Source organism: Bombina bombina, chromosome 1, assembly GCF_027579735.1.
Source record: "Bombina bombina isolate aBomBom1 chromosome 1, aBomBom1.pri, whole genome shotgun sequence".
In the NCBI taxonomy this organism is placed as follows: Eukaryota; Metazoa; Chordata; class Amphibia; order Anura; family Bombinatoridae; genus Bombina; species Bombina bombina.
Genome location: NC_069499.1, coordinates 524617221 through 524689309, shown reverse-complemented (window position 1 = coordinate 524689309; position 72089 = coordinate 524617221).

Sequence of the window (72089 nt, the reverse complement as noted above, 5' to 3'; positions counted from 1 at the left end):
GTCTAGGGGTTAAAAATAATTGCTGGTTAGTCACTGCCTTATAAGAAAAAAAACATGCTCGTTTTTCTAGGGGTTAAAAAAATGATAGTCTAAGGGTAACGTCCTTTTACTAAGATCAAATCAACTTGCTCGTTAGCCTAGGGGTACTTATTATACTTACCTCTAGTAAAGTAACACAGATGATTCCCCAATGTGCTTGTGTTCCGTGAATCTTCAGCGCTCTGGTGCGCCACTCCCACCAACGTTGATGTCACTATCATGAAGTCCGCCCTGCTTCCTGTGCCAGAATAGTGACGGTCATGCTAGGACTGAGGGGCCAAAATGCGCATGCGTTACTATTAAAATAATTATATGCGCATGCGGACCGCCATGATGTTTCTACCTAGGTAGAACATCATTATAGGGTCCACATAATGTGATAAAAATGGGCTTGGCAATATAAAGCTATTTGATTTAGAATAACTAGAAAACGAGTGAAAAAATTTAACAGGTACTTATTTGAAATATGTCACTTACATAATGAAGTTTTAATAAAGATTTAAAAAGTATTTAGGTTTACTATCCCTTTAAATCTAACAAGGTCCTCTCATGTGATGTTCCCACTACAATCTCCCTAAAATTTAGGGCCATTTACCTACTTAATGCGGCAACTTATACGCCAATAGCAAACCCTATGATAGCCCAGGGCCCTTTATCGCAAATCCCCTTAGCACCTAAGGGTCTAAAACCCCCAAGCACCCCTTCAATATCTCAATATACTCATTGATCCAAAGTTTCAGTTTCTTAGGTATGAGACTCTACCAATAAAATAGAACAACCATTAATACACTACACTTAGGTTTTAGCCCCTAATGCTCACAATACATGAGCATAAATGGATAATAAACAAATTAATAAAGGACAATACAGTTGATTTAAATCATAGTAAGACATTTCTGTTCTGTGCTTTTTTCTGCCCCAGAATTGACTGTAAATCAGAGGTAAAAGCTTTTATCATGAGGAACTTAAAAAAATGACTTCCATGGGCTTTCAAGAGAGGTTTGTAGTGAGGTTTTGTTTGTGGGATTTACTTTGGGTAATAAGGGTTCTGTAGTGGCAGTCCCTTGGAGGTTATGTGGATTGTAGTAGAGGGTTACATGGGGGAAGCTGTGGGTAAGGCTGGTTGGGCTGTTTGGTGTTAATTGCATTTTGGGTTACATTGATTAGAGTTTATTATAGATCTTGGAAATTGATGTTATTATCATGAGAGGCTGAAGAATCATACCCACCCTAGTGTTATTAAAGCAGTGTTTCTCAACTTTTCAATAGTATGTAGCCTTATAAGTAATACCCCAACTACACCATGCATAATATTAATATACAATTTATCATATGATAAAACACATGAAACGCTCAAACCTTGACAAATTTGCTTTATATATGAACCAGGGAAAACTTTTTAGAGTCAAATATATTTTTCTAAATTCATGAAATTTAAGGAACATATGCTAATCCTGGTTGTTATATGCAAACCTTTAGAAATAGGGAAATATTCGCATACCAACTTTTCTGTAGTGTTAAGACCAGTCAACATTGGGACACCTTGAGAGTTGGTGACTGGCTAAGCAGAATAAGGCCATATTGTGTGACTAATATCCCACTTTTATTTAAAAGCTTAGATGTTTTTGAAGGCATTTTTTTGCAGCATGTGGTGTTTATTTGCACATGGATGTGTGCCAATACCCCATATTTTGAGATGTTAGTCTATACAAAGTTTATCTGATTTATTTCACTGTAATAGTTTATTTAAAGGGACATTAAAGGACTTTAAACAAAACCTTGTGATTACACAATTGATGCAGTCTTGTAATACATTAGCATATTGGGTGAGTTTGACAATATTTTTAATGCAATGTTTTTTACTAGCCAGACTTTACCCATCACTTTGCTTATATGAAGGAGCCAATCTTTATCTGTTACTGGAGTATAAAAGACTAGCCACTGTTGCTATACTATCAAAATAACCATTGTTTTGCAGTATCTTTTTTTAATTTCTCTTTTTATTAAGGTTTATACTGGAGAAATACAACATAGACATGCAATTGTATAGTTTACAAGATCCATTTCCAACAACATTTAGCAACAGATAGCCATCTTGAAAGTCCAGACACATAAAACATAGAAATTTGCTGTTAATCCAACAGGTTTACAATCCTTAAATAGTTTACTCAATTTTTTTTATAAGAAGCATATAAAAATACATAACATAAGAAAAGTAGAAATAAAAAAAATAAAAAAAATAAAAGAACTATTTTACTGTTCTCTATCATATTTTACCATGTTGACCAATTGGTTTCACCATCAGATATAGCTTCTAAAGGCTATCACTCATACGTCCCCTCTAACAGTTCAAGACTAGCAGCGGCAAAATTATATTAGTAAAAGAGGAAGAAATGAATCATAAGTGGCTTATAGCATGTAAGTGCAGCGTGAGAGACTCCACATCAGCGGTTGCAGGTCCGATTCTGCTCTTGGATCGAGCGTGACTCTGCCAGTCCCTCCAACACTAGCTGCAATTTAATCTGCGGCAAACAGCATTAGCCTAGAAGTTCATATTAAAGACTCACCCAGAAGCGGCCTCTGTCATTGGTAGTGCCAGTGTGCGAGGCTCCACTCCAGCTTTGCCGAGGAATCCCTCTGTTCCTTCTTCGAGCGTGACTCTGTTCACGCCTCCAGCACACACTACACCTGCAAAGAGCTTACGGCCGTAGGTGAGTATTATCCAACGCTGACAGCGGCACCATCAATTGGCCAATCCGGATCCTCCCTTTGCCGTACCAATCAGTGAACACAATGCTGGCTGGAACTTACGCCGAGGTATGCTAGTAATAGAATGATGAGTAGCAGCAACAAAGATTACCAGCAAGCCTCAAGGCGTAAAGTTAAGTTCTTTATTGGAAACACACAATAAAAAGCATAAAAGCTTAATCCCTTATTGACAAGTGAAAGAAAGGTCCTACGCGTTTCGGCAGCCCCCTGCCTTATTCATGGACTAACGATAAAGGAGTCCTAAGGTGTGAAAATTACTTGTCAAAAATTTTAAAGGGATTGTACCTGTTCAGTATATACAAGTTACAAACATATTGTAAGACACAAAAAACAAAGTGAGATGGCAATCTAATAGAATATGAGAGATGCATGTCTATGTTAGATTGATTGTGAGATTGTAGACTAATAAATCAAGATATATGCTAAATGCTCTCTTGTCCTGAATTAAATTAAATTGAACTTAATAAGTTATATTAAGGGATTTATTTACCATGAAACCTTCCTAATACAATTATTTATATGGCTACCACTTACTAGTCTCAATATGAAAATAAATATAGATGAAGATAAACTAAATACTAGTCTCTCACTTCCTTAATAATAAATTTAGATTGGTATAATAAAAATACTAATATTTAGTTTATAGTGAAAGAAATACTACTTTAAGTATCTAAACATTGGAATTAAATAAGTTATGTTGTATGAAATGAGCAAATGCTTCCACATTAGTATAACCTGAAATCAAGTCTAATTCAGCAGAATGCAGGGCTCATTAAGGGTAGGATACAATAAGTACCCATATTGAAACCCCTTAGTATCAACCAACTAACCACCCAATATATATTGATAAGAATAAATAGTAATATATTTATTCAAATAGCTGACAAATTCGCTAATCTTATGAGATACTAATCCCTTTCATTCTGATATTGTGATGTATAAAAGATACATCGATGACCTCCTGTTCGTTTGGTCAGGAGGTCATCATAAGATTAGCGAATTTGTCAGCTATTTGAATGTTAATAATATCAACCTTAAGTTCACCTATGAAAGTGACTCCTTGTCCATACCGTATCTTGATCTGCTATTGATAGCGGACATAGATACACACAGTGTTAAAACAACATTATATCGCAAACCAATTGCAACCAATGCTGTGCTTCATGGCAGGAGCAATCATCCAAGATATACTGGTTTTGGCGTAGCCAAGGGCCAGTTCATCCGTATTAAAAGGAACTGTATGGATGAACAGGACTTCAAGAGAGAAAGTGAAGCCCTTATGAATGATTTAATAGAGAGAGGCTACAAAGTAAAGACACTCAAACGTGCCCTCTTGGAGGTTACCCGGATGGATAGGCAAAATCTTTTGGATGGTTCCAAAACAAATAAGCAATCAAATAAGCGATTTGATCCGTCTAAGCCAGCATTTATCACTACATATAGTGCTCAATTTGAGGACATTTGTGCGATTATTAACAAACATCTACCTATACTCACAGCTGAAGATAGCCTTAAAGACTATGTGTCACAAGGTTGTAACTTTGTACCTAGAAGAGGATGTACGTTAGGCAATGTGTTATCTCCCAGCCAGTTGAGGCAGCCTACCATGAGGAGGGGGAGTTGACTAGAAGTTAAGGGCCACTACAAATGTCACTTCCATAACTGTATATCATGCAGTTTTACCAATGTTACACATAACTTTCAGTCATGTGTGACTCAGAGGGTGTTTGACCTGACGTCCTAAACAAATTGCAGAACTAAGTTCGTAATTTACCTGGTAGAGTGCACTAATTGTCACAAACAATATGTGGGGTGCACAACCCATGAGGGTAGGAGCAGGATCAGGGAACACCTGAAAAATATTGAAAATGGAACTGAATGCTCTGACTTGGTCAGGCACTTTATTCACGTCCATGATAAAGCTGTGGCTGGGTTTAAATGGCAAATTATTGACCATATTAAACCAAGTATTCGTGGTGGAGACCGAGCTTCAAAGTTATTATACAGGGAAGCATTTTGGATCTTCAAGCTTAAGACTAGAAGACCTCATGGTTTTAACATTGATGGAGATGTCATAAATTTTTGGACCCACCAACACTAAATATTAGATTTGAGGTGTTTATGTATACTTTTTGTCTTGATATGTTGCAATAGTGTGTAATCTTATTTAAGAGCTAGGGCAATTCATTATATGTGTGAGGAATGGATAAGATCCTACATATATGATAGGGTATCTCCCTTCCTCTACCTTTTGAAGTGCTGATTTTTATACCTTTTGGATTACTGCAATGTCTCCTGTGTTTTTTCTCACTAGTTATTGGTATAATTTATTTTTATATTTACTATTTATTCTTATCGATATATATTGGGTGGTTAGTTGGTTGATACTAAGGGGTTTCAATATGGGTACTTATTGTATCCTACCCTTAATGAGCCCTGCATTCTGCTGAATTAGACTTGATTTCAGGTTATACTAATGTGGAAGCATTTGCTCATTTCATACAACATAACTTATTTAATTCCAATGTTTAGATACTTAAAGTAGTATTTCTTTCACTATAAACTAAATATTAGTATTTTTATTATACCAATCTAAATTTACTATTAAGGAAGTGAGAGACTAGTATTTAGTTTATCTTCATCTATATTTATTTTCATATTGAGACTAGTAAGTGGTAGCCATATAAATAATTGTATTAGGAAGGTTTCATGGTAAATAAATCCCTTAATATAACTTATTAAGTTCAATTTAATTTAATTCAGGACAAGAGAGCATTTAGCATATATCTTGATTTATTAGTCTACAATCTCACAATCAATCTAACATAGACATGCATCTCTCATATTCTATTAGATTGCCATCTCACTTTGTTTTTTGTGTCTTACAATATGTAATTTTCACACCTGAGGACTCAGGTGTATATAAAGAGCTTTTGACACCTTTATCGTTAGTCCATGAATAAGGCAGGGGGCTGCCGAAACACGTAGGACCTTTCTTTCACTTGTCAATAAGGGATTAAGCTATTATGCTTTTTATTGTGTGTTTCCAATAAAGAACTTAACTTTACGCCTTGAGGCTTGCTGGTCATCTTTGTTGCTGCTACTCATAGCTTCTAAAGGAAAGAATTATAGTAGACTACTACACATAGTATTGGATTCTAGATATGGATTTAAGTGGTTTATCCCCTTCAAAAAAGGAAATCTCTCGATATTCACCCTTAGTCTATTTATCCAAGTTATCTTTCATGGATGTTTCAAAATGTCTGGGCCTCTAATATCATAACCTGAATTATGTAATTCTTATCTCCATCTAATCTTACACTTAGAAAATGCATTCAGCTTCCATGTATGTGCTGGAGACATACAAACAAACAAAAACTAGACAAAAAAAAAAATAAGGAAAAAAGGGGGGTAAAAATCCCTTTTGGCCCAAGAAGTGGAATAGGTTTAATTTTCTAAGCTGTGCAATCGGTTGTAATTGTAGCTCTATAGAATATGTCTTAATCAAACCCATCCATTTATATAGATATTGCTTTAGCCATTTATCTGTGGAGGTAGACAAATAATATTGTTCCATAAGTATTAAGTTTGTAATTTCACTTAAAAATCTTGAGAAGGGAGGGGCCTATTTAGGTTTCCAATTTACTAGGATAAGATTTCGTCCTATCAGAACAACTGTATTTATCAGCTTATAGTTTCTATGTTTTTCTGATGGGCAAAGAAAAAAAATAGTTTTCATGTCAATGGAGAAGTCCCTTTCAAGGGCCCTATTTAACCAGTAGTTAATTTTATACCAAAATTGCCTAATTTTTGGACATAGCCAGAAACAATGGCCTCTATTTAACAAAGTCTGGTGGACCTGATCTGACACTGCGGATCAGGTCCGCCAGACCTCGCTGAATACAGAGAGCAATACGCTCTCCGTATTCAGCATTGCACCAGCAGCTCACAAGAGCTGCTGGTGCAACGCCACCCCCTGCAGACTCGGAGCCAATGGGCTGCCAGCAGGGAGGTGTCAATCAACCCGATCGTACTCGATCGGGTTGAATTCCAGCGATGTCTGTCCGCCTGCTCAGAGCAGGCAGACAGGGTTATGGAGCAGTGGTCTTTGTGACCGCTGCTTCATAACTGCTGTTTCTGGTGAGCCTGCAGGCTCGCCAGAAATACAGGGCATCAAGCTCCATTCGGAGCTTGATAGATAGGCCCCAATGTATTAAATTGGCCTTTACAACATTACATTTAGAACAGTTTGCTATATTATTGGTTGACCATTTACCTAGTTGCTCTGGCGTTATATAGATCCTATTTATTAGTCCACACTGTGATTCTCTCCACATCACTATAAAGGATGCTCTCTTGACAAGTTCAAAGCATGTAATAATATCATCCGAGGTTATAGAGGGGATATCTTTTATCCATCTTGTAAGAAATCTCTCCAGATGTTTTTGGCCTAGATTATTAATCAGAATATGATAGAGGAGTGATATAGAATACATACCCTGTCTATAAACATTAATTGCTGCATCTAGATTTCCCAATCCCCAATATACATCAGAATTCCTTATAGCCTGGTTAAAGATGTGTCTTAATAGGCAAAGAAGTTCTGATTGTGCAGGGAAAAACTCTGATTTAAAATGTTTTCATTATAGCTGATCCTTCTTCCTTAACCTGTATTAGATTTTTAATGCCTTTAATATATACATCCATTCTTTAAATACCAAGGAGTTGATACACGGTAGAAATTCTGGGTTGCCCCTTATAGGTAAAAATGTAGATAGTCTATGTTTAACCCAGATCTCTTGAGCATAATTTTGCCATGCCATAATTAGTACTTTAAATACATGCATTTTTAGGATATAGTCAGGGATTGTAGTGTAAGTACAATTAATTATTGCTTTCAGAGAAAATAGCGCCACAATTATATTCTCAAGTTCTAAGTTGGTCACATATTCTTTTTCAGTGATCCAATCCAAAACAAACTTAATTAGAGCTGAGAGATAATATTTTAGGTTGGAGAGAGCTAGTCCACCAGCAGAGCTATGCAAGCTTACATTTTTTTCTGCTACCAGATAAATTTTGCTGTTATTTTATTAAAAAACAAAATATCCTTAGCATGGATATTAAATGGATATTAAATGGTAGGTTTTGTAGAAGATATAACCTGTAGCCAGTAGAATCTTTTTTTTCTTTCTATTGGCTGATTTAAAAAAAAAAAAAAAAAAAAATAGAAATCCTTCACTTAAAAAGTGTTTATTTTGTGTCAGGCTTTAATTTTTTGTTGTGTTGTCTTATAAGTGTTTTGCTATTTGATGTTTGTCTTTAATTTGTTGTTGTGGTTTCTTGTAATGGTTGTGTTATTTAGTGTAATGGGTTGATTATTTTCTTTAGTTTGTAGAAAGCTTAGGTTGCATTGGGGGTTATGGCACTTAAGTGGTTCATAGTGTAGAGGGCTTATGGCGCTTTTACTTTTTGCATGTTTTTTAATTAAGGAAGATGTATTTTCCCTGATATTAACATGACAGTATCCACGACTTTACAGTTTCACATAACTGCATTTCGTTAACTTTTCAATATTATGCGTAAACATAATGCAGTTATGTAAAACTATAAAGCTACTATGAAATATTAGTATCATTACAAATAAATATTCCCAAAAACTTTTTTTAAAAAACCATGGCAAAAATTAAAACAAAAACTTTTTACAATCACTACAATAGTTTAAATACTAACAGCTAGATTACGAGTTTTGACTGCGCTATAGGGATTTTAAAGACCACCACAAAAGCAGCGTTATTTCACATCCCTATAGTGCTGCTATTACAAGTTTAAAAAAGCAGGCTTGTGCGGGTGATATGGTGGCGTTGAGCTCCATACCGCACCGAAATAAAGCAATACTGTGACGTGCTCGTGCATGATTTCCCCATAGACATCAATGGAGAGAGCTGTCAAAAAAAGCCTAACACCTGCGATCATGGAAACAAAAGCTCCGTAACGCTGCCCCATTGATGTCTATAGGGAAATAAAAAGTTACGTTTAAACCTAACACCCTAACATAAACCCAAAGTCTAAACACCCCTAATCTGCCCCCCTGACATTGCCGCCACCTACATACAGTTATTAACCCCTAAACTGCCGCTCCCAATGTCACCGCCACTATACTAAAGTTATTAACCCCATGTCATACTCTGCAAGGGAGCAGGTTCAGGAGTTGGGAGCTGTTGTGCAGAGGTGTCAGGTTCTGGGGTTAAAGTTGTGTTTTGTCTTTCCTTTTTGGCATAATTAAACAGGTACAAGGTTTTAGGAAATAAAAGGTGATGGTTTTATTTATAGGATAATTAGCAATGCAGAGATATGCAATTAGATAAGACAATGTCTATAGGCTGTAGAATTAGGCAGGAATACAGATCTTTGTAATGACAGGCAGGATACTTGCATATGCTGTAGATTGGAACTGTGTAATAACAGGCTGGAATGCAGAGCTTTGTAATAACAGGCAATATACTAGCATATGCTGTAGACTGGAACTGTGTAATAACAGACAGGAATGCAGTGCTTTGTATAACAGGCAGGATACTTGCATATGCTGTAGACTGGAACTGTGTAATAACAGGCAGGAATGCAGTGCTTTGTATATCAGGCAGGATATTTGCATATGCTGTAGACTGGAACTGTTTTATAACAGGCAGGAATGCAGGGCTTTGTAATAACAGACAGGATACTTGCATATACTGCAAACTGGAACTCTATAGTCTCAGGTAACAAGCAAGCAAAAGTACCTGAGTCAGTCTTTAGGAAATAGAGAATTAGGCAAGATCAATTGCCAGAAAATCAGTCCAAAAACGAAACACAGTGCCAAGGGAATATCCAGAAGAGTAGTCAGGAAATGAAGCAGAAATCAGGAACCAGGAAATCCAACAAATCTGTATTTTACTCAGGAAAAAGGACCAGAGGGTCTTTCAGAGTATAACACTCAATTTCAAAGCCCAGGACTGCCAGCAAACCTCCCAGATATAGCAGGCTGCTGATTATCTGATTTGTTTCAGCTGGTAAGCAGGTGAAGCCAGAGAGCCAAAGTTGCAGCAAACAGAAAAACCCAATATGCTTAGCCTGTGATCAAGCCATCTGGTGGCAGAGAGGTAACACAACAGGCTGGGAAAGAACAGCAGCAGAAATAGAAACAGGTCTCAGGTTCAATTCCAGGCTGGGTCATGACAGTACCCCCTCCTCAAGGACGACCTCTGGGTGGACTTTGCATTCTCGTATAGCTCCAGATGTTTAATGCGTACTAGCATGCCATCAAAAGCATAAGTACAATCAGAGGTTATTATCTTTTTTGAAGGGCTCTCCAGAAGAGAATTCTGCGGACTGGAATTAGTATAGAGGGCCCAGACAGGACTGATCTCTGGTTTCTGTGCAGTTCTAGGCTTGTAGGTTCTGAAGAGGTGGGTCTGAGGAAGAGGAGGTAAAGGACATTTTGACCGAACAGCAGTTTGAAGCACTGTCCCTTCAGTGTCAGAATCAGTATCATCTTCAATGGTTGAATAGTTAGACATTTCTTCTGAAATGCACAAAGATGAGAATGTAGCTGCATTTGGTAGGCAAATCTTGTGATTCGTAGTACTAGGATTCTGTGGATGACATGTTAGTACTCCACAGGAATCAGAGTCTTTGGAAGGTGCAGTCCTAGGCTGATCAAATTGGGGAAGTAAAATAGAACCCATGCAGAGCTCATTTCCAGAGGAATCCGAAGTGGGATTAAAGTTTGACTTCCTCTCTGCAGCCCATCCATTTGATGAATCAGGATTTAGAGGTGGAGACCGCGGAACAGACTTCTTAGGGGGTCTCACTGGACAAAAGAATATTACATGCCCAGTAGCTCCACAATAGAAACATAAGCCATTAGTTTTCCTTCTGGCCATTTCATGAGTGGTAAGAGGGGTTGATATCCTCATTTGGATTGATAAGGATACAGCCTTTGGGGTAGTGGACAAAGGAGTAGGATTACCTAACCCAGAATTTTTTTTATTGATAAAGTCTTTCAGGCTATCCTGTAAAGTCTGGAATCCTGCAGTGAAATCTAGGAAAAGTGAATTCAATGCATCTGGAAGGGATTTTAGAATTTGGTTAAGTTGTAGTACTATATGTCTATTTATCTGTCATACACAGTTATTAGGGTTTTCATTAAGATAACACACATTGCTAATAGGATTATTCCATTAAGAGCAAAAAGACACTATAAGGAAAATACTCCTAAATACAGAATTATTTAAAACTCCACATTGTATGAATAAAAAATTATTGTAACATACATGCTTATTTCTCATTCGGACCACGTTAAGTTCATATCTTGGTACCATATAATATCTACAATATATGCAGTGTGTTGTATGGGTTACAGATCATAAGTAACTCCATGTTTCTATACATATCAATTGTGGAGTAGTGTATTTAGCCACAGATATACCTACATTAACCATCTCAGTGCCAAACACAATTAAAAATCTCATGACACAAGAGAATTAATTCTTAATGATTATGTTAATTTGTACACCTTAAACTGTCTCTTTGGAGCAGTGAGTATCACGAAAACCATATTAAATAGAATAAGCACATATTTAAATCTTATTTGATGCTCTATCATCTATTAATATAGTAAACACATAGTTGCATTTATGTCTTTGTGTCTTAATTTGTTCTATTGTAATTAATGTGTGTGTCTTAGTGTTATTGAATCCATGATGATTTATATTCCTAGTGTTAGACAAATTATCAAGCAGATAGCAATTGGTTGTAACATATGTTGTTATATTTCTACAGATTTCAACTGACTAACCCTTGTTATTGGTCATAATAATATTCCAGCAAATATTCTGATTATCAATTTCACAAGAAAGAATTATATCCAGCTTGTTCATTGAGACCTAACGGTGCTAGAGTGTCCAACCAGAATATCCAGCGGCACTCAGCTTGGAGTAGCATGCTTTCCACATTTCCTGCTCTAATACCGGGTTTTATTACTTGCAGTACTGATGCTTTAAGTTCGGGTTTAGTGCCATGATTCTTTAGGTAATGCTTGGCAACAGGGGTGAGATTCTTGCCTTTCTCTTGATCTTTCAGACAGTTCTTTATACTAATCATATGTTCACCCAGTCGTGTACGTAGCTCTCGTGTGGTTATTCCGATGTATCTTTTGCCACATTTACATAATAGACAATATACCACATTTTTGGTTTTGCAATTGGCAAAACCAAGCATCCTTTTCTTGCTTCCTGTTCGAGTCACATATTCTCTCTCATTTGAGATATATTGACAAAAACTGCATGTACCGCATGCATATGTTCCACATATGTATTTGTTTGTTCTTCTCTTGGTAAAATGGCTCTTAACCAACATGTTACCTATTGTCGGAGCTCTTCTCCAACTTGTCTTTATTCTCTCACCCACAAATGGTGATAAATCTTTGTCAGATTTGAGAATTCCACTGTGTTTATTTAGAATATTTGTGATTTTGTTATGGTTATTATTATATGTAGTCACAAATCTGACTTCTTTTTCAGCAGTTTGTACTTTCTTTTTAGGGATTAGTAATGATTCCCTGGGTGTCCTCTTTGCTCTCTGATAAGCTTTACGTATTATCCTGCGACTGTATCCTCTGTTTTTGAGTCGTGTCTTTAGTTTTCTGGCTCTCTCATTAAACACTTTAAAGTCCGTACAGTTTCTCTTTATCCTGAGGAATTCCCCCGTGGGGATTGCATTCTTTGTTCCTCTGGTATGGCAACTATCATACTGTAGTATTGAGTTGGTTGCAGTTTCCTTCCTAAACATGTAAGTTTTAATATGGTCGTTCTCATCCCTGTAGATAGTAATATCCAAAAATTCCACTTTGTTCCTATTCAGACAGTATGTCAGTTTCAAGTTGATATCGTTATGATTCAGGATCGCAATGAATTCTTTAAATATCTCTACACTGCCTGTCCATATTATGAAGAGATCGTCTATGTACCGGCACCACATGTTAATATGTTCAGTACATTTTGACATATTCTCAATAAAAACAAATTCACTCTCCCACGACCCTAGGTAGATATTAGCATATGTAGGGGTGCATGATGACCCCATGGTGGTGCCCTGAATTTGTAAGTAAAAATTGTCATTAAAAACAAAGTAGTTATGTGTCAGTACAAATTGCAATAATCTAATCACAAACTTATTTCTCTCAGATCTGTCATTAGATTGCGTGCTTAGGAAGAATTCAACAGCTCTTAGTCCATATTCATGTTTAATTGAAGTATAGAGCGATTCTACGTCGCAGGTGACAAGAAAGGAATCTTTGTCTAGTATTAAGTCATTTACTTTGCTTAGGACATCCATAGTGTCCTGAGTATAGGATGGCAGAGCCCATACTATCTCTCTCAAGTATAAATCCAGAAATTTGCTCCCTTGTTCACATAGACTATTTATGCTGGAGACAATAGGTCTCCCTGGCGGTGTGTCTTTATTTTTGTGAATTTTGGGCAAAAAGTAGATAGTGGCAATCCTTGGGTTCTTAACCTGTAAGAACGACCATTCCTTAGCACTGATTAGATTATCTGCCTTGGCCTCATTAATCAGTTTAAGATAGTCAGTCAGAAATTTAGACGTGGGATTTGAAAATAAATGTTTATAGCATTTACAATCTTTCAATTGTCTATTTGCTTCAACAATATATTTATCCTTCTCCCAAATCACAATATTTCCTCCCTTGTCCGATGGTTTGATGATCACATCATCCCACGAACTGATTTCTTTTAGTGCTTCCTCTTCTTTCTTTGTGATATTTCTTACTTTTGTATCAGGTAATTCGAGGAAGTCATGTATGACCATTCTCAGAAAGACCTCCATTTGTGGTACCTTAGAGGTCGGTGGCATGTAATTGGATTTGAGTCTGATCTGTTTATCAAGAAACTTATCATTTATACCTATTCCCGGTTCTTAACTTTCGTTTAGTAGTTCAATCAAAGTGACTAGCGTTTGGAGATCAGTAGTTGTACTGTCCTCATGGGTACTATACATTTTCTTTAATATCAATTTCCTGCAGTAAAGATGTAAATCCTTTACTAAGTCATATTTATTCAATGGAGGGGAGGGTGAGAATGACAGGCCTCTGGATAGAACATGATTTTGTGTTTCTGTAATTACCTTTTGTGTAAGGTTTATAACTTGCAATTTGTCATTTACCATTTTGGGCGCTTCCCCCAGTCCTCCCTTCTCCTGTACCCACTGTCGGATCTGTACCCCCACCTCGCTCGATCTTGTAGGGTTCTGTTTTCTTTTCCCCCTTCTTGTTGGTCTCTCATATCTTTGTCTAGGTGGCTTGTATCCCTCCCTAAAAAACTACTTGTACTTGGTCTGTTGATATTACTCTCAGAATCACTGTCCTCTACCGCCGAGGACTCAAAATCTGACTGATGTGTAGTCTTAGATGGTGGTAGACTATTAGGTGGTCTCTTTGTATGATTGTTTAAACTTATCCAGTGTTTCAAATTTTTGTAACTTTATATTATATTCAGTGATTTCTTTATCTAACTCAGACATGACTTCTGTTTCATAGTCCAATAAGATTATGATTTATGGTGCTTCCTTGCCAGACCCACCCACTTAACACACTGTAGATGGTTACTATCCGGTATCTCAGCATTTATCATTTATTTTAAATGTTTTTATATACACCTGATTGTGTGAATGTTTGTCACAATATATTTTTATTTCAACAAAGTTACGTTTTATATATCATACCCAATCCTGCAAACTCATCATATAGAACTATTTACTATTAGTAATATTTGAGTGCTCTGTCATATCCATTTTTCTCTACACATTTTTCCTTGTAATAACAGACAGGATACTTGCATAGACTGTAAACTGGAAATCTATAGTATCAGGTAACAAGCATGCAAAAGTACCTGAGTCAGTCTTTAGGAAATAGAGAATTAGGCAAGATCAATTGCCAGGAAATCAATCCAAAAACGAAACACAGTGCCAAGGGAATATCCAGAAGAGTAGTCAGGAAATGAAGCAGAAATCAGGAACCAGGAAATCCAACAAATCTGTATTTCACTCAGGAAACAGGACCAGAGGGTCTTTCAGAGTATAACACTCAATGTCAAGGCCCAGAACTGCCAGCAAACCTCCCAGATATAGCAGGCTGCTGATTATCTGATTTGTTTCAGCTGGTAAGCAGGTGAAGCCAGAGAGCCAAAGTTGCAGCAAACAGAAAAACCCAATATTCTTAGCCTGTGATCAAGCCATCTGGTGGCAGAGAGGCAACACAACAGGCTGGGAAAGAACAGCAGCAGAAATAGAAACAGTTCCAAGGTTCAATTCCAGGCTGGGTCATGACACCCCTAAACCTCTGGCCTCCTGCATCACTACCACTAAATAAATCCATTAATGCCTAACACCCCCTAACTATAACATAATTAAAATAAAGCTAAGCTACAGTTATTAACTAAATAATTCATTTAAAACTAAATACTTACCTGTAAAATAAAACCTAAGCTAGCTACAATTTAACTAATAGTTATATTGTAGCTAGCTTAGGTTTTATTTTTATTTCACAGGTAAGTTTGTATTTATTGTAACTAGGTAGACTAGTTAGTAAATAGTTATTAACTATTTAATAACTACCTAGTTAAAATAAATACAAAATTACCTGTGAAATAAAACCTATCCTGCCTTACACCAAAACCTAACATTACAAAAAAAAACTAAACACTAAAATTACTAAAAATAAAAATAACTAAATTACATAAAACTCCCCCACTAAATTTCAAAAATTAAGAAACAAATTATCAAAAATAAAAAAGAATTACACATAATCTAATAGTCCTATCAAAATAAAAAAGCCCCCCACAAAAAAATCCCTAGCCTACAATAAACTACCAATGGCCCTTGAAAGGGCCTTTTGCAGGGCATTGCCTCAAAGAAATCAGCTCTTTTACCTGTAAAAAAAATACAAACACCCCTCAACAGTAAAACCCACCACCCAACCAACCAACCAACCCCCCCCCAATAACCTAAGCTCACCATTGTCCTGAAAAGGGCATTTTTATGTGCATTGCTCTTATTAGGGCATTTAGCTCTTTTACCTGCCCAGACCCTAATCTAAAAATAAAACCCACCCAAAAATCCTCAAATAAACATAACACTAAACCCCGACGATCCATTTACAGTTATTGAAGTCCCACTTGAGGGACCCATCCATGTGGCAAGAAGTCTTCATCCGGGCGGCCTCTTCCATCTTCATCCAGCTGGGAGAGTCCTCATCCATGCGGCAAGAAGTCTTCATCCAGACAGCATCTTCTATCCTATATTAAAGTTATTAACCCCTATCCTGCTTAACCCCGACCCCGCCGCAACTAAATAAATTGTTTAACCCCTAAACCACCGCTCCTGGACCCCGCTGCAACAAAATTAAATGTTTAACCCCTAACCCGCCGCTCCCAGACCCCGCTGCAACTAAATTAAATGTTTAACCCCTAAACTGCTGCTCCTGGACCCCGCCACCTCCTATATTAAACTTATTAACCCCTAAACCTAAGTCTAACACTAACACCCCCCTAACTTAAATATTATTTAAAGAAATCAAAATACATATTACAATTATTAACTAAATTATTCCTGTTTAAAACTAAATACCTACTGTAAAATAAACCCTAAAATAGCTACAATATAACTAATAGTTACATTGTAGCTATTTTAGGATTTATTTTTATTTTACAGACAACTTTGTATGTATTTTAACTAGGTACAATAGCTATTAAATAGTTAATAACTATTTAATAGCTACCTAGTTAAAATAACTACAAAATTACCTGTAAAATAAAACCTAACCTAAGTTACAAATACACCTAACACTACACTATCATTAAATTAATTTAAAAAATTAACTACAATTACCTAAAATTAAATACAATTAAATAAACTAAACTATAGTACAAAAAAAACCAAACACTAAATTACAGAAAATAAAAAAAAAATTACAAGAACTTTAAACTAATTACACCTAATCTAAGCCCTCTAATAAAATAAAAAAGCCTCCCAAAATAATAAAATGCCCTACCTTAACTAAATTACAAAGTAATCAGCTCTTTTACCAGCCCTTAAAAGGGCTTTTTGCGGGGCATTGCCCCAAAGTAATCAGCTCTTTTACCTGGAAAAAAAAAAATACAACCCCCCCAACATTACAACCCATCACCCACACACCCCTACTCTAAAACCCACCCAAACCCCCTTTAAAAAAACCTAACACTAACCCCCTGAAGATCACCCTACCTTGAGCAGTGTTCACTCAGCCGGGTCGAATTCTTCATCCATGCGGGGTAGAAGAGGTCCTCCATCCGGCCGAAGTCTTCATCCAAGCGGTGGCTTCTATCTTCAATCATCTGGAGCAGAGCCATCTTCCATCCAGCCGGCGTGGAGCCATCTTCTTCCAACGACATAGTAACACCGAATGCCTGGTCCTTTAAATGAAGTCATCCAAGATGGCGTCCCTCGAATTCCGATTGGCTGATAGGATTCTATCAGCCAATCAGAATTAAGGTAGAAAAATTCAGATTGGCTGATTGGATCAGCCAATAGAATTGACCTTGCATTCTATTGGCTGATCCAATCAGCCAAACGGATTGAACTTCAATCCAATTGGCTGATTAAATCAACCAATCAGATTTTTCCTACCTTAATTCCGATTGGCTGATAGAATCCTATCAGCCAATCTGAATTCAATGGACACCATCTTGGATGACGTCATTTAAAGGACCAGGCATTCGGTGTTAGGACATCATTAGAAGAAGATGGCTCAGCGTCGGCTGGATGGAAGATGGCTCCGCTCCACTCTGGATGATTGAAGATAGAAGACGCTGCTTGGATGAAGACTTCGGCCGGATGGAGGACCTCTTCTGCCCCGCTTGGATGAAGAATTCGGCCGGCTGGGTGAACACGGCTCAAGGTAGGGTGATCTTCAGGGGGTTAGTGTTAGTTTTTTTTAAGGGGGGTTTGGGTGGGTTTTAGAGTAGGGGTGTGTGGGTGGTGGGTTGTAATGTTGGGGGGGTTGTATTTTTTTTTACAGGTAAAAGAGCTGATAACTTTGTAATTTAGTATAGGGTAGGGCATTTTATTATTTTGGGGGGCTTTTTTATTTTATTAGGGGGCTTAGATTAGGTGTAATTAGTTTAAAGTTCTTGTAATTTTTTTTATTTTCTGTAATTTAGTGTTTGTTTTTTTTGTACTATAGTTTAGTTTATTTAATTGTATTTAATTTTAGGTAATTGTAGTTAATTTTTTTAATTAATTTAATGATAGTGTAGTGTTAGGTGTATTTGTAACTTAGGTTAGGTTTTATTTTACAGGTAATTTTGTAGTTATTTTAACTAGGTAGCTATTAAATAGTTAATAACTATTTAATAGCTATTGTACCTAGTTAAAATAAATACAAAGTTGCCTGTAAAATAAAAATAAATCCTAAAATAGCTACAATATAATTATTAGTTATATTGTAGCTATTTTAGGGTTTATTTTACAGGTAAGTATTTAGTTTTAAATAGGAATAATTTAGTTAATAATTGTAATATGTATTTAAATTTATTTAAATAATATTTAAGTTAGGGGGGTGTAAGTGTTAGTGTTAGACTTAGGTTTAGGGGTTAATAAGTTTAATATAGGTGGCGGTGGGGTCCGGGAGCGGCGGTTTAGGGGTTAAACATTTAATTTAGTTGCGGCGGGGTCCGAGAGCGGCGGTTTAGGGGTTAAACATTTAATTTAGTTGCGGCGGGGTCCGGGATCCGCAGGGTAGGGGTTAATAACTTTATGTAGGTGGCGGCGGTATAGGGGGCGGCAGATTAGGGGTTAATAGGTATAATGTAGGTGGCGGCGAGGCCCGGGAGCGGTGGTTTAGAGGTTAATAACTATTATATAGGTGGCGGCAGTGTAGGGGGGGCAGATTAGGGGTGTTTAGACTCAGGGTACATGTTAGGGTGTTAGGTGCAGACATCTCCCATAGAAATCAATGGGATATCGGGCAGCAGCGAACCAGAGCTTTCGATGCTGTCAGACTCCCATTGATTCCTATGGTACGCTGGGCCGGAATAATGCAGAGCGTACCTGCTAGTTATTTGATAACTAGCAAAAGTAGTCAGATTGTGCCGAACTTGCATTCGGCACATCTGTAGTGACGTAAGAATCGATCTTTGTCAGACTGAGACCGGTGGATCGTAGCTTACGTCACTATATTCTACTTTTACGGGTCTCTAGCCTTTGCTAACTATGGCGAATCAGCCTCACCACAAATACGCTGCGGAATTCCAGCGTATTTGCTGTTGACGGCTTGATAACTAGAGGCCTATCTGGTAAAATGTATTCATATAAATATTACAAAAAGGTTAAAATCTATATGGTATATCATACAGTGATTAAATGTAAAGGGCTATAAAAAATGTGTATATATGTGTGTGTCTAATTATTAATTTAATAATTATATTTAATAATGTGTTTTACTATGTATTTACTGTAAATATTTAACATTTCCAATTTTTTTATATGTAGACGAAAATGTTCTTTGTATTTTTAAATTGAAATTCCTATATATCAGTATTTATGTATAGATATATATTTTACATTATACATATATATATATATATATATATTTATGCAAGGTAGAATATATCACTGAAAACCTAAATAAATTACTTAATAACAAAGAAAAAAACAATATGTAATACTATGGCCACAATATTAGTATCTTGCTCCTATAGTTAAATAAAATAAATATAAATAGATAAAAAAATGAACAGATAGCCTCAAGGAGAACTTTGTCTCAATTAAAAGCAGCAAACCACAGTCTGCCCCAAGGCCGAATATCCTTTTCCAAATAAAAAACACAAATTGAACAGAGAGGATATGGGGGTAATGAGGACAGCGCTAATAATAGAAACAAGAAACAAAAATGAGGGTTCCTAAAGGGAAAGAATGTAAATTAGAAAATGTGTATAAATGAAAATAATTATCATAAAATATCATAAAATATCAAAATATGTCACCTACACAAATATACATGGAACAATATGTTATGGGTGTCACAGCAGGACCTGATCAATTCTAATCAGAACAATTTGAATATAATCACCAAAAAAAAATATATACATATATACAGTTAGTGCAAAAAACATATATGTAGCATAAAACAAAGCAAACTCTTTTAGAGATACTACAAAATACACAGTCTAATCCAATAGAGACCCAAATGGGGGTACGTGCAAGTGAAATAGAAAGTCCCACAATTAAAAACAAACTCCGGTATGTGAAGGAGATCCACACAGGCCCTTATGGTAATTTACTCACAGGAGTTGCCCTCAATCCGTATGAGGTAAGGGTGGAGCATAGGTTCCAGACAGTGCTGGCGTATGTGAAGACTTTGCTGTGTTCTTCCGGTCAGAGCCCCATTTTGGTCTCGAGCAGCATGTAAAAAATATAAAATCCAACAATAGTGCAATATCAATTTCACACACACTTTATTCTGCTAAATGTATAAGTTTAAACAGTAGTAAAAAATTTTACTCACAAAGGGAACCTCAATGGAATGAGGTAACAAAGCGGGCTCAAATGAAATCAAACCACAGAGGTAATAGGAATATGATATAGAACGGTGATCTGCGGTTAGATAATCCCAAGTGCACTTAAATGCCTGACACGTTTCAAAGGTTTCCACAATAATACCTTCTTTGTCAGAGGCTAAAGTGTTTTAAGAAAATTAACTGCTATATAAAAACTTCTAAGAAGGTGCTGTCACGCCCACTAAACCGGCTCTGAATTTGATTGGCTAAGGGCTACGGCGTCAAGCAATTTGACAGGACATAGGAGGCTAAGTTCCAATAAATGGATCCGTATGTCAGATACAATTAGTACGTGATCACAGAATAAAGAACTATACACGTTATAGAAAACAGGTGAAACTACCTTGTATACTGCACTTAATGCTAAGCAAAAGTGTAATATCGTAAAAATGAATTATAAACATTATATACGCTAGTTAATATAATGTTTTTTAATTTACTTATTGTAAAATTTAGTTTAAATTAAAAGTGCAAAAGGATTAAACAAAGAATCCCCTCAGACCACCCTTATCAATGTGAACACACAAACTATTAATTCAATACATTCCTATACATGTAGTATGCTAGATATAAACATCTTCTTACCTAAACTCTTATTTACATGAATGAGAGATTGGATATACATAGACCTATGTGTGCTCTTGAATGCACACTTATACATGTATATATTTTCTGAAATATATATATTTGTATCAGGACAACATATAAGAAAGGGGGGAATACTCAATCCCCCTGTTAAAAGCACATTAAAAACCAGGTGCCAATATCTTTTTTGAATGTACCTACTATTGATAACAAGAGTTTAATGACTTGAGGAAAATGTAAAAAGGTTAAAAGATTAAACCATTAAAAAAGATTAAAAACTTAAATAATTAATAAGTTTAAAAATACTTATAAAAATACTCCTCTCAAAGCAAAAAAGCCGCTAAGTCAATATCCTTATTGAGCCCTAATGGCACTAAAGTACCTATTTTGTGGATCCAAAAGGTCTCCCTTTTACGAAGATCTGAAATTCTACTTCCTCCCCTCTTGTTTTGTTTTACTATTTCTAGAATAGTTCCCTTTAATCCTTGTGGATCCTTATTATGAAAGTTGGTAAAATGCACCGGGACATTATGTGTGGCTACTTATATGAGTCTAACCTTAAAGGGGCAGGGTGGGGTGTCCTATATATTGCAAACCGCAAGTACATTGCAGAAGATAAACCGCAACTGTAGATTTGCAGTTGCAAAGAGTCTCAATATCACATACTGACTTATTACTAGTTGATACTACTTGTTTGGTTGTTTTTTTTATTGAAGTGGTGCTCACAAGCTACACAACTGGCCCTATTGCACTTAAAATACCCGATCGACTGGGAGTGTAGCCAATTAACTTCAGTTTTAGACCCTTCATTTAATTGGCTTGGCGCTAAAATATTTTTGAAGTTTTTATTTTTCCTAAAAATTATTTGAGGACCTTTTTAACAAAACATCTTTTAATAGTTCATACTTCTCTAAAACATGCCAGTGTTTCTTTATCACTGCTTGTATTTCTTTTGCACCCTCATTGTAGGTTGTTACAAACTTAACACCCTCATGTAACTTGTTCTTCTTCTTGGATGATTTTACTTTGAGTAAATCAACCCTCTGGGTGTTCTTTGCCTTTAGATATGCTTTCTCAATGTTATTCTTTCTACAACCTTTACTGATTAACCTTTTCTTTATGCTCTCTGATTCAAGCTCAAAGTCCTCCATCCTAGTGCAATTCCTTCTAATACGTTGGAATTGTCCGTACGGGATATTTTTTATCCAATTCGGATGGTGGCAACTACTGGCATGTAAGTATGCATTCCTGTCTGTTTCTTTCTTATAAAGCCTAGTGGTTATCTGACCCCCCTAATTTGATAGTACTATATCCAAAAATTCAATCTCTTTTTTTCTGGCCTTATGTGTAAACTTTAGGTTAAGATAATTCATATTTACGAACTTAATAAACTCTGAAAGATTTTCATCTGTCCCTTTCCATATCATCACTATATCATCGATATAGCGGCCCCATAAGACTATATCTGATAGGAAGGGGTTGTGATTCCAAATGTAATTATTTTCCCAAAACCCCATAGAGAGCTGGGCAAAACTAGGGGCAAATTTTGTGCCCATAGCCATGCCGCTTATCAAACAGGAAAAAATTGTGCTCAAGGATAAACTAAATAGCTTGTAAAAGGAAGTTTTGGGTATTTTTTGATATTTTTTTATCATTTACTAAACCATGCTACATATTTCCTATGTGTACATTTGAGCAATATCTATCTACGTCTTCCATGGAAATTGCTATTCCTATTACCTCTGTGGTTTGATTTCATTTGAGCCCGCTTTCTTACCTCATTCCATTGAGGTTCCCTTTGTGAGTAAAATTTTTACTACTGTTTAAACTTGTACATTTAGCGGAATAAAGTGTGCGTGAAAACGATATTGCACTGTTGTTGGATTTTATAATTTTTACATGCTGCTCGAGACCAAAATGTGGCTCTGACCGGAAGAACACAGCAAAGTCTTCACATACGCCAGCACTGTCTGAACCCTATGCTTCACCCTTACCTCATACGGATTGAGGGCACCTCCTGTGAGTAAATTACCATAAGGGCCTGTGTGGAGCCCCTTCACATACTGGAGTGTGTTTTTAATTGTGGGACTTTCTATTTCACTTGCACGTACCCCCATTTGGGTCTCTATTGGATTAGACTGTGTATTTTGTAGTATCTCTAAAAGAGTTTACTTTGTTTTATGCTACATATATGTTTTTGCACTAACTGTATATATGTATATATGTTTTTTTGGTGTGTATATTCAAATTGTTCTGATTAGAATTGATCAAGTCCTGCTGTGACACCCATAACATATTGTTCCATGTACATTTGTGTAGGTGACACTTTTTGATATTTTATGATAATTATTTTCATTTATCATAAATAAATATATAAATATTTATTTTTACAATTCTTTTAGTTCCTGTTAAATATAAATATATATATATATATATATTCAAATATTTTTTTGAATTTTTAAGAACATCAATTATAATTATATTGTTTCAGTATTTTGAGTGTGCACCATTCTCCCCTTATTCAAATATTTTGTTGGTCTGTGGTTTCCCCATCAAAAATGGTGGGCAATGATTTGTGTCAGGCTGCGTGGCTATCTCCAAATCTGCTGTAACATCAGACCCCTCCATAACAGGTGATGATGGATTATTCTTAAGATCAACCTTTTTATAGGACAAAATAAGATCATCCAGATCTTACAAAACTGTTGCTCAAAGTCTTCCATGAGGGCTTTCAGAGATCAGCAAATGCCCTCCATAATAACTGCTCAATAGCTGTCCATAGGGAGAGGAGTATAGTAGTGTTAGAGAGGATGGCTTATGGATCTATTAGTATAATGGGAACTATTCTGCCCACTCAATACCCAAATTACCTATATGAGCTTGTTGGAGATCCTATTTCAATACCAGGGGCATTAATATGGAGTTGATCCCTTTTTGCGGCTATTACAGACACCACTTTGCTAGGGAGGCTTTCCACAAGATTTTGATGTTTGTCTGTGGGAATTTGTACCCATTCAGCCAAAAAAAGCATTTGTTAGGCCAGGAACTGATGTTGAACATGAAGGTCTGGTTTAAAATGTTCTAATTCATCCCAAAGTTGTTTAGTAGGTTTGAGGTCAGGGCTTTGTGCAGAATACTTTAGTTTTTCCTCATCAAACTCGTTAAACCATGTTTTTATTGACCTTGCTTTGTGCACAAGGGCACAGTAATGCTGAAACAGCAAAGGAAGCCTTAGAAGCAACCAACTGTCTAAAATGTATTTGACCCTTCAATGGAACTAAAATACCCAAACCCTGAAAAACAGCCCCAAACTATTATCCATCCTCCACCGAATTCTACAGTAGGCACTATGCTTCCAGAGGCAGTTTAACCATGTCTTCATGGACCTTGCTTTGTGCACAAGGGTGCAGTAATGATGAAACAGTAAAGGGCCTTCCCCAAACTGTTGCCACAAAGTTAGAAGCAACCAAATGTCTAAAGTATGTTTGTTTACTATAGCATTAAGATGACCCTTCACTGGAATTAAAGGGCCCAAACCCTGAAAAACTGCCCCAAACAATTATCTTTCTACAGTAGGCACTATGCTTCCAGAAGCAGTATGAAACCCTGTAGAGAGTGATGCAACAGATGATAGAACATTTTTTGTGCTGCACTTAGCAGCACTGCTCTGCAAGTTTGTGGGTCCAACCACTTTGTGGCTGTTTTTTGTTGCATCTACATGCTTCCACAACAAATTACACTTACAGGTGAAACTCGAAAAATTAGAATATCATGCAAAATGTAATTTATTTCACTAATGCAACCTTAAAGGTGAAACTAATATATGAGATAGACTCATTACATGCAAAACAAAATAGTTCAAGCCATGATTTGTCATAATTGTGATGATTATGGCTTACAGCTCATGAAAACCCCAAATAGACAATCTCAGAAAATTAGAATATTGTGAAAAGGTGCAATATTCTAGGCTCAAAGTGTCCCTAATCAGCTAATTAAGCCATAACACCTGCAAAGGGTTCCTGAGCCTTTAAATAGTCTCTCAGTCTGGTTCAGTAGGAATCACAATCATGGGAAAGACTGCTGACCTGACAGTTGTGCAGAAAGCCATCATTGACACCCTCCATAATGAGGGAAAGCCTCAAAAAGTAATTGCAAAAGACATTGTATGTTCCCAAAGTGCTGTATCAAAGCACATTAAAAGAAAGTTATGTGGAAGGGAAAAGTATGGAAGAAAAAGGTGCACAAGCAGCAGGGATGACCGCAGCCTGGAGAGGATTGTTAGGAAAAGGCCATTCAAAAGTGTTGGGGACTTTCACAAGGAGTGGACTAAAGCTGGAGTCAGTGCATCAAGAGCCACCACACACAGACAGATCCTGGACATGGGCTTCAAATGTTGTATTCCTCTTGTCAAGCCACTCCTGAACAACAAACAACGTCAGAAGTGTCTTACCTGGGCTAAAGAAAAACAGACCTGGTCTGTTGCTCAGTGGTCCAAAGTCCTCTTTTCACATGAGAGCAAATTTTGCATCTCATTTGGAAACCAAGGACCCAGAGTATGGAGGAAGAATGGAGAGGCACACACTGCAAGATGCTTTAAGTCCAGTGTGAAGTTTCCACAGTCTGTGTTGATTTGGGGAGCCATGCCATCTGCTGGTGTTGGTCCACTGTGCTTCATTAAGTCTAGGGTCAACGCAGCCGTCTACCAGGAGATTTTAGAGCACTTCATGCTTCCTTCCGCAGACGAGCTCTATGAGGATGCTGACTACATTTTCCAGCAGGACTTGGCACCTGCCCACACTGCCAAAAGCACCAAAACCTGGTTCAATGACCGTGGGGTTACTGTGCTTGATTGGCCAGCAAACTCGCCTGACCTGAACCCCATAGAGAATCTATGGGGCATTGCCACAGAAAGTTGAGAGACATGAGACCAGACAATGCAGAAGAGCAGAAGGCCGCTATTGAAGCATCCTGGTCTTCCATAACACCTCAGCAGTGCCACAGGCTGATAGCTTCCATGCCACGCCGCATTGAGAAACAAACACTCGCAGCTAGGGAAGCGCTCAGACACAAACATCGTGTCAGGTCCGATCACGTGACGCTCTTCACGTAGTGTACACACCCTCTTGCTTGACATCCGTGATGACGTATCAGTTTCACTCATCTGCTCCGGTGCAAAGGAATACAGAGCGCTCCATCCACGCCCACCAGACAAACACAGAAACAGCAAAGTCCAGCGCACCCGGCAGCAATGAGACTCAACAAGTAATATATGCCAAGTAGTTTACCTGTTTATTTAGAACATGTGGAACAAAGGGCTGAACAAGCCAAATATGCCAAATGGCGAAGTACTCCAACACGTAAGGAAAATACAGCCGCATTGAGGCAGTAATTGCTGCAAAAGGGGCCCATACCAAGTACTGAGTACATACAGTATGCATGCTTATACTTTTCAGAGGTCCGATATTGTTCTATGTACAATCCTTGTTTTATTGATTGCATGTAATATGCTAATTTTCTGAGATTGTGGAATTAGGGTTTTAATGAGCTGTAAGCCATAATCATCACAATTATGACAAATCACTGCTTGAACTATCTTGCTTTGCATGTAATGAGTCTATCTCATATATTAGTTTCACCTTTTAAGTTGCATTAGTGAAATAAATTAACTTTTGCACGATATTCTAATTTTTCGTATTGACTGGGGAAAATCTTAGACCTAGATTTGGAGATTGGCATTAGCCGTGAAAACCAGCGTTAGAGGCTCCTAACGCTGGTTTTAGGCTACCGCCGGTATTTGGAGTCACTCAAAATAGGGTCTAACGCTCACTTTTCATCCGCGACTTTTCCATACCGCAGATCCCCTTACGTAAATTGCGTATCCTATCTTTTCAATGGGATCTTTCTAACTCCGGTATTTACAGTCGTTTCTGAAGTGAGCGTTAGACATCTAACGACAAAACTCCAGCCGCAGGAAAAAAGTCAGTAGTTAAGAGCTTTCTGGGCTAACGCCGGTTTATAAAGCTCTTAACTACTGTACTCTAAAGTACACTAACACCCATAAACTACCTATGTACCCCGAAACCGAGGTCCCGCCACATCGCCGACACTCGAATAATTTTTTTAACCCCTAATCTGCTGACCGCCACCTACGTTATCCTTATGTACCCCTAATCTGCTGCCCCTAACACCGCCGACCCCTGTATTATATTTATTAACCCCTAACCTGCCCCCCACAACGTTGCCTCCACCTACCTACACTTATTAAACCCTAATCTGCCGACCGCAAAGCGCCGCCACCTACGTTATCCTTATGTACCCCTAATCTGCTGCCCCTAACACCGCCGACCCCTATATTATATTTATTAACCCCTAATCTGCCCCCCTCAACATCGCCTCCACCTGCCTACACTTATTAACCCCTAATCTGCCGACCGGACCTGAGCGCTACTATAATAAAGTTATTAACCCCTAATCCGCCTCACTAACCATATAATAAATAGTATTAACCCCTAATCTGCCCTCCCTAACATCGCCGACACCTAACTTCAATTATTAACCCCTAATCTGCCGACCGGAGCTCACCGCTATTCTAATAAATGTATTAACCCCTAAAGCTAAGTCTAACACTAACACTCCCCTAAATTAAATATAATTTAAATCTAACGAAATTAATTAACTCTTATTAAATAAATTATTCCTATTTAAAGCTAAATACTTACCTGTAAAATAAATCCTAATATAGCTACAATATAAATTATAATTATATTATAGCTATTTTAGGATTTATATTTATTTTACAGGTAACTTTGTATTTATTTTAACCAGGTACAATAGCTATTAAATAGTTAAGAACTATTTAATAGCTAAAATAGTTAAAATAATTACAAATTTACCTGTAAAAGAAATCCTAACCTAAGTTACAATTAAACCTAACACTAGACTATCAATAGATTAATTAAATAAACTACCTACAATTATCTACAATTAACCTAACACTACACTATCAATAAATTAATTAAATACAATTGCTACAAATAAATACAATTAAATAAACTAGCTAAAGTACAAAAAATAAAAAAATATTTACAAACATAAGAAAAATATTACAACAATTTTAAACTAATTACACCTACTCTAAGCCCCCTAATAAAATAACAAAGCCCCCCAAAATAAAAAAATGCCCTATCCTATTCTAAATTACTAAAGTTCAAAGCTCTTTTACCTTACCAGCCCTGAACAGGGCCCTTTGCGGGGCATGCCCCAAGAAATACAGCTCTTTTGCCTGTAAAAAAAAAACATACAATACCCAAGCCCCCCAACATTACAATCCACCACCCACATACCCCTAATCTAACCCAAACCCCCCTTAAATAAACCTAACACTAAGCCCCTGAAGATCATCCTACCTTGTCTTCACCTCACCGGGTATCACACCGATCTGTCCAGAAGAGCTCTTCCGATGTCCTGATCCAAGCCCAAGCGGGGGGTTGAAGAGGTCCATGATCCGGCTGAAGTCTTCATCCAAGCGGGGCAGAAGAGGTCTTCCATCCGATTGAAGTCTTCATCCAAGCGGCATCCATCCGGAGCGAAGCGGCAGCATCCTGAAGACCTCCACCGCGGAACATCCATCCTGGCCGACGACTGAACGACGAATGACGGTTCCTTTAAATGACGTCATCCAAGATGGCGTCCCTCGAATTCCGATTGGCTGATTGGATCAGCCAATAGAATGCAAGCTCAATCTGATTGGCTGATTGGATCAGCCAATCGGATTGAACTTGATTCTGATTGGCTGATTCCATCAGCCAATCAGAATATTCCTACCTTAATTCCGATTGGCTGATAGAATCCTATCAGCCAATCGGAATTCGAGGGACGCCATCTTGGATGACGTCATTTAAAGGAACCGTCATTCGTCGTTCAGTCGTCGGCCAGGATGGATGTTCCGCGGTGGAGGTCTTCAGGATGCTGCCGCTTCGCTCCGGATGGATGCCGCTTGGATGAAGACTTCAATCGGATGGAAGACCTCTTCTGCCCCGCTTATTTAATTGTAGTTATTTGTAGGTATTGTATTTAATTAATGTATTGATAGTGTAGTGTTAGGTTTAATTGTAGGTAATTGTAGGTAGTTTATTTAATTAATTTATTGATAGTCTAGTGTTAGGTTTAATTGTAACTTAGGTTAGGATTTCTTTTACAGGTAAATTTGTAATTATTTTAACTATTTAAGCTATTAAATAGTTCTTAATTATTTAATAGCTATTGTACCTGGTTAAAATAAATACAAAGTTACCTGTAAAATAAATATAAATCCTAAAATAGCTATAATATAATTATAATTTATATTGTAGCTATATTAGGATTTATTTTACAGGTAAGTATTTAGCTTTAAATAGAAATAATTTATTTAATAAGAACGACGAATGACGGTTCCTTTAAATGACGTCATCCAAGATGGCGTCCCTCGAATTCCGATTGGCTGATTGGATCAGCCAATAGAATGCAAGCTCAATCTGATTGGCTGATTGGATCAGCCAATCGGATTGAACTTGATTCTGATTGGCTGATTCCATCAGCCAATCAGAATATTCCTACCTTAATTCCGATTGGCTGATAGAATCCTATCAGCCAATCGGAATTCGAGGGACGCCATCTTGGATGACGTCATTTAAAGGAACCGTCATTCGTCGTTCAGTCGTCGGCCAGGATGGATGTTCCGCGGTGGAGGTCTTCAGGATGCTGCCGCTTCGCTCCGGATGGATGCCGCTTGGATGAAGACTTCAATCGGATGGAAGACCTCTTCTGCCCCGCTTATTTAATTGTAGTTATTTGTAGGTATTGTATTTAATTAATGTATTGATAGTGTAGTGTTAGGTTTAATTGTAGGTAATTGTAGGTAGTTTATTTAATTAATTTATTGATAGTCTAGTGTTAGGTTTAATTGTAACTTAGGTTAGGATTTCTTTTACAGGTAAATTTGTAATTATTTTAACTATTTAAGCTATTAAATAGTTCTTAATTATTTAATAGCTATTGTACCTGGTTAAAATAAATACAAAGTTACCTGTAAAATAAATATAAATCCTAAAATAGCTATAATATAATTATAATTTATATTGTAGCTATATTAGGATTTATTTTACAGGTAAGTATTTAGCTTTAAATAGAAATAATTTATTTAATAAGAGTTAATTAATTTCGTTAGATTTAAATTATATTTAATTTAGGGGGGTGTTAGTGTTAGGGTTAGACTTAGCTTTAGGGGTTAATACATTTATTAGAATAGCGGTGAGCTCCGGTCGGCAGATTAGGGGTTAATAATTGAAGTTAGGTGTCGGCGATGTTAGGGAGGGCAGATTAGGGGTTAATACTATTTATTATAGGGTTAGTGAGGCGGATTAGGGGTTAATAACTTTATTATAGTAGCGCTCAGGTCCGGTCAGCAGATTAGGGGTTAATAAGTGTAGGCAGGTGGAGGCGACGTTGTGGGGGGCAGATTAGGGGTTAATAAATATAATATAGGGGTCGGCGATGTTAGGGCAGCAGATTAGGGGTACATAAGGATAATGTAAGTAGCGGCGGTTTACGGAGCGGCAGATTAGGGGTTAATAATAATATGCAGGGGTCAGCGATAGCAGGGGCGGCAGATTAGGGGTTAATAAGTGTAAGGTTAGGGGTGTTTAGACTCAGGGTACATATTAGAGTGTTAAGTGCAGACGTAGGAAGGGTTACCGCATAGCAAACAATGGGGCTGCGTTAGGAGCTGAACGCGGCTTTTTTGCAGGTGTTTGGTTTTTTTTCAGCTAAAACAGCCCCATTGTTTCCTATGGGGGAATCGTGCATGAGCACGTTTTTGAGGCTGGCCGCGTCCGTAAGCAACTCTGGTATCGAGAGTTGAAGCTGCGTTAAAAATGCTCTACGCTCCTTTTTTGGAGCCTAACGCAGCCTTTATGTGGTCTCTCAATACCAGAGTTATTTTTATGGTGCGGGCAGAAAAAAGCTGGCGTTAGTTTTTCGGGTCGTTACCGACAAAACTCCAAATCTAGCCGTTAGTGATTTGTGGGGTGGCAGTAGAGCGCTGGTACAGAGGAGATACCACACACTTACAGAATGATAAGATCCTTCGTTCTTCTCAGTGTAGTTTGAGTGTAAAGGGGGTGGGGTAAGTGCGCTAAAAGAAGCTAAAGGTATCAGAACAAAGTTTAGTTTTTCTTAGTGGTCATTAGTGTTAGATTAATATTTAAAGGTTATTTATGCTTGGCTATGTTTAAAAAATGGAAAAAATGAAATGTGATTTTTGAGGTATATATGTGCTAGAATTGCTGAAGTGAAAATTAGTTAATTTGTTGCATAAAACAATAGTCGAGAAAAAGTGTTGTTCTTTAGATTTTATGTGCTAAGATTAGAGGTGGATTTAAACTTACCTAAGTGGTATCATAAAAATGTTACTAAAAAATGTTACTAAAAAAAGGTTATGTGAATAAGTGTATCGTTAACAGTGTTTACAATTTCTTATGTGTGAAAACTCCTTGCATAAGGTGATACAGATTCTTAGAGACCGAGTAGTTAAAAAGTTAGATGATAAAGAAAAATTGGAATATCAATAGCAATATTTGAGATTATATATTCATGGGTTAAAAAACGAAAAATAGCAGGTTCCAAAGAACCTATCAGATAGCCCTTATACAATAAATGCACACAGATGTAAAAATCTTACATATTTATTATCGAATAAAAAGTTTTAAAATATAACAATTAGAAAGGGGACATCTCCCCAATTGCACAGCCTAAAAAATCTAAATAAAACGATCTCTGTAATTGTCAGCAAATAGTCAAAAACTGTATATCATGTAAGCACAGTTAAATCTTATATTGTTAATTCTCGTGATGACTATTGTTATAGTATACTGAAAAAACCTAATCGCTGAAGGGGGCGCTCAAGATGCAGTATAATCAATAATCTAGAACAAAAGTATATATGATGGGGCAATGTTAAGCTATCATAGATGAGTATATACACAATAAAGGCAGAAAACAGTAAATTCTTAGATACTGTAGTGAAAATACACTTGCAATTGTGAAAAATTAGACAGTCCTTTGTACGTTCTTCAGTGGATAACGATTGCTGTAGTGGTTGCCTCCTCCTCACTGGATGGTCCAGGTGGTACTATATAAGATAAAACAGAATGGAGGGGCGCCTCATGTGTGGTATCATCTATTAATTAACAAGTCACAGAACTATTGCCAAATGGGTACTCACAAATTTGGAGAGCACACTTATGTGCTGGTAGGGGTGGGCTGCAGAATTAGAAAGGTGTGACAGCTCACCCACTTGAAGGCGCTCTTGGCGTAAGATGGTGGTGCTATAAGGGAGACAAGAAATACGGGCACCACATGTGCAGACTTTTAATGGTACAACCACAACAGATTCCTTAATATGGAGGGTACTCACATATTCCCAGAGCACACCAATGTGCTTGTAGAAGCAGGCTGCAGATTGGTAGAGGTGTGGCAGCTCACCCAAACTCTAGGTATCCTGATATTTGTATGATAATGTGTTCCCTCAGGTGCTGGGCTGGTCTCTCATAGGTGAACAATGGCAGATGGTGGGTAGAAATGAATCCACTCAAAGGATAAAAGATATATCCAAATTTATTTAAAAAAGCATAAAAGTTTAAAAACAACAGCACAATGATTGCTGATGAGAGTGGATAACAGGGTGTCCAATAATCACCCAATCATGCAACGCGTTTCACGGTTCACAGACCGTTTCATCAGGCATAAAAAATCATAATAAATCATGTTACCCTTCACTGCCTTATATACCTCACTAATGAACAGAACCAAACACCTCTTTTTGCTGGAGAATGATTGATGTAATACACCTGTGTGGGTTAGTCCAAATCACTGGCCTAGAGGTGAAAAATCCCTCTTAACTCTGTAAACACTCACCTATGTTTGCATTTATTAATCTATTCTCTGCAGTACAATTATCTGGTGGAATAAACTTCATAACTAATCATTGTTATTAAAAAGCTCCAAACTGGTGAACATGTAAATAGGTTCCCTTACTGGGATAGATGATTCCTCCCACCCCTTTTATTTTACACCTTTGAGGTGGTATAACCCTTCCAAAGATATTTTGGGAGTCTGTATTTGACAACACTATGATTGATGTGGTACACCTGTGTGGGTTAGTCCAAATCACTGGCCTAGAGGTGAAAAATCCCTCTTGACTCTGTAAACACTCACCTATGTTTGCATTTATTAATCTATTCTCTGCAGTACAATTATCTGGTGGAAAAAACTTCATAACTAATCATTGTTATTAAAAAGCTCCAAACTGGTGAACATGTAAATAGGTTCCCTTACTGGGATAGATGATCCCTCCCACCCCTTTTATTTTACACATTTGAGGTGGTATAACCCTTCCAAAGATATACCTGAGGGAACACATTATCATACAAATATCAGGATACCTAGAGTTTGGGTGAGCTGCCACACCTCTACCAATCTGCAGCCTGCTTCTACAAGCACATTGGTGTGCTCTGGGAATATGTGAGTACCCTCCATATTAAGGAATCTGTTGTGGTTGTACCATTAATAGTCTGCACATGTGGTGCCCGTATTTCTTGTCTCCCTTATAGCACCACCATCTTACGCCAAGAGCGCCTTCAAGTGGGTGAGCTGTCACACCTTTATAATTCTGCAGCCCGCCCCTACCAGCACATAAGTGTGCTCTCCAAATTTGTGAGTACCCATTTGGCAATAGGTTTATTGTTATAGTAAATTTGTTGTCAGGAGTGAATTTTTTATCACCTTAAATTTACAGGTAGATATTACAGAGTCTCTATACAAGTTCCGTTAGGTTATATTGACAAATAAAAGTATGTTCTCTAGGGGTGATTACACACTCCCTTCAGTTGTGGTAAAGTCAAATTGTAAAGCTTACTTTTTCTGAATCCTGGAAGACCTTCTGGATCCTGTGTCCGTCGGCTATCTCTCAGCTGAGTCAGTACGCCGCATGGATCTTGGCGTCTGACGTCACTGGTAAATTTACCAGTTGTCAAAAAAAGACAGAAGAAACTCTCAGCTGTAATATATGTTGTATCCAGATATGATTTGGGTGATAAGTTTTTTATATGCCAGTTAATATTACACCCTGCACCTAGTGCCAATGCACGCAGGGATAGATTAGACTTAAATGTTGATGATTCAGAACGTAGCAGAATAACCCGGGTTACCTCAGAGATTAGTTAAAAGTTGATTTAGGATTCAGATGTCATCATCTGTAGTATGCACAGTCACTTAGATCGACGCGTTTCACTCACCAGGGAGCTTTATCAAGATGCAGGTGACTGGCAAAAGATGTTCTTAAATAGGCTATAGATAATTCTGATTGGTCCTTTTCAAATGCTTTTTTGTAAAGGTGGAATTGCAGGTGTTTTCTCCATACGGGTATCGTACTCCTTATACATGCTCAGAGACTTAAGGTGGAAGTCTTTAAACTCAAAAAAGAACTTTATGAACTTTTTAATGCAGTTCTTTTTCTGATGCTTAGGTCATGTTTCTTATTGGTTTCCTGTTTTTTAAGTGACAAATGGTTTTGTTCAAACCAACAAATAGTGGGGTTTTTTCTAACTATATGTTCTGTATTATATGATCACTTACATTATATATTAAAACTCAAATTTTAATCCATTGTGACTAATATTGTCCCTCCTATAAAAATATAACAACTATTCATAAAGATATGTTACTCAGAATGTTTACATCCGTTTTGCATAAGGTATATCTACATATTCTCAAATTGCTATTTTTGTAGATTAAGGTTTGTGTAATAGATGGGGAACACTCTCTGTTAATTCTATTATAATTCGAAAAGAAAAGGTGAGAGGTCTAGTTCAGAGTTCAGGCCTTTAGGGTATAGAGTATCATATTTGTAGATCAGTTCGGCTTCCTTTATTAACAATTTCTTCTCTATATTCCCACCTCTCCAATGTTTATGTACTTTCTTTATGGCCCAATATTTTAAGTGTTTAGTATTGCCTTTGTGAACTGTTTTAAAATGTTTGTATAAGTGGGTATCATCCTTGCCATTTTTGATATTGCCAATGTGCTCTCTTATGCGGCCCCTTATCATTCTTGTAGTTTCTCCAAAGTAAAAAAGATTACAGGAGCACTTTAAGACATAAATTATATTTTTATTGGTACATCTTATGATATCTTGAATAATGAGGGATCTTGTAGCATTATTAATTTCGATATTCTTCACTTTGCTGCTGTGACTACAGGCCTTGCATGAATAGCAGGGAAAAAATCCCTTAATGTCTTTGCCTGTTAGATCTTTTTGTTTAAAAATAATTTTCTTTGTTTTTTTCAGTTCACTAGGGGCTAAAAGTGTCTTTAATTTTGCAACTTTTTTGAAAATAAATAAGGGGTTGTCAGAGATTTTTTCACCTAATACATCGTCTTCTTTAAGAAGATGCCAGTGTTTTTTTATTGCTCTTTTTATAATATTCTGGTCAATACTATAATCTGTTATAAATGGAATCGTTATTTTATCGGCATTGTTTTCCCTTGGTCTCTCTTTGTGCATTAATAGAGACTCCCTATCCATATTCTTTGCTCTTTCTATGGATTTCTCTGTGATGTCGTTTTGATAACCCCCTAGCTTTGAATCTTTCTAATAGAATCTCAGACTGCTGTTCAAAGTCTGTTATCCTAGAGCAGTTCTTCCTAATACGTAAATATTGTCCTATTGGGATACTTTTTTTACATACATCCAAGTGGCAGCTGTTTGCGTGTATGTAATTGCTGCAGTCAACCTTTTTGAAATGAGTTTTTGTTTCCAATTGGTTTTCCACCCTCATGATCTCTAAATCTAGAAATACTATTGAGTCTTTGCTATAGTTATATGTAAAGTTTAGACCCCAAGTGTTGTTATTCATTTCTTTAAACATAATTTGTAGTTCTTGTTCTGTCCCTCTCCACACTATTAGAAGGTCATCAATTTACCTTTTATAGAGCACAAGGTTTGCACCATAGCTATCAAAGAACTGGGATTCCCAGGCACCCATAAACAGGTTGGCATAGCTAGGTGCAAACCTTGTGCCCATGGCCGTGCCCTCTACTTGAAGATAGAATTTCTCGTTAAAAGAGAAGTAATTATTTTCTAGTATATATTTAATGCTTTTCAGAATAAAGGACCTATGTTGGTCTGTCATAAGTGGGTCAGAGCTGAGAAACATGTCTACAGCTTTAATGCACTTTGAGTGGTTAATCACTGTATAAAGCAATGTAACATCGCATGTTACCAGGGACATCCCTTCTTCCCAATTAATAGATTTGAGTGTATTTAATACTTGTGTGGAGTCTTTAAGGTATGAGTTTAAATTCTTTACATGTTTTTGCAGGAACTGGTCAACATATTTGGATAGATTAGCCGATAGTGATATACGGGGATATTTGGGTGTCAAAAATTCAAGTTCTTTATTGTTCAGTTTCCCTGATTCACTGCCCTCTTTAAGGATTTTGTTTAATGTCTTATTGAATTTTTGAGTTGGATTAAAATCTAGTTTTTTATAAGTCTTAGTGTCGTTTAGAAGTCTATTTGCCTCTTTTATGTATTTAATAGTATCCATAAGGACAATCCCTCAGCCCTTATCCGCGGGTTTGATGGTTATATGGAGATTTTCAATTATTTCTTTTTTCTATGGCATTTAGATCATATTTCTTTTTCTTTTGAAGACTGGATTTTTGTATATCTTTACATACTAATTTTTCAAATGTGTCAAGATAATTACCCTTTGCCTGGACTGGATTGAATTTTGATTTAACCTTAAAATCTGTATGTTGAATGTTGTCTGGTACCGGTCTATTGGTTATTTGTCTTTCAATGGGACATTTAAGAAAAAATCTTTTTATTGTTAGGTTTCTCACAAACTTTTTAATGTGAATATGTGTGTTAAATTTGTTTATTCTTTTAGTTGGTGCGAAAGATAGACCTAGACTTAGAACTTTTTCTTCTTCTGCCTTTATTTTAATACTGCTTAAATTGAAGATCCCCTGTTTAGTCTCTATCTCCACCTTTTTGCCTTGTTTAGAAGCTCCTCTTCCTCTCTTTCCTCTAAATTTCTTTTTCTTCTGGTATTTGATTCGCTTTCGTGTCTTGTCAGATCTCTTGAGTGGCCCTCCCCTAGAGGGCTTCTCTCTAAAAAAACTTGTTCCTCATTCTTTTGTTGTTCCCCCTCACGGGGTCTTTGATCTCTAAGACCTAGATTTGGAGTTTGGCGTTAGCCGTGAAAACCAGCGTTAGAGGCTCCTAACGCTGGTTTTAGGCTACCGCCGGTATTTGGAGTCACTCAAAATAGGGTCTAACGCTCACTTTTCAGCCGCGACTTTTCCATACCGCAGATCCCCTTACGTAAATTGCGTATCCTATCTTTTCAATGGGATCTTTCTAACTCCGGTATTTCGAGTCGTTTCTGAAGTGAGCGTTAGACATCTAACGACAAAACTCCAGCCGCAGGAAAAAAGTCAGTAGTTAAGAGCTTTCTGGGCTAACGCCGGTTTATAAAGCTCTTAACTACTGTACTCTAAAGTACACTAACCCCCATAAACTACCTATGTACCCCTAAACCGAGACCCCCCCCCACATGGCCGACACTCAAATAAATTTTTTTAACCCCTAATCTGCCTACCGCCACCTACGTTATCCTTATGTACCCCTAATCTGCTGCCCCTAACACCGCCGACCCCTGTATTATATTTATTAACCCCTAATCTGACCCCCTCAACGTCGCCTCCACCTGCCTACACTTATTAACCCCTAATCTGCCGAGCGGACCTGAGCGCTACTATAATAAAGTTATTAACCCCTAATCCGCCTCACTAACCCTATAATAAATAGTATTAACCCCTAATCTGCCCTCCCTAACATCGCCGACACCTAACTTCAATTATTAACCCCTAATCTGCCGACCGGAGCTCACCGCTATTCTAATAAATGTATTAACCCCTAAAGCTAAGTCTAACCCTAACACTAACACCCCCCTAAGTTAAATATAATTTAAATCTAACGAAATTAATTATCTCTTATTAAATAAATTATTCCTATTTAAAGCTAAATACTTACCTGTAAAATAAATCCTAATATAGCTACAATATAAATTATAATTATATTATAGCTATTTTAGGATTAATATTTATTTTACAGGTAACTTTGTATTTATTTTAACCAGGTACAATAGCTATTAAATAGTTAAGAACTATTTAATAGCTAAAATAGTTAAAATAATTACAAATTTACCTGTAAAAGAAATCCTAACCTAAGTTACAATTAAACCTAACACTATACTATCAATAAATTAATTAAATAAACTACCTACAATTACCTACAATTAACCTAACACTACACTATCAATAAATTAATTAAATACAATTCCTACAAATAAATACAATTAAATAAACTTGCTAAAGTACAAAAAATAAAATAGAACTAAGTTACAAAAAATAAAAAAATATTTACAAACATAAGAAAAATATTACAACAATTTTAAACTAATTACACCTACTCTAAGCCCCCTAATAAAATAACAAAGCCCCCCAAAATAAAAAAATGCCATACCCTATTCTAAATAACTAAAGTTCAAAGATCTTTTACCTTACCAGCCTGAACAGGGCCCTTTGCGGGGCATGCCCCAAGAAGTTCAGCTCTTTTGCCTGTAAAAGAAAAAATACAATACCCAAGCCCCCCAACATTACAACCCACCACCCACATACCCCTAATCTAACCCAAACCCCCCTTAAATAAACCTAACACTAAGCCCCTGAAGATCTTCCTACCTTATCTTCACCTCACCGGGTTCAACGATCTGTCCAGAAGAGCTCCTCCGATGTCCTGATCCAAGCCCAAGCGGGGGGCTGAAGAGGTCCATGATCCGGATGAAGTCTTCATCCAAGCGGGAGCTGAAGAGGTCCATGATCCGGATGAAGTCTTCTATCAACGGCATCTTCAATCTTCTTTCTTCCGGATCCATCTTGCAGACCTCCGACGCAGAACATCCTGCTGGCCCGACGGACTAACGACGAATGACGGTTCCTTTAAGGGACGTCATCCAAGATGGCGTCCCTCGAATTCCGATTGGCTGATAGGATTCTATCAGCCAATCGGAATTAAGGTAGGAATATTCTGATTGTCTGATGGAATCAGCCAATCAGAATCAAGTTCAATCCGATTGGCTGATCCAATCAGCCAATCAGATTGAGCTCGCATTCTATTGGCTGATCGGAACAGGAACCCTTATACAATAAATGCACACAGATGTAAAAATCTTACATATTTATTATTGAATACATTTTTTTAAAATATAACAATTAGAAAGGGGACGTCTCCCCAATTGCACAGCCTAAAAAATCTAAATAAAACGATCTCTGTAATTGTCAGCAAATAGTCAAAAACTGTATATCATGTAAGCACAGTTAAATCTTATATTGTTAATTCTCGTGATGACTATTGTTATAGTAAATTCGTAGTAAAAATGTAAGATTTTTACATCTGTGTGCATTTATTGTATAAGGGCTATCTGATAGGTTCTTTGGAACCTGCTATTTTTCGGTTTTTAACCCATGAATATATAATCTCAAATATTGCTATTGATATTCCAATTTTTCTTTATCATCTAACTTTTTGACTACTCAGTCTCTAAGAATCTGTATCACCTTATGCAAGGAGTTTTCACACATAAGAAATTGTAAACACTGTTAACGATACACTTATTCACATAACCTTTTTTTAGTAACATTTTATAGTAACATTTTTATGATACCACTTAGATAAGTTTAAATCCACTTCTAATCTTAGCACATAAAATCTAAAGAACAACACTTTTTCTCGACTATTGTTTTATGCAACAAATTAACTAATTTTCACTTCAGCAATTCTAGCACATATATACCTCAAAAATCACATTTCATTTTTTCCATTTTTTAAACATAGCCAAGCATAAATAACCTTCAAATATTAATCTAACACTAATGACCACTAAGAAAAACTAAACTTTGTTCTGATACCTTTAGCTTCTTTTAGCGCACTTATCCCACCCCCTTTACATTCAAACTACACTGAGAAGAACGAAGGATCTTCTCATTCTGTAAATGTGTGGTATCTCCTCTGTACCAGCGCTCTACTGCCACCCCACAAATCACTAAAACTTTCTCCTTCACCTAGTAGTAGCTGCAGGTATATTACTTCCAATATGGAAGACATTTTTGATTTCAAGGACCAAATTTTCTCAGATATGAGAGATGATAACATTCAAATAACTAATACATATACATCTGATAAAATATCTGATCTAATGCAGAATTTAGAACATAATATGATCAAAGAACTTAAACAAAAGATGGAATTAGTCTTTCTAAATAGATATACCACTAAGGACATCATCCCAAGAGGGCTTCGGCTTAACAAAAATTGCACATTTCCACTTTCAGATACACTACAGACTGAGTGGACTGATACTTTAAAGAAAGCATCAAACACTCTAATAGATATTTTAAAAAGATCTAGGAAGGAGACTCTAATTGTTATTGAGAAAAATATTCTGGAAATTAAAGATAAACTGAAAGACAAAAAAATTAGTAATGAATTCAAAGAAAGGCAAAAAGTGATTATTGATAAACTAGCAAATTTAAATAAGGACCTTTTAAGATCAAAATGGGGAAAGATGGAAAGGGACATAAATGACAATATGCAAATAAATAGAGAGGAAAATATGAATGAAACCCCCCTGAGACACAACCGCCAAGATGTAAGATGAGAAAACAATCATATGAATAGAACTATAAGAGACCCCCAAACACAATACTACATTAATCCTGAAAATAACAGAAATTTTCATCCTTATAATGACTACCACAATTATGAGAGGTATCATAGTAATGATCGCAATTTCCAATATAACAATAATGATCATAATGCCCAATATGATAGACCAAGATATAACAATAATGATCACAATACCCAATATGATAGACCAAGATACCCCAGGTATCAAAATAGAGACCATTTCTACTCAGAATTTAGACATAACATGCATAGACAGAATCCAGATAGAAGTCATCAAAATAGACATAATAATTGGGAATACCCAAGAAGAACTAACAGATGGACAGATAGACAGAATGATATTTGGAGGGTCCCGACACATAATTGATTTGAAACACTTAGAGATCAAAGACCCCGTGAGGGGGAACAACAAAAGAATGAGGAACAAGTTTTTTTAGAGAGAAGCCCTCTAGTGGAGGGCCACTCAAGAGATCTGACAAGACACGAAAGCGAATCAAATACCAGAAGAAAAAGAAATTTAGAGGAAAGAGAGGAAGAGGAGCTTCTAAACGAGGCAAAAAGGTGGAGATAGAGACTAAACAGGGGATCTTCAATTTAAGCAGTATTAAACTAAAGGCAGAAGAAGAAAAAGTTCTAAGTCTAGGTCTATCTTTCGCACCAACTAAAAGAATAAACAAATTTAACACACATATTCACATTAAAAAGTTTGTGAGAAACCTAACAATAAAAAGATTTTTTCTTAAATGTCCCATTGAAAGACAAATAACCAATAGACCGGTACCAGACACATTCAACATACAGATTTTAAGGTTAAATCAAAATTCAATCCAGTCCAGGCAAAGGGTAATTATCTTGACACATTTGAAAAATTAGTATGTAAAGATATACAAAAATCCAATCTTCAAAAGAAAAAGAAATATAATCTAAATGCCAGAGAAAAAGAAATAATTGAAAATCTCCAAAAAAACAGTGATATAACCATCAAACCCGCGGATAAGGGCGGAAGGATTGTCCTTATGGATACTAGTAAATACATAAAAGAGGCAGATAGACTTCTAAACGACACTAAGACTTATAAAAAACTAGATTTTAATCCAACTCAAAAATTCAATAAGACATTAAACAAAATCATTAAAGAGGGCAGTGAATCAGGGATACTGAACAATAAAGAACTTGAATTTTTGACACCCAAATATCCCCGTATACCCATATTCTACTTCCTGCCAAAAATTCATAAATGTTTGGTCAACCCTCCAGGGAGACCAATCATTTCTGGCATAGAATCACTATCGGCTAATCTATCCAAATATGTTGACAATTTCCTGCAAAACATGTAAAGAATTTAAAGTCATACCTTAAAGACTCCACACAAGTATTAAATACACTCAAATCTATTAATTGGGAAGAAGGGATGTACCTGGTAACATGCGATGTTACATCGCTTTATACAGTGATTAACCACTCAAAGGGCATTAAAGCTGTAGACATGTTTCTCAGCTCTGACCCACTTATGACAGACCAACATAGGTCCTTTATTCTGAAAAGCATTAAATATATACTAGAAAATAATTACTTCTCTTTTAACGAGAAATTCTATCGTCAAGTAGAGGGCACGGCCATGGGCACAAGGTTTGCACCTAGCTATGCCAACCTGATTATGGGTGCCTGGGAATCCCAGTTCTTTGATAGCTATGGTGCAAACCTTGTGCTCTATAAAAGGTACATTGATGACCTTCTAATAGTGTGGAGGGGGACAGAACAAGAACTACAAATTATGTTTAAAGAAATGAATAACAACACTTGGGGTCTAAACTTTACATATAACTATAGCAAAGACTCAATAGTATTTCTAGATTTAGAGATCATGAGGGTGGAAAACCAATTGGAAACAAAAACTCATTTCAAAAAGGTTGACTGCAGCAATTACATACACGCAAACAGCTGCCACTTGGATGTATGGAAAAAAAGTATCCCAATAGGACAATATTTAAGTATTAGGAAGAACTGCTCTAGGATAACAGACTTTGAACAGCAGTCTGAGATTCTATTAGAAAGATTCAAAGCTAGGGGTTATCAAAACGACATCACAGAGAAAGCCATAGAAAGAGCAAAGAATACGGATAGGGAGTCTCTATTAATGTACAAAGAGAGACCAAGGGAAAACAATGCCGATAAAATAACGATTACATTTATAACAGATTATAGTATTGACCAGAATATTATAAAAAGAGCAATAAAAAAACACTGGCATCTTCTTAAAGAAGACGATGTATTAGGTGAAAAAATCTCTGACAAGCCCGTATTTATTTTCAAAAAAGTTGCTAATTTAAAGACACTTTTAGCCCCTAGTGAACTGAAAAAAACAAAGAAAATTATTTTTAAACAAAACGATCTAACAGGCAAAGACATTAAGGGATTTTTGTTCCCTGCTATTCATGCAAGGCCTGTAGTCACAGCAGCAAAGTGAAGAATATCGAAATTAATAATGCTACAAGACCCCTCATTATTCAAGATATCATAAGATGTACCAATAAAAATATAATTTATGTCTTAAAGTGCTCCTGTAATCTTTTTTACTTTGGAAAAACTACAAGAATGGTAAGGGACCGCATAAGAGAGCACATTGGCAATATCAAAAATGGCAAGGATGATACCCACTTATACAAACATTTTAAAACAGTTCACAAAGGCAATACTAAACACTTAAAATATTGGGCCATAAAGAAAGTACATAAACATTGGAGAGGTGGGAATATAGAGAAGAAATTGTTATTAAAGGAAGCCTAACTGATCTACAAATATGATACTCTATACCCTAAAGGCCTGAACTCTGAACTAGACCTCTCACCTTTTCTTTTCGAATTATAATAGAATTAACAGAGAGTGTTCCCCATCTATTACACAAACCTTAATCTACAAAAATAGCAATTTGAGAATATATAGATATACCTTATGCAAAACGGATGTAAACATTCTGAGTAACATATCTTTATGAATAGTTGTTATATTTTTATAGGAGGGACAATATTAGTCACAATGGATTAAAATTTGAGTTTTAATATATAATGTAAGTGATCATATAATACAGAACATATAGTTAGAAAAACCCCCCACTATTTGTTGGTTTGAACAAAACCATTTGTCACTTAAAAAACAGGAAACCAATAAGAAACATGACCTAAGCATCAGAAAAAAAACTGCATTAAAAAGTTCATAAAGTTCTTTTTTGAGTTTAAAGACTTCCACCTTAAGTCTCTGAGCATGTATAATGAGTATGAAACCCGTATGGAGAAAACACCTGCAATTCCACCTTTAAAAAAAAGCATTTGAAAAGGACCAATCAGAATTATCTATAGTCTATTTAAGAACATCTTTTGCCAGTCACCTGCATCTTGATAAAGCTCCCTGGTGAGTGAAACGCGTCGATCTAAGTGACTGTGCATACTACAGATGATGACATCTGAATCCTAAATCAACTTTTAACCAATCTCTGAGGTAACCCGGGTTATTCTGCTACGTTCTGAATCATCAACATTTAAGTCTAATCTATCCCTGCGTGCATTGGCACTAGGTGCAGGGTATAATATTAACTGGCATATAAAGAACTTATCTCCCAAATCATAACTGGATACAACATATATTACAGCTGAGAGTTTCTTCTGTCTTTTTTTGACAACCGGTAAATTTACCAGTGACGTCAGACGCCAAGATCCATGCGGCGTACTGACCCAGCTGAGAGATAGCCGACAGACACAGGCTCCAGAAGGTCTTCCAGGATTCAGAAAAAGTAAGCTTTACAATTTGACTTTACCACAATTGAAGGGAGTGTGTAATCACCCCTAGAGAACATACTTTTATTTGTCAATAACGGACGGAACTTGTATAGAGACTCTGTAATATCTACCTGTAAATTTAAGGTGATAAAAAATTCACTCCGGACAACGAATTTACTATAACAATAGTCATCACGAGAATTAACAATATAAGATTTAACTGTGCTTACATGATATACAGTTTTTGACTATTTGCTGACAATTACAGAGATCATTTTATTTAGATTTTTTAGGCTGTTCAATTGGGGAGACGTCCCCTTTCTAATTGTTATATTTTAAAACTTTTTATTCGATAATAAATATGTAAGATTTTTACATCTGTGTGCATTTATTGTATAAGGGCTATCTGATAGGTTCTTTGGAACCTGCTATTTTTCGGTTTTTAACCCATGAATATATAATCTCAAATATTGCTATTGATATTCCAATTTTTCTTTATCATCTAACTTTTTGACTACTCAGTCTCTAAGAATCTGTATCACCTTATGCAAGGAGTTTTCACACATAAGAAATTGTAAACACTGTTAACGATACACTTATTCACATAACCTTTTTTTAGTAACATTTTTTAATAACATTTTTATGATACCACTTAGATAAGTTTAAATCCACCTCTAATCTGGGGAAAATCTAGCAGGGCAGAAATTTCACAGACTGACCTGTTTTTTATGGAGAGTTCATGTCTATGTTCTGGAATTTCTGCATCTGTTAGCAAGGGGTGTGGCTTAAACATTAATGGCTAGATTACAAGTGTTGCGCTAACGTTTGTGTGCGAGCGATATAAGAATATCCAAAGTATTAATTTCATTGTTTCATCTCTGTTTTAAATTTTGACTGTTATTTTTTAACTATGCCCTGCTTTTATCCGCTGCATTAAGTAGTAAAGGAAAGATAATGCAAAATATAGTCTCTGGTCTTGAAATAAAATAATTTCAAATTTGATAATAAATGTCTAACGATTGAATAACTTTTTTCGACTTAAGCAATTATATTAATTTATGACATGAGGAATTAATGGTTTGTAATAATTTAGTCTTCTTTCATAAATTATACAAGTTGAATTCATAGTTTTAAAGTATTATTTGGACTTAATTTTAATATTTTCTTAAATGAAAAAGGAAAAAAAAAAGGTAAGCAAAGCCACTCCAGGGGGTCGATCCGATAAAAATCGTTGCCCGCAAAAGCCGGCGACGCCAATATTTACGCTGGTTTGGTATCACATATACGGCGTAACCTAGAAGTTACGCCCGTATATTTCTGCCGTCGCCCGTAGTTTTTTGGGCCATAGGCAGGTATACCAAACCAGCGCAGTTTGGTATCCAATATGCAGCGTAAGGACTTACGTGGCGAAAATGGAGAAATCTTACTCCATTTTCACCTCGCCACAAAAAGCAGCCATAAGAAGCCTTACGCTGACTATTGGAGCCCTGTAACTCCCTTAATCTAGCTAGAAAATAAACCTAACACCTAACGCATGCGCAATGTCTATCTACCTGTCACCCGTGATCTGCTAAATAAAACTTAACACCTAACGCATGCGCAATGTCTATCTACCTGTCAACCGCGACTCCCCCCCCCCCCTGAAATCCCTAATAAAGTTATTAACCCCTAAACCGCCGCTCCCGGACCCCGCCGCCATCTACATAAACTAACCCCCTACTGTGAGCCCCTAAAACCGCCGCCATCTACCTTATCTATCCCCTAATCTGACCCCTTACACCACCGCCACCTATATAAAAATTATTAACCCCTAATCTAATCCCCCTATACCGCCACCAGCTATATTAATATTATTAACCCCTAATGTAAGCCCCTTACACCGCCGCCATCTCTATTAAAATTATTAACCCCTAATTTAATCTACCTACCCCGCCGCCAGCTATATTATCTATATTAACCCTAAGTATATTATAGTTAATATAGTTATTACATTATATATATTAACTATATTAACCCTAATTATATTAGGGTTAATAAAGTTAATATAGTTACTATAGTATTTATATTAACTATATTAACTCTATCTAACCCTAACACCCCTAACTAAATTTATATTAAATTAATCTATTTCATATTATAAACTAAAATATTCCTATTTAAATCTAAATACTTACCTATAAAATAAACCCTAAGATATCTACAATATAATTAATAATTACATTGTAGCTATGTTAGGGTTAATATTTATTTTACAGGTAAATTGTTAATTATTTTAACTAGGTATAATAGCTATTAAATAGTTATTAACTATTTAATAGCTACCTAGTTAAAATAATTACCCAATTACCTGTAAAATAAATCCTAACCTAAGTTACAAATACACCTACACTATCAATAAATTAAATAAACTACAAATATCTATCTAAAAATACAATTAAATTAACTAAACTAAATTACAAAAAAACAAACAAACACTAAATTACAAAAAATAAAAAAAAGATTACAAGATTTTTAAGCTAATTACACCTATTCTAAGCCCCCTAATAAAATAATAAAGCCCCCCAAAATAAAAAAAAAATTCCCTACCCTATTCTAAATTAAAAAAAGTTCAAAGCTCTTTACCTTACCAGCCCTTAAAAGGGCCTTTTGTGGGGCATGCCTCAAAGAATTCAGCTCTTTTGCATTTAAAAACATATACAATACCCCCCCCCCATTACAACCCACCACCCACATACCCCTATTCTAAACCCACCCAAACCCCCCTTAAAAAAGCCTAACACTACCCCCCTGAAGATCTCCCTACCTTGTCTTCACCACACCGGGCCGAACTCCTCATCCGATACGGGCGATGTCTTGCTCCAAGCGGCAAAGAAGAATTCTTCCTCCCGGCGACGTCTTCCTCCAAGCGGCAGCAAAGTCTTCTTCCTTCCGGCAGCATCTTCCATGAAGCGGCATCTTCAATCTTCTTTCTTCGCTCCGCCACCGTGGAGCATCCATCCCGGCCGACAACTGAACGACGAATGAGGTACCTTTAAATGACGTCATCCAAGATGGCGTCCGCCGAATTCCGATTGGCTGATAGGATTCTATCAGCCAATTCTGAATTAAGTTAGAAAAATCTGATTGGCTCATTGAATCAGCCAATCAGATTCAAGTTCAATCCGATTGGCTGAACCAATCAGCCAATCAGATTGAACTTGAATCTGATTGGCTGATTCAATCAGCCAATCAGATTTTTCTACCTTAATTCCGATTGGCTGATAGAATCCTATCAGCCAATCGGAATTCGACGGACGCCATCTTGGATGACGTCATTTAAAGGAACCTCATTTGTCGGGAAGTCGTCGTGCCGGAAGGATGCTCCGCGGCGGAGGAGCGAAGTAAGAAGATTGAAGATGCCGATTTGCTTGAAGACGTCGCCGATGGAAGAAGACTCTCTGCCGCTTGCTTCAAGACATCGCCCGGATGGAAGAAGACTTCACTGCCGCTTGCTGGAACACATCGCCCGGATCGGATCATGAGTTCTGCCCGGCGGGGTGAATACAAGGTAGGGAGATCTTCAGGGGGGGTAGTGTTAGGTTTATTTATGGGGGGTTTGGGTTAGATTAGGGGTATGTGGGTGGTGGGTTGTAATGTTGGGGGGTGGTATTGTGTTTTTTTTTGCAGGCAAAAGAGCAGTTTTCTTTGGGGCATGCCCCCACAAAAGGCCCTTTTAAGGGCTGGTAAGGTAAAATAGCTTTGAACTTGTTTTAATTTAGAATAGGGTAGGGAATTTTTTTATTTTGGGGGGCTTTATTATTTTATTAGGGGACTTAGAATAGGTGTAATTAGCTTAAAAATCATGTAATCTTTTTTTTATTTTTTGTAATTTAGTGGTTTTTTTTTGTAATTTAGTTTAGTTTATTTAATTGTATTTTTAGATAGATATTTGTAGTTTATTTAATTTATTGATAGTGTAGGTGTATTTGTAACTTAGGTTAGGATTTATTTTACAGGTAATTGGGTAATTATTTTAACTAGGTAGCTATTAAATAGTTAATAACTATTTAATAGCTATTATACCTAGTTAAAATAATTAACAATTTACCTGTAAAATAAATATAAACCCTAACATAGCTATAATGTAATTATTAATTAAATTGTAGCTATCTTAGGGTTTATTTTATAGGTAAGTGTTTAGATTTAAATAGGAATATTTTAATTAATAATATTAATATTAGATTTATTTTAATAAGAGTTTAGTTAGGATGTTAGAGTTAGATAGGGTTATTATACTTAATATATATATAATATAATAACGATATTAACTATATTAACCCTAATATAATTAGGGTTAATATAGTTAATATATATCATATAATAACTATATTAACTATATTAACCCTAATATAATTAGGGTTAATATAGGTAATATAGCTGGCGGCGGTGTAGGGGGATTAGATTAGGGGTTAATACATTTATTATAGGTGGCCGCGGTGTAGGGGGATGTAGATTGTAGGCAAAAGAGCAGTTTACTTTGTGACAAAGCCCCGCCAAAAGCCCTTTTAAGGGCTGGCAAAAGAGCTGAATTCTTTGGGGCATGCCCCGCAAAAAGCCCTTTTAAGGGCTGGCAAAAGAGCTGTTACTTTGGGGCAATACCATGCAAAAAGCCCTTTTCAGGGCTATTTGTAGGGTTAGACTTAGGTTTAGTGGTAGGGATAGTTTAGTATTTTAGGGGTTAAATAATTTAATATAGATGGCGGCGGGGTAGGGGGATTAGATTAGGGGTTAATAATTTTAAAATAGCGGCGGGGTAGGGGCTCACTTTAGGGGGTAGGTAAGGTAGATGGCGGCGGTGTTAGGGGCTCACTTTAGGGGGTTATAGATTTAATATAGCTGGTGGCGATTTAGGGGTTAATAACTTTATTAGGTAGCGGCGGTTTAGGGGTTAATACATATTTTATTGATAGGATAGTGAGGGGGGATAGCGGATAGAGGGTTAGACGTGTCGGGCTATGTTAGGGAGGCATGTTAGACGTGTCGGGCTATGTTAGGGAGGCGTGTTAGACAGTGCGGGTGATTTAGACTTTAGTCAGGTTTTGTAGGCGCCGGCAGTTTCTAACGTGCCGCAAGTCACTGGCGACGCCAGAAATTTGTACTTGCGCAGATTTCTGGACATCGCTGGTTTGTCAGACATACGGCACGTTAGCATCTGAAGGCGACATATATGGGATAGCTCGAGTTGCGAGCTGAACCTGCGGGCGACGCGGGTTCCCTCGCTTGCGCCGCAAACTGCGATCTATATCGGATCACGCCCCAGGGGCGCGATCCGATATAGATCGCAGTTTACAGCGCAAGCGAGGGAACCCGCGTCGCCCGCAGTTTCAGCTCGCAACTCGAGCTATCCAATATGCGGCGCCGTCACTTGCTAAAGTGGCGCAAGTCTCACAAACCAGCGATGTCCAGAAATCTGATTAAGTACAGATTTTTGGAGTCGCCAGTGACTTGCGCCACGTTAGAAACTGCCGGCGCCTATAAAACCTGACTAAAGTCTAAATCACCCGCATTGTCTAGCACGCCTCCTAAACATAGCCCGACACGTCTAACCCTCTATCCGCTATCCCCCCTCACTAGCCTAACAATAAAAAAAGTTATTAACCCCTAAACCGCCAGCTATATTAAATCTATAACCCCCTAAAGTGAGCCCCTAACACCGCCGCCATCTCTATTAAAATTATTAACCCCTAATGTAAGCCCCTTACACCGCCGCCATCTCTATTAAAATTATTAACCCCTAATTTAATCTACCTACCCCGCCGCCAGCTATATTATCTATATTAACCCTAAGTATATTATAGTTAATATAGTTATTACATTATATATATTAACTATATTAACCCTAATTATATTAGAATTAATATAGTTAATATAGTTACTATAGTATTTATATTAACTATATTAACTCTATCTAACCCTAACACCCCTAACTAAATTTATATTAAATTAATCTAATTCATATTATAAACTAAAATATTCCTATTTAAATCTAAATACTTACCTATAAAATAAACCCTAAGATAGCTACAATATAATTAATAATTACATTGTAGCTATGTTAGGGTTAATATTTATTTTACAGGTAAATTGTTAATTATTTTAACTAGGTATAATAGCTATTAAATAGTTATTAACTATTTAATATCTACCTAGTTAAAATAATTACCCAATTACCTGTAAAATAAATCCTAACCTAAGTTACAAATACACCTACACTATCAATAAATTAAATAAACTACAAATATCTATCTAAAAATACAATTAAATTAACTAAACTAAATTACAAAAAAAAACAAACACTAAATTACAAAAAATAAAAAAAAGATTACAAGGTTTTTAAGCTAATTACACCTATTCTAAGCCCCCTAATAAAATAATAAAGCCCCCCAAAATAAAAAAAATTCCCTGCCCTATTCTAAATTAAAAAAAGTTCAAAGCTCTTTACCTTACCAGCCCTTAAAAGGGCCTTTTGTGGGGCATGCCCCAAAGAATTCAGCTCTTTTGCATTTAAAAACATATACAATACCCCCCCCATTACAACCCATCACCCACATACCCCTATTCTAAACCCTCCCAAACCCCCCTTAAAAAAGCCTAACACTACCCCCCTGAAGATCTCCCTACCTTGTCTTCATCACACCGGGCCGAACTCCTCATCCGATCCGGGCGATGTCTTGCTCCAAGCGGCAAAGAAGAATTCTTCCTCCGGCGATGTCTTCCTCCAAGCGGTAAAGAAGAATTCTTCCTCCCGGCGACGTCTTCCTCCAAGCGGCAGCAAAGTCTTCTTCCTTCCGGCAGCATCTTCCATGAAGCGGCATCTTCAATCTTCTTTCTTTGCTCCGCCACCGCAGAGCATCCATCCCGGCCAACGACTGAACGACGAATGAGGTACCTTTAAATGACGTAATCCAAGATGGCGTCCGCCGAATTTCGATTGGCTGATAGGATTCTATCAGCCAATCGGAATTAAGTTAGAAAAATCTGATTGGCTGATTGAATCAGCCAATCAGATTCAAGTTCAATCCGATTGGCTGAACCAATCAGTCGTTGGCTGGGATGGATGCTCCGCGGTGGCGGAGCGAAGAAAGAAGATTGAAGATGCCGCATCATGGAAGATGCTGCCGGAAGGAAGAAGACTTTGCTGCCGCTTGGAGGAAGACGTCGCCGGGAGGAAGAATTCTTCTTTGCCGCTTGGAGGAAGACATCGCCGGAGGAAGAATTCTTCTTTGCCGCTTGGAGCAAGACATCGCCCGTATCGGATGAGGAGTTCGGCCCGGTGTGGTGAAGACAAGGTAGGGAGATCTTCAGGGGGGTAGTGTTAGGCTTTTTTAAGGGGGGTTTGGGTGGGTTTAGAATAGGGGTATGTGGGTGGTGGGTTGTAATGGGGGGGGGGGTATTGTATATGTTTTTAAATGCAAAAGAGCTGAATTCTTTGGGGCATGCCCCACAAAAGGCCCTTTTAAGGGCTGGTAAGGTAAAGAGCTTTGAACTTTTTTTAATTTAGAATAGGGCAAGGAATGGGGGGGGGGGGTATTGTATATGTTTTTAAATGCAAAAGAGCTGAATTCTTTGGGGCATGCCCCACAAAAGGCCCTTTTAAGGGCTGGTAAGGTAAAGAGCTTTGAACTTTTTTTAATTTAGAATAGGGCAGGGAATTTTTTTTATTTTGGGGGGCTTTATTATTTTATTAGGGGGCTTAGAATAGGTGTAATTAGCTTAAAAACCTTGTAAACTTTTTTTTTATTTTTTATAATTTAGTGTTTTTTTTTTTTTTGTAATTTAGTTTAGTTAATTTAATTGTATTTTTAGATAGATATTTGTAGTTTATTTAATTTATTGATAGTGTAGGTGTATTTGTAACTTAGGTTAGGATTTATTTTACAGGTAATTGGGTAATTATTTTAACTAGGTAGATATTAAATAGTTAATAACTATTTAATAGCTATTATACCTAGTTAAAATAATTAACAATTTACCTGTAAAATAAATATTAACCCTTACATAGCTACAATGTAATTATTAATTATATTGTAGCTATCTTAGGGTTTATTTTATAGGTATTTAGATTTAAATAGGAATATTTTAGTTTATAATATGAATTAGATTAATTTAATATAAATTTAGTTAGGGGTGTTAGGGTTAGATAGAGTTAATATAGTTAATATAAATACTATAGTAACTATATTAACTATATTAACCCTAATATAATTAGGGTTAATATAGTTAATATATATAATGTAATAACTATATTAACTATAATATACTTAGGGTTAATATAGATAATATAGCTGGCGGCGGGGTAGGTAGATTAAATTAGGGGTTAATAATTTTAATAGAGATGGCGGCGGTGTAAGGGGCTTACATTAGGGGTTAATAATATTAATATAGCTGGCGGCGGTATAGGGGGATTAGATTAGGGGTTAATAATTTTTATATAGGTGGCGGCGGTGTAAGGGGTCAGATTAGGGGATAGATAAGGTAGATGGCGGCGGTTTTAGGGGCTCACAGTAGGGGGTTAGTTTATGTAGATGGCGGCGGGGTCTGGGAGCGGCGGTTTAGGAGTAAATAACTTTATTAGGGATTTCGGGGGGGGATCACGGTTGACAGGTAGATAGACATTGCGCATGCGTTAGGTGTTAGGTTTTATTTAGCAGATCGCGGGTGACAGGTAGATAGACATTGCACATGCGTTAGGTGTTAGGTTTATTTTCTAGCTAGTTTAGGGAGTTACGGGGCTCCAATAGTCAGCGTAAGGCTTCTTACGGCTGCTTTTTGTGGCGAGGTGAAAATGGAGTAAGATTTCTCCATTTTCGCCACGTAAGTCCTTACACTGCATATTGGATACCAAACTGCGCTGGTTTGGTATACCTGCCTATGGCCCAAAAAACTACAGGCGACGGCAGAAATATACGGGCGTAACTTCTAGGTTACGCCGTATATGTGATACCAAACCAGCGTAAATATTGGCGTCGCCGGCTTTTGCGGGCGACGATTTTTATCGGATCGACCCCCAGATGGGTAAAACTGTGTTTTAATATGTTTTAGGTAGTAGATTTGAAAAATCCCCCCACAAATTGAAAAGTTGCTTCTAAAGAGTTGTCTAATTCATTTGTATAGTAGTGTTGAGTTGTCCCATTCAAACGTTATTTTCATGTTAAAATGCATTAGAAAAATAGTTAAATGGGTTATTCTCAGGTTTTCAGATGAACTAAAATTATTTGAAATGTAAAAATCCTATAGAAGTGACTTTGCACAGGAATATCGATTGCAATATAGTTTATTAAGAAAATAGTGGTAAAGCCCGTGTACACGTCCCAAAATGTTTAATGAAAGCAATATTCCTATCCTTCTATCCATCTATCCCTATCCGTCTGTCCCTATTCCGCTGTCCCTCTTCCTCTGCCCCTATCCCTCTGTCCCTGTCCCTCTGTCCCTCTATCCTTCTGTCCCTATCCCTCTATCCCTGTCTCTATTCCCCTGTCCCTATACCTCTTTCCCTATCCCTCTGTCCCTATCTCTCTGTCCCTATCCCTCTGTCCCTATCCCAATCCCTCTGTCATGATCCCATCTCAATCAGCTCTATAATTCCCCCTCTAACTATTGCCACCATCTAAGGTACTGGCAGCTGTCTGCCAGTACCTATAACCCCCTTTTTTATTCATTTTTGTTTTATTTTTTTTCTGTAGTGTAGTGGTCCCACCAACTCCCCCACTCCCGCAATCACCATTTATTCTTTGTCCCTGTACTCCCAAACCCCTTTTTCTGTAGTGTAGCTGCCCCATCCCTCCCTGTTCCTTTAATGTCTGTAGCGTAGGGCCCTCCCCTTCCCTCCCCCTTCCGCTGCTGAGCCGCCCACCCACCACCAGCCCACACCTCCCGCCAGCACCAGCAGAAGATTGTTACAGACAGTGACACCCACAATAGGGCCCGATTTATCAATGTCTGGCGGACATGATCCGCTGTAACGATCAAGCATCTGCCCTCATATGGAGGCAGAGCACCAATCGCACTCCGGCTCCTTATGCGTTAGATGCCTGAAGCTGTCTCGCACAGACGATATTCTTTTGGCTGCACGTGCAACTGACGATGGCGACAGACACGTTACAAATGTGTTTATTGTATAAGATAGAAAGATTTTTGAACATGTGTTGTGGTGGTAAGAGGCGTTATGATAATATACTTAAAAAACAATACAGGACTTGATATCAACATGGCAAGTCTAAGGGGGAGATTTATCAAGCAGCGAAAGCTGCTTGCTCTGCCCGATGTTTCTTGCTCGCCGGGAACATAAGTTAAGAAGCAGCGTTCGTAAGACCGCTGCTCCTTAACTCATCCACCACCTCTGAGGTGGTGGACTGCAATCATGCCGATCAGATACGATCGGGATGATTGACACCCCCTGCTAGCGGCCGCGAATGTGCAGGGTTTGGCATTGCACAAGCATTTCTGGTGAAATGTTTGTGCAATGTTAAATGCCGACAGTGTATGCATGTCCGCCCAGGTTTGATAAATCTACCCTTATGTCTTATTGGCTCCTCCTAATAAGGCAGTAGTGGGGGATGCAGAAGAGGTAAAAAAGTTGTTTGTTTGTGAAATGGGGGTAAAATAAACACTGCAGCCCCTTGGCTTTATGTTAGAAAGGCCTTTTTGAATCTCACACGCTTGGTAACTAAAATAACATATATGCTTTGTAGAGCATTATGAGTCTTAGAAAGGACAAATGTGCCTTATAGAAAGAGAAAGAGGTACTAAGGAATTATTAAAGATAACTATAGAGGAATAATATCTATTTGTTTTACATAATATCAAAATAAAGTTTATTTTATAAGAGAATACAGTTATTGATTTTTTTTTTAAATTATTAAGTGGAAACAATTTTTACTGAAGAGGAAAAACAAGGAGGAAGAAGAGCTTTTTTGATGGCTGCTTATTAAATTATCAAACTCTATTTTAAACAAAATAGCAGTTTGTTAGAAAAGCATATTAGTCATATTATCTCCATTGTATTTAATATCTGGCAATGGTTCAAAACATTTTAAATGTTTCTTGTGAAATCGGGATCTAATAGGAAAAATATAACCACAGAGTGTAATTAAAGATTTAATTCAATAAATCATACATATTCAATAGAATACAAGTTGACAATTACAAAAAAAAAAAATTTTACAAAAAGAAAAAAAAAATACAATAAAAACAGTGTTGCAGTTAAAGGGACAGTTTACACTTTAGTCATCTTAAAGTCTTACCTTAGATTAAGCTGTATACAGCGTCCTGCATCCCTTTCTATATCATGCAGCAGTTACCAGTTATTTTAAAATGCTTATTATACTGTGCTCACTAACTGATAGCTAGACAGCTAGTTAACAAAACAGACAGAAAAAGCTTTGTGTGTATTCCATACTGATTTTACTTCTGAATATGTATTTTGTAAGACTGCAATACATTAAGAAAAGTTAAAATTACAATATGTATGTACACATGGTGCTTGTGATACATACAATAATACACATTTCTAATACAGAAAGCTCATACCCCCCAACTGTCCCGATTTTCACGGGACAGTCCAGATTTTAGGGGTCTGTCCCCCTGTCCCGGGTTGCTAGCCATTTGTCCCGATTTGCCCCATGCATTAAAAATGCATTTTAAATTCTATTGGGCCCATACTCAGAAGCAGCTTGCTTTGTTCTCACAGGGTCAGATACCTGTTAGATTCCCTGTGGAAAAGGAATGGTGTGTGGGTTAAGCAGGAGTAAGAAGGAGTATACACTCTGACCATGGGTAATGGTGACCTCTCCAACCTACCTCTGGTAGTGATGATATCTAACCCCTGGTGATAATACTAGCATGCCTTCAGTTTTATACAATGAGCAGTGCTAATACCAGGGTAACGAACAGTAGCAGCTGCAGACTGCCAGCTAATGTAATTGCCAACCCCAGGACCCCATACAATGATTTACAGATAACCATATATGATGTAGTGTGTTTGTCTATCTGTATTCATAACTGTGTGTGCGTGTATCTGTATGTATAAGTTTATGCTATGTAGTGTGCGTGTATCTGCATGTATAAGTGTATGCTATGTAGTGTGCTACTGTGCATTTTTGCTGACTTTAAAGGGCAGAATCTAGAATTTTAATGGGGAATGCAGAGAGCAGTTTTAAAGAATTTATTAATAAATGTCCAATTAAGATAAAAATATTTAGCAATGTCTTTATAGCTCACATAGCCATACCAGTGGTTTGAGCTTGTGTTTGATTTTGCTGCCTAAGTGTATTAAGATATATGACTTTATTTAGAATTATATTTATATTGCTAGCAAAATAGCAATGCAATTTGAATGTACAATAAACTCTTGGCAAACAATAAATAACTTACAGGCATATGTATATTTAGAGGCAAATATGAAGAGATGATTGCATGCTTCTTCAAACTGAAACTAAACACTTTTCCTTTAACAAACTGTGAACTTTATTAACAAAAGGCACTTCCTGTTTCATTCTAGAGAGGAACTAAACTGTAATTGCAGTATACAACCATCAGTTGGTTTCCAAGCTCCGCCCACTGATGATATCACAATCTGCACCTTTTCACTCTGCTGAATAGCATTGACAGTCTGTTGAATCCAATTAGTGAGACTTTAGTAACTAGTGAAGCCTTTAATGGAATCAGTGGGCAGAGCTTTGCAGCCATTTCAAAGTGAACAGAAACGAAAGTATTTTAAAATAACTTTTCTTTTTTACTGTTACTGCTGCATGATATAGAAAAGGGTGCAGGATGATATTTGCAGCTTAAAGGGACACTGAACCCTCCCTTGTCTAATACTTTTGTTACATAATCAAATAAGTCAATTAGATTAGTCTGACATGATCTCCCTGAAGTAAAACCATGCTGATTTTGGTCCTCTAAATTGTTTGTCTTTATGTAAGTCATAATTCTTTCTTTTAAGAGGCTTTCCATTAATTTCCCTACTACAGGCCAGTTAGTTTAACTTCAGTAGTAGGGAAATTAATGGAAAGCCTCTTAAAAGAAAGAATTATGACTTACATAAAGACAAACAATTTAGAGGACCAAAATCAGCATGATTTTACTTCAGGGAGATCATGTCAGACTAATCTAATTGACTTATTTGATTATGTAACAAAAGTATTAGACAAGGGAGGAGCAGTTGATGTAGCATATCTAGATTTCAGCAAAGCATTTGACACCGTCCCACACAATAAACTTATTCACAAACTATATCTCCTTGGTCTAGATTCAAAAATTGTGAACTGGGTGGAATACTGGCTTAAGGACAGAAAACAAAGTGTCTTAGTAAATGGAGTTCATTCAGCAGAGGGGGCTGTTACTAGTGGTGTTCCTCAGGGGTCAGTTCTGGGGCCTGTTTTGTTTAACATATTTATCTGCGATATCAGCAAAGGGCTACAGGGGAAAGTATGTCTCTTTGCAGATGATACAAAAATTTGCAACAGAGTGGATGTTCCGGGGGGGGTAGACAAAATGAGAAGTGATATACAACAATTGGAGGATTGGACAAACGACTGGGATCTAAAGTTTAACACAGCAAAGTGTAAAATAATGCATTTAGGGAAGAAAAATCCAAATGTTAATTACAGACTCAATGACACTTTACTGACTGTTACAGACGAGGAACAGGAGTTGGGAATTATTATTTCAGATGATTTAAAACTTAGTAAACAATGTAGTAATGCAGCGAGTAAGGCTAGCAGAATGCTTGGATGTATTGGTAGAGGTATTTGCAGCAGAAATAGTAAGGTTCTTATGCCACTTTATAGATCATTAGTTAGGCCTCATCTTGAGTATTGTGTGCAGTTCTGGAGGCCATATCTTCAGAAGGATAATAACAAACTTGAATCTGTGCAAAGGAGGGCTACCAAAATGGTACATGGTCTAAAAAATAAAACTTACCAGGATAGGCTCAATGACCTAAATATGTATAGCTTAGAGGAGAGAAGGGAAAGAGGTGATATGATAGCAACTTTCAAGTACATTAAAGGGTTTAGTAAAACTGAGGCTGTGGGTATTTTACATAAAATGGAAAATTCAAGAACAAGGGGTCATGAGCTCAAGCTAAAGGGTAGTAGATTCAGGAGTAATTTGAGGAAGCACTTCTTTACAGAAAGAGTGATTGATTTATGGAATAAACTTCCTCAAGAGGTAGTAGCAACAAACACTGTGGGGGACTTTAAAAATGCATGGGACAAGCATAGGGCTATCCTACGAACTAGATAAGTTTATACTGTTAGGTAAGGTCGGGCAGATTTGCTGGGCCTATGGCTCTTATCTGCCGTCAATATCTATGTTTCTATGTAACCCAAATTTTATCTTTCGTGATTCAGACAGAACAGGCAATTTTAAGCAACTTTCTAATTTACTCCTATTATCAATTTTTCTTCGTTCACTTGCTATCTTTATTTGAAAAAGAAGGAATATAAGCTTCTTTTTGGGTTCAGGACTCTGGACAGCACTTTTATTGGTGGATGAATTTATCCACCAATCAGCAAGAATAACCCAGGTTATTCACCACAAATGGGCTGGCATTTAAACTTACATTCTTGCATTTCAAATAAAGATACCAAGAAAATTAAGAAAATGTGATAATAGGAGTAAATTAGAAAGTTGCTTAAAATTGCATGCTCTATCTGAATCACAAAAGAAAAAATTTGGGTTTAGTGTCCCTTTAATCTAAAGTAAGTAAGATTTTAAGATGATTAAGGTCTAGACTGTCCCTTTAAATGTAAAAAGCATACATTTATAGGTCCATGTTGCAGTGGTTCCAGCCTCTTTTCCTGCTTCCAGACTTCAAGAGGATTTTTCCCGCCCACCCGGCCCTTTTGGAAGCAGATGTTGGCGGTAACGTATTAATGGAGCTTTTTGTCTTTTCCTTTTGTCTATCCCCTGGCGTGAGTAGGTTTAGTTGAATCAGTTATTTAAGCCCAGGGTTTTAAATTAGACCACACTTGCTCAGCGAGTTGAATGGCACGTTGGTAAGGGTCACTCTAATGGGTTGGTGGTTATATACCCTAGCTTGGTGGTTGGTCATAGCCCTGGAGCGAGCAGTCAGGATGAAGAGTGAGGGCCTTGAAAAAAGGGAGGGGTTATGCCCACTAGGTGCCGGCCTAGGGGTTCCCCTCCTTGACGAATTGCTGATCGAAAAATCTCTAAGTTAACATCTATCTCTTTCTGCTATTGAGTGTGAGCAACCCATGCCACGCTGCAAGTACCAAAGGTGGCCTTGACTGTTTGTTGGTAGGGGTTAGTTAGTTATTATTAAGTGCCGCCAATGAATTTAGAATTTTTACAAACTTCTAATTGTTAAAAAGTTACCTAAAAAGCTATTACATAGTTGATAAAGTTTGCGTTTTAATAAAAGTGACCGTGACCGGTCTTTTCCCCAAAACAGGTGTATGTGTTTTATTTATAGTGTTGTTAAGATAGTAAACAAAATGAAGTAATAGGAGGTTTATCCCTTATGGTACCATAACCCCAAATTTTGTATTTCAGACATATAATCTCTAACATACAGCTGTCATTCAAACGGGTAGATATGTTGCACTTTCTTTTTTTTTTTTTTTTTTTTTTTGGATTTGAGAACAAGACTAATATTTTTTTTTTTTATTTTTTTTTATTTTTTTTTATTTTAAACAAGCTTTATTTATAAAATTAAATCAGTATACATGTTACACATCATAATCATCAATAACACAGTCACCAATACAGTACAGTCATCAAAGTATATACAGCTCATGGATCTTCTTTGAAAAGAGAAAATAACGTCAACAATCTAGGTTAGCGTCATATTAAGATCCGCATATCATATGACTCCTCTAGTTCCAACTTATTGCAGGATAACATTGTGGTCTTATAAATGTCGGTGTATGACCTATTTCCATTACTCTAACACTTTTTACAAAGCAATAATTTGAATAATACAGTATATCATATATCTACCTATGAGGTGTTGTTGAAGTTTGCTAAGTATTTCTACATGGTATCTGGGTTGTGAAGTGAGGGTATAGGTTGAATAGTGTCGGCTGTCAGAGAGTGTAAATATTCCTCCCAAATAAAGGAGATGTCATGAAATTCCCCTAGTTTGCCCATTTTGATGTAATGATATTGTTCTAGCTTTAAGGCCACTGTCACTCTGCCTCTCCAAAACTGTAGTGTTGGTAGTGTGTTTTTCTTCCAATTGTAAGGGATATATCTCTTGGCCGTATTTATCATTATCGTCAAAAGTTGAAGTCTGTACATACAACGTATCTTGGGGCGAACATTGAACAGGAGTGTCCATGGTGTATGGGGGATGGGAGAGCCCAGGGCTTTTCCTATTTCTCTTCCTATATCTAGCCAATATTGCCTTACAATGGGGCATGTCCACCATATATGTGTAAATGTACCTCTGACCCTACACCCCCTCCAGCATTTTGCATCATAAGTGGGAATCATTTTCTCTAGTTTGTCTGGGGTGTAATGCCATCTGCAAAGTAGTTTGGTATTCATTTCAGCGACCTGTAGGGATGAGGTTGAGGAGCTCATTTGCCTGTAAATCATGTCCCATGTTTTAGGTGAAGGGCGTTCGTTTAGTTCGGCTTCCCATCTTGTAACATATGTTGGTGGCTGTGTAGTCTGATGCGCTATAAGCAGTTTGTAAGAGATGGATAAGTTACCGCTACTCGGTAATATGGCGTGGCATATAGACTCAAAGGGTGTCAGGGGCCTAGATATGTTGGCCTTGTGCGGGTGCGTCTGATGGCTGTGTGAAATTTGATGGTATGCCATCCATTGTTTATGATCAAGTCCTAGTATATCTAAGACCTCTTGCTTAGTTTTAAGCTTACCGTTTTGTAAAACCTTATACCAATGTGTAGTCTGATTTAGCGTTAGCGTGTTTTGATCGCGGGTGTGAGGTAGGCTAAGGGGTTGGGTGTCGTAGGCTAGTGGAGTCAGTGGAGACTGTAGGGACGAAATTGATTTATGTGACCTCAAAATCTTATTCCATACCTTGAAAGTTTCCTGAACTGTAATTGGGCATTCTGGCTGGGTAGTACCAGTATTCCTTTGATTGCCCGGTGTCCAGCATTGTCCTCCTAAGTGGGGAGTCCCACAAAGTTCAGTTTCTAAAGTTACCCATTCTTTGTGGGCAGCATGTTTGCACCAGTCCACAATCCTGGACATGTGGACTGCGCACTTATACAATTGTAGATTAGGTACCCCCAATCCTCCTTGTAATTTATTACGATACAAAGTCTGTGTGGCGACTCTTGGTCGTTTATTGCTCCATATGAAGGAGTTAATAATTTTCTGTAACTGAAATAGTGATTTGTCTGGGATGGGGACAGGAAGTACTTGAAGGAGGTAAAGGATTTTTGGGAGAATAATCATTTTTATAGAGTTAATTCTGCCTATCCAAGATAAGGGCTTTTGTTTCCAGGAAGCCAAAATAGATATAACGTGTGTTACAAGAGGGTCAAAATTCAGTGGGATTATTTTATTCAGGTAGGGGGTAATGTATACACCTAAGTATTTGAGTGCTACAGGTTGGTGTCTAAATTGGTGTACCATCAAATGATTTAACTCGTGTTGTGGAGTCCCTACATTAATAAACTCCGATTTGGAGTAATTAATCCTAAAGTACGACATCTCTCCGAATTCGTGTAAAGTTGCCATGAGTGCGGGTACTGAAGTTTCTAAGTGCGTTAAAGTTAGAATGATATCGTCCGCATATAAGGAGGTTTTGTATTCTGTGTGATTTACAGTTATGCCTTTGATATCTAGGTTACCTCTGATGTATGTGGCTAACACTTCCATTGCCAATATGAACAGTGTGGGGGACAAGGGGCATCCCTGTCGGGTTCCGTTTTTGATTGCAAATGGTTCAGATATAAAATCATTTAATTTAATTTTGGCCGTAGGGTTATTATATAGTGCAAAAATTTTAGTGAGGAACTCAGTGTTAAAGCCGAATTTTAGGAGTGTATTTTTAAGAAAGGACCAATTTAGGCGGTCAAATGCTTTTTCGGCATCCATAGATAGGACTACAGCAGGGATATTTTGTTTACTTGCATGTTCTATAAGATTAATGATTTTAGTGGAGTTGTCCCTAGCTTCTCTATTTGGGGTAAATCCTACTTGATTAAGATGTATTAAGTTTGGAAGTACTTTGTTTAGACGGGTGGCGAGGATTTTGGCATAGAGCTTAACATCCACATTTAGTAAAGAAATGGGGCGAAAATTTGAGGGGGTCGTGGCTGGTTTGCCCGGTTTGGGCAAAACCACAACATGTGCTTCTAACATCGAGGGCGGGAATTTAGCCCCTTGACTTATTTCATTAAAGATTGTAACCAAGTGTGGAGCCAAATCTTCCTGAAAAATTTTATAATATTTAGTGGAGAACCCATCTGGGCCCGGGCTCTTTCCATTTTTTAGTGTTTGTATGGCCTTCTTGATCTCTGGTATAGAGAAGGGCAAATTAAGTTGTTCTAGTTGGGCCTCTGTTAGTTTGGGTAAAGGACAGTTTTTAAGGTATCTATCTAATGTATTATTGAAATGGGGCAGATCATTAGCAGGAGATAAGTTATACAAGTCCGAATAGTAAGAGTGGAACGCCTGAAGAATTTCGGGGGTGGTTGTTAGTGTTGATTTGTTTGGGGGTTTTAGTTCATATATGTGCGTTTTAAGTTTCTTTCTTTTTAGGGCCCTTGCTAGATATTTACCGGCTCTATTATTCTCATAATGAAAAAAACTATTTGTTTTATGCACAAGATTGTGGTGTTCTAATTGCAAAAAGTCATCTAGAGCTTGCCTGACTTTCGTTATTTCAGTTAGAATACTAGTGTCCAACGGAGAGTGCTTATGTAAGTGTTCCAAATCTGAGAGTTTAACGGTAAGGTTATCGTATTCCACCCATTGGGCATGTCTTGATTGGGCTCTTAATTTAATAAATTCCCCCCTGAGCGAGCATTTATGTGCCTCCCAAACCGCAAATTGGTTAGAAGTTGAAGGAGCGTTTATCTGGAAATATTCCTCTATGACTTTGTGTAATTTATCAATATGGTCTACCTTGTTAAGTAATGTATCATCCAATTTCCATAGAAATGGTACATCTGTGTGTTCAGGCCATGTGATATGTAGTGAGACAGCCGAATGGTCTGACCAGGCCGTGGGGGAGATTACACATTTTTTAACCTGTGTGAGACCTTTTTGATTAGTGAGAAAATAATCAATCCTACTGTGTGATTTGTTGGGATGGGAGTAGAACGTATAGTCCCTAGTGTTGGGGTGCTGGAGTCTCCAGATGTCATATAGCTTATGGAGTTTAAGTTGCTTCCAAAAATATGTATGAAATTTCGTCCTACGTGCTAGGCAGGGATTGTTGCTATCTAAATGTGGTTGAAAGTGTAGATTAAAGTCTCCGCCTATATAAAGTGGTCCTGTTGAGATGTCTAGAATACGATTAAACAGTTGTACAAAAAAGGGTTTTGGCTTGCTATTGGGTGCATAAAGATTGACAAATGTAACCGGGCGTCCGTATAGGAGGCCCTTCAGTCCCAGAAATCGACCTTCGTTATCTGATTCTTGTTTGATTAATGTAAAGTGTACACTTCTTTTCATTAAAATGCTCACGCCACATTTTTTGGCAGGTCCTGTGCTGTGAAAATGTTGTGTATAGGTTTGTCCTAGATATTTTGGTATGTTTCCCTTTCTAAAGTGGGTCTCCTGGAGGAAGAGTATATCGGCCTGCCTTTTGGAAATGTCTGAGAGGGCTTTTGATCGTTTGCTTGGGGAGTTGAGACCTTTAGCATTTTGGGAAAAGAGAACTAGGGAGTGTGGCTTGTTAGAGTTGTTACAAGACATTATCTTGCTGTAAGTGCCAACTAAACTTGTAAGTATTTAAATTTATTAAGCCTATAGTGACTGTACATATGGTGAGAATTTTTTGTCCCAGAGTAACATAGTGTGAATATGTATTAGCTTCATACAAACAATAAAAACAAACAACATATTTGTGCAAAGAAACAGTGTCAACATATTGCATAATAAAAAACTGTAGAATTGTAAAAACAAACAAATCTCTAAGTCTGAAACCAAACATAAAAAGAGATATAACTCTAATGGGAGGAAAACAAACATAAGGTCCTTTATTTTGCAAACATAAAGTTCTTACCCATCCCAAAAATAGGGAAAAGGTTTAAATATTAATGTCCTGGGGCCTATATGAACTTTAGGAAAGAGCTTCGCAGTACTTCATGCGATATTAAACAGTTTTTGTTATGAGTAAGTATGCTGGATACGATACCTTTCTCGTCGCAGCTCACCAGTAATCAAAGTCCAGCAAACGTCCATCTGTGAGAGAGCCCGATGAGCGGGCCACACATAAAAGTATCCAGAAACACATATGTTATAGCTCTAGTCCTCCTCTGATTCAGAGGAACGAGTGTCTCTAGATGAGGGTTGCTGTTTTCCGGGTTTTTCTGTCGTTGATGGAGTTTTGTCCGGTCGAGGGACCTTGGTTTGCCATCTTGTAGGGTCAGTGGTTGATCTTTTGTTGACTCTTCTGTGGTCCGTCGTCAGAGGTGCTAAATCCATTGAATGGTCAATGCCTAAATCTTTGCTGAAGTTATGCATGTCCTCAGGTTTGTTACATATCCATCTTTTATTGTCCTGTATGACCATGAGGTGGGTGGGGAAGCCCCATCTATACGGGATTTTCTTGTTGCGAAGTAATGTTGTTAAAGGAGTAAATTCTTTTCGTCTCTGCAACGTTCTCGTTGAGAGATCCTGGTAGAATTGTATAACATTACCCCTGAACCTTACAGGTTGTTGTCGTCGGGATTGATTGAGGAGCATTTCTTTTTCAAGAAAGTTTTTATATCTGATAATAATATCTCTAGGTGGGGCCCTGTCCGGAGGCTTAGGCCGGAGAGCCCTGTGGGCCCGTACCCACAGAATATCCTCTGTGTATGATTTATCCTTGATAGCGGAGAAGAGGGCCTGTAGATATTCTGGGAAGTCTCTAGGTAGAACGGATTCAGGGACTCCTCTTAAGCGCAAATTCTTCCTCCTGCTCCTGTTCTCTAAGTCGTCTATCTTATCCATTAGTGCTTCAATATTTTCCTGTTGTGAAGTAGAGCTATTATCAATACGAATAATGTCTTCCCTGATTTCATCAGTTTCTGCTTCTAGCATTTCAACTCTAGAGCTCATAGTTTGAATTTCTTGCTTGAGTTCTGTAAGTTCTTCTCTAAGGCATGTTCTGAAAATTTCTGAAATTTCCTGCTTGGATGCAAAATGAGATAGGAGTGAAGCAGGGATTGAAGTGGTCTCCTCAGATGTAGGCCCGGGTGTAGGGCTTGGGGGCTGTGTGCTAAGAGGGAGTTTATTTTTACCAGCCAAAGTATTTGTGGGAGAGTGTTCTGTAGCAAAGTATGATGGCATCGTGTGGGTTTTAGTTGCTGGCACTTTGGTGATTTTATCTGACTTGTTTAGCCTCCTGGATGCCATTTAAAAAGATTGCACACTATCCCCTTAAATGTGGTCACTTCTTGTGAGGGATATCCCTGTCTGACAACAGTCACCCCCCGGTTATTGTAAAGTCACTTTTCCTTGTATGTTTAAGGGTGCTTCTACCCACATGTACCTCTTTATCTGTTTAATTAGCAGTTGAATGAGGCAGTATAAGTGCAGCGCTAACAGCGTTATTCTAAAGCCCTGTGGTAATGGCGTTTTACAGGTGCTGTCCTCGTAGGCTAGGCTTGTGTATAAACTCACCCCTGTTCTGGCTTAAAAAAAAAACTGTGGCAGCGCTCCTCTATACGCCGGACTCCCCGCTCAGTCAGCTTAAGTTAGCCGCAGCTTTCGTTAGTATTGCGCAGTAGTGTGGGCTGCTCGGGGAGCGGTGTGAGTGAACCGGACCTGGTTGCAGCGTCGGTAAGATGGCGCCTGTTGCGTGCGTAGTTTGGGTCTGTGCTGACCACTTTGTCGTTTCTCTTCGTGGCTTTTGAGTTTGGATGATATCTCCAAGCTCAGGGAATACTCTTCTTTCCTGCTGTGGTATATGTGACCAATTTTGGCTATTGTAAGCCGCCCCAGTTAGTGCTTACAGGACCTTATGTACGGAGCTCCGGATTTATGCGACCATCATGGTTGCTACCAAGCTCCGCCCCCGATATGTTGCACTTTCTATGGCTAAATGTGCATCTGCTTCAGGTGCTTTAGCAATTCTCTCCCATCACAAATCCCTATGTTCTGTATTAAGTAGATTCTAACATGGATGTTGCTGCACCTCCTGCCTCACCAAATTAGTTGATACATTGCACTGATAGTAAAAAGAATACAAATGTGTCTTCACATGGGCTCTATTTTAATACCAATGGTGGTACAAATGGTGGTAAAAAGAGGTGGCATTAGGAAGGATAGTAGGACCCTTTATGGAACAACCGTTCTCAGATTTTGTGGTTTCGCCACTGGGGATGGTGCCTAAAAAGGACACAGGCAAATTCAGGTTGATACACCACCTTTCTACCCAAAGGGCACATCGGTGAATGACGAAATAGATCCGGCTTTAAGCTCGGTGCACTACCAGTCGTTCAATGACGCAGTGGCTTTGGTAAAATCGTCGGGTTAAGGGTGCGCTGTTGGCCAAGCTGGATATAGAATCGGCCTTCATGCTGCTCCCATTGCATCCGTCTGCTTTAAAACTCATGGATTTGAAATTTGAGGGGGGATACTATGTGGATAGATGCTTGCCGATGGGCTGTTCACTGTCTTACACACTATTTGAGTGCTTCAGCTCTTTCTTACATTGGGTGGTACAGGATAGCTTCGGAGGTAGGGGTAGTAGCCCATTACTTAGATGACTTCTTATTAATAGGAAGAGCTGGTACTTCGGAATGTGAAGAGCTAATGGCGGTCATGAGGAAGGTGACGGCAGAGTTTGGAGTCCCACTTGCGGAGGACAAAACACAGGGCCCCTGCACATGTTTAACATTTTTAGAGATCGAGATAGATAAAATGGCAGCAGAGTGTCATCTCCCATGAGACAAAGTTGCCAAACTCTTGACGATAGTCAGATCAGTGGCAGGTGCTCACAGCATTTCCCTTAAGGAACTTCAGTCATTATTGGGGATGTTAAATTTTGTGGGCAGGGCAATCCCCATGGGATGGGTTTTTAATAGGAAGCTAGAAGAGCAACTGAAGGGTCAAACAGATGGGGACAGAAGATTTGTGGTGTCTGCAGAAATGAAAGAGGATCTATACATATGAGACAGATTTTTCATCCGTTTCAACGGTGTCTACATGTGGCAGGCAGATCCAATTTCAAATCAGTCCCTGCATTTATTCACAGATGCGGCAGGAGGATTCGGTTATGGGGCATACCTTGAAGGTAAATGGAGTACCGCTCCGTGGCCTAGTCAATGGGTAGATAGGGGTCTTATGAACCTCACGCTACTAGAACTATTCCCAATTGTGGTGGCGGTGGAACTGTGGGGAACAAAACTGGCAAACAGATCAGTGGTGTTCTGGTCAGATAACATGAGTGTGGTGCATGATATAAACAGATTGTCGGCAATGTTGCCAGTAGTAGTTAGGTACCTTAGGCACCTAGTGCTTCGCTGTTTGCAACTTAACATCTGGTTCACCGCACGCCATGTCCCTGGGGTGCATAGCGTAGTAGCAGATGCGTTATCTAGCTTCAAGTGGGAACAGTTCAGGAGGGTGGCTGCTGCACATGGTTTACCTTGCTCCTTATTTCTCTGGCAGTTGGCAGTTCCTGGAAATCCATTATACCATTTGTGAAGGCTTCTCTGGCTCCCAAAACTTAGAAAGCTTATGAGTCACATTAGAAGGGATGGGAGACATTCTGCAAAGACAGGGGTTTCGCCATGCAGCGGATATCTCAGGTACAAGTGTTGGAGTGGCTGGCTTGGCTGAGGCAGTCAGGAGTTTCCAGAGTGTTTGCTCAAAGTAGACTTTCAGCAGTAGCGTTCTTTAGCAAGACGCTAGGCATTGAGGAATTCTCTAATTCCTTTTTAGTGAGGCAAGTCTTAAAAGGTTGAGGTAGAACTGAAGCAAAGACTCAGGATTAGAGGAAGCCTATTACCCCTCGGTGAAAGCACTAGACACTATTTGTTTATTTGAGAGGAGCACTGTTAGCTCATGTTTAAAAAAAAATTGGTAAAAAAAAATAAAAAATAATATATACATTTTGATATTAGTAAGTTATATTAAGGTCAGTTACAGTTGGCGGCAAGAGTATAATCAGTTTTTCCTTTTGTGGCGGTCATGGCCCTGGAGCGAGCAGTCAGGATGAAGAGTGACGGCTTTGAAAAGGGGGAGGGGTGATGCCCACTAGGTGCCGACCTAGGGGTTCCCCTCCTTGACGAATTGCTGGTCAAAAAAAATCTCTAAGCTAACATCCATCTCTTTCTCCTATTGAGCGCGAGCAACCCGTGCCATGCTGCAAGTACTGAAGGAAGCCTTGACCATCTGTCGGTAGGGGTTAGTTAGTTATTATTAAGTGCCACACTGCAAGTACCGAAGGGGTACAAAAAGAAGAAAGTGAGAAAGCGCTGAAACTAGAGGGGAAGGTGCTACGCCAACACAAAAAAAAAACAGGATGATTAATATAATCATCAAGAAAATATTAACTTGTTAATAAATAGATAGATCTTCCTGCGCTAAAGGTCAAAAAGTTGACACTAAAGCTAAATCAATAGGGCGATTATATTTAATAAGATACATTTAATTGTATGGACTAATATTAAAAGATAGATAGGATCATATATGACAACAGATAAAAAAAAAGGCCTTTTAAAAAACAATACATTCAATTTAAAATAAAAATTGATTGATTAGTATACACAGTGGGTTAGTGTATGGTGGATTAGTATATAAAAAAAAGTATGCTTATGATGATACAAACAAAATAATAAAAACAATAAAATAACCTAAACAATAAAATAACAGTTGAATAGTAGTTGATTATATTCTGGTTTGTGGACAAACAGTCAAATTAAGAGCAGACACAATGGCAAAAGCCAAATATAAGTTAGTATACATAATTAGTACAGACAAAGCTATGCTATAATGAAAATGATGCAGGAAATGCAGAAAATGATCAGGGTTATATTATGTTGCATATATTGCTTTGCATAAATGTTTATTATGCAAAGAGCTGATAATGTTATTGTGCAAAAAAGCTAAAAAGCAAAAAGGCTAAGACAATAGTCTCTTAGAGAGCGAGCAGTCAGGATGAAGAGTGACAGCCTTGAAAACGGGGAGGGGTTACACCCACTAGGTACCAGTCTAGTAATTCCCCTCCTTGACGAATTGCTGGTCAAAAAATCTCTACGCTAGCATCCATCTCTTTCTTCTATTGAGCGTGAGCAACTCGTGCCATGCTGCAATTACCGAAGGGGCCTTGACCGTCTGTAGGTAGGGGTTAGTTAGTTAGTTGATAAGATGCCTAAAAAACTATTACATAGTTGATAAAGTTTGCGTTTTAATAAACGTGACCGTGACCAGTCTTTAACCCAAAACAGGTGTATGTGTTTTATTTATAGTGTTGTTAAGTTAGTAAACAAAATTACATAATAGAAGGTTTATCCCTTATGGTACCATAACCCCAAATTTTGTATTTCAGACATACAATCTCTAACATGCAGCTGTCATTTAAACGGTAGATATGTTGCACTTTCTATGGCTAAATGTGCATCTGCTTCAGGTGCTTTAGAAATCCTCTCCCATCACAAATCCCTATGTTCTGTATAAAGTAGATTCTAACATGGGTGTTGCTGCACCTCCTGCCTCACCAAATTAGTTGATAAATTGCACTGATAGTGAAAGAATATAAATGTGTCTTCACATGGGCTCTATTTAAATAGCTTTATAGACATTTTGTACAATAAGCATTTGATATAATACCACTGTCTTTGCAGAATTTCCATGAAAAGGTAAACCTGTCACATGTTTTTTCTTTTTCAGATAAACTAATGTTTGTATATATTTTTGGAAAGCACATAAACCCCTCTCTTTGGCGTTTTTCCATTTTTTCTTCCTCCCAGAGTCTTTCAGAAAAAAAGTACACTGGAAGCTATTATTTAATGTATTCTACATCATCTTGTACAAGGTTTAATATTTATGTTCTTAAAATAAAATATTTTTAACTTAGTCATGAATGCCTTAGCTTGTTGGATTGGTTATTATCTAAGGTAAGTATTCATGCAGTAAAATGTCTAAATCTTTTGGTAAATAATGATGTTATATTAGTTATAAGATAGTAAACATTTCAAATATACATCCAACATCAAGGGGCCGATTTATTAAGTGTCAGGCGGACAGGATCCACTGTAGCGGATCATGTCCGCCCGACATTGCTGAAAGCCTTCAACATACGCTGTTGACATTTAACATTGCCTGCTTGTGCAATGCCGCCCCCTGCAGATTGGCCTCTAGCAGGGGGTGTCAATCAACCTAATCGTATTCGATCAGGCTGATTGCGGTACGCCGTCACAGGCAGCGTACCAGTTAAGGGGCAGCGGTCTGTTTCCAGAGTTAAGGCTCGCGCAGAAACAGCTGCATTAGTTAAGGCTCGCGCAGAAACAGCTGCATTAGTCAGCATTCAGCCAATAATAAATACTACTTCCAGTTTGTTTTTAATCTCATGAAAATGTAAATGCAAATTACATTCAATCAAGTGTACAAATATTCCTATTGGTTAAAAAATAATTTGTGGGTTGGACATAAAATTGCTATTCTACATTCAATACCTATGTCGGACACCAAAGAGGAAGTGATGTATTACTCAAAGTAGTTTTCTTTTATATTAAAGGGACAGTCTACAATAGCATTGTTATTGTTTTAAAAGATAGATAATCCCTTTATTACCCATCTTCTGTTTTGCATAACCAACACTGTTATATTAATACACTTTTTACCTCTGTGATTACCTTTTATCTAAGCATCTTCTGACAGCCCCTGATCACATGACTTTTTATTTATTATCTATTGACTTGCATTTAGTACTATGTTGTTCTAAAACTTTAATAATAACTCCTCATGTTATCCATATTGCCCACATGAACTAGCAGTCTCCTTTTGTGAAAGGCTAATAAAAAAGCATGTGATAAGAGGCTGTCTGTAGCGGCTTAGAAACAGGCAGAAATGTAGAGGTTTAAATGTTATAAAGTATATTAATATAACAATGTTGGTTGTGCAAAGCTGGGGAATGGGTAGTAAAGGCGCTATCTAGCTTTTTAAACAATAACAATTTTAGTGTAGACTGTCCCTTTAAGGTTATGGCACTTACGAATAAGTAGAAGTACTGCATGTATTAGAAAATAAATTTGGCATCAAAATTTCATGGCACTTTTT